Source organism: Hibiscus syriacus, unplaced genomic scaffold, assembly GCF_006381635.1.
Source record: "Hibiscus syriacus cultivar Baekdansim isolate YM2019G1 unplaced genomic scaffold, ASM638163v2 tig00110988_pilon, whole genome shotgun sequence".
Lineage (NCBI taxonomy): Eukaryota > Viridiplantae > Streptophyta > Magnoliopsida > Malvales > Malvaceae > Hibiscus > Hibiscus syriacus.
Window position 1 is genome coordinate 87,299 of NW_024062942.1, and position 72,089 is coordinate 159,387.

The 72,089-nt window shown below is 35.2% G+C and overlaps 3 protein-coding genes across 4 annotated transcripts; 1 reads left to right on the plus strand and 2 right to left on the minus strand.

The window, feature by feature from the left end:
- Nucleotides 1–3,031: 3,031 nt before the first annotated feature.
- On the minus strand, nucleotides 3,032–8,107 carry LOC120148948 (protein RAE1-like). The gene is made up of 12 exons (XM_039161908.1): nucleotides 8,069–8,107; nucleotides 7,887–7,947; nucleotides 6,721–6,807; nucleotides 6,471–6,548; nucleotides 6,183–6,376; nucleotides 5,137–5,278; nucleotides 4,635–4,715; nucleotides 4,286–4,414; nucleotides 3,923–4,000; nucleotides 3,393–3,464; nucleotides 3,214–3,294; nucleotides 3,032–3,082 (listed from the first exon to the last, which is right to left on the minus strand). The coding sequence occupies exons 2-12, from the start codon at nucleotides 7,938–7,940 to the stop codon at nucleotides 3,032–3,034; spliced, it is 1,047 nt and encodes a 348-aa protein (XP_039017839.1). The 5' UTR covers nucleotides 7,941–7,947; nucleotides 8,069–8,107.
- Nucleotides 8,108–18,468: 10,361 nt separating this feature from the next.
- Nucleotides 18,469–28,128, plus strand: LOC120148925 (DCN1-like protein 4). Of its 2 annotated transcripts, none has more exons than XR_005518411.1 (10): nucleotides 18,469–18,626; nucleotides 20,098–20,182; nucleotides 25,228–25,302; nucleotides 25,383–25,419; nucleotides 25,954–26,037; nucleotides 26,147–26,207; nucleotides 26,301–26,407; nucleotides 26,770–26,835; nucleotides 27,578–27,733; nucleotides 27,895–28,128. XR_005518411.1 is itself a non-coding variant. In XM_039161881.1 (10 exons), the coding sequence occupies exons 1-9, from the start codon at nucleotides 18,533–18,535 to the stop codon at nucleotides 27,671–27,673; spliced, it is 705 nt and encodes a 234-aa protein (XP_039017812.1). In that variant the 5' UTR covers nucleotides 18,469–18,532; the 3' UTR covers nucleotides 27,674–27,721; nucleotides 27,895–28,128. The 2 variants fall into 2 exon arrangements, 1 of the variants encoding a protein (XP_039017812.1); XM_039161881.1 differs by having other exon boundaries at nucleotides 27,578–27,721.
- Nucleotides 28,129–29,313: 1,185 nt separating this feature from the next.
- Nucleotides 29,314–59,989, minus strand: LOC120149038 (deSI-like protein At4g17486). Its single transcript, XM_039161964.1, has 3 exons — nucleotides 59,801–59,989; nucleotides 59,233–59,520; nucleotides 29,314–29,651 (listed from the first exon to the last, which is right to left on the minus strand). The coding sequence occupies exons 1-3, from the start codon at nucleotides 59,931–59,933 to the stop codon at nucleotides 29,314–29,316; spliced, it is 759 nt and encodes a 252-aa protein (XP_039017895.1). The 5' UTR covers nucleotides 59,934–59,989.
- Nucleotides 59,990–72,089: the final 12,100 nt, after the last annotated feature.

Genomic DNA, 72,089 nt, shown 5'->3' on the forward strand with positions numbered 1-72,089 from the left:
TGTGATAATGGATGTCTTTGTCGACGCCGATAAATGCTCTCACCTAGTGATTTCTTAGAAAGTAGGAACAATTTCTCGTTCGTGTTGAACCACTCATAATAATCATTCGCAACCGAGTAATGATCCACATAAATGGGTTCCGTACGGGGAATACACCCATGTCGATCCTCCCATATCATCACCCACTCGATGTACTTTAGTAGCCAGTCGACTTCTTTTTTTACCCATCTATTGATGATATGCATATCACCGAGATTCTTACGTGCTTCTGGAATAGATTGTACAAAACCAAATTGGCGGAGCACACGATCAGTAGGATGTCACTCGACAATATCATAACATATCAATGGAATTACCGCCATCCAAACATCCAATGGGTCTCTCAAGTGATGTGGGATGCAAATCCTCATTTCTTCAGTAAAATAATGAGCCCATTGAAACTAAAACAAATATATATAATTTTTATTAAAATAATATTCTAATTATATAGCGATAATTAAAAGTAGATAATAATATTTAAATACATGCCTCTGTACCAACCTTCTGATCAATGAGTAGCCTAATTTATTCTAATTCATCGAGTAAATCTCGATGATCTTTTCTTGCACTTGACCACATATTCAATGAAATAATTTTCATTATATACTCAATAAAATTATTTATATACCAAATCAATATTGAAATTACCTCAATAATAGCGAGAAGACCAACGAGATTTTCACCACCGGACATAAAAAGGGCATGCAACACCACGTTCAAGATTGGAGAAGAATGAGATATCCGCCGATAGCATTTTTTCGATAGTAAGTAGCTCGACACATTTCCCTATACAGAAATGTCAAAATTGCAGAGCCCCAACTAAGTGTACCAACATGATGAAAATCTGCGAGGTGACGCAATCACATACAATGAACTTGGTTACGTGATTTGTCAGGCATCATGATCCCTTCTATGAGCTGTAATATGCAAGTCTGTGCATACATTTTAATATGCTCCTTGGAGGCGTCGCGACTCAAATGTTTAAAAGTTGTATACAACCAATTTAACGGTATTCGACCACCGTTGAAATTAGGCGGGACACCTCCAAGATACTCCTCGCACAAGGAATGTCAGTCATCATCCGTCATCCCAGAAATCACATCCCCATCTACTGGAAGCCCCAAATATATAAAAACACCCTCCAGCTTAATTGTGCACTTTCCACACAGAAGATGAAATGTGTATGTCTCTGGTCTTCACCTCTCAACCAATGCAGAAATAAGGTTTGATTCAAGGTTACAGTACCCTTCATATTTCGCTATGTAACCAAATCTAGCCTCGACTAAATATGGCAATACACGAGTAGGTATCTCTAACTTAAGGTTACAAATGAATTAATCTAATATACAAATTTTCTCCTAATTTAATAAATATTATACAAATTAAAATATAAACTAATACTAAAAAATCAAATAAATAAAACATTCATAATAATTAAAATTACAACAGAATTTAAAATTGTTATTGTATCAGCAAAATGCCTCGAGATATGATTCTCATTTAAACGTAACAAACCGCTTTCCATTTTATAACTGCAAAAAGTAATAAAAAAAATAGTATAATAAAATTTAATAAAATAAAAAATTATTGATTAATTATAATACAATAAAAATAATTTACCTTCTTAATAGAAAGATTGATACTCTGAAAAATGAGATAATTTGATATTTGAGTGTGGTTTGGAGGTTGTGTTTGGGTGTGGTATTTATAGAAAGAGTGGAGAGGAGACAGACTCCCATAAATGTGGGAGGTGGATGGTTGAGGTATTGATCCACGCCTTCTATACGTGTCAGAAACCCCGCGAAGGCGCGGATTTCCATCCGTGTCTTTCCTTACGTAACGCCAGCTCGGACAGAACCCCACGAAGGCTTTATTACCACCATATCATAAATTGTGCTAAATCGGTAATATTAGGGGTGAGAGTGCCTAACATGTAATTATTGGTGGTGCAGTGATATTTTAGTAAAAACACCTAATTTTCAAGCACCATTCTTCAATAATATAATATATTTTTGTCTTTTGTTTATGGCCATGGAGTAACAGATAGATGAAATCTTTGACCACGTCTATTACTTAGGTGTGGAAGAGGCAATCCATGAACCAAAAGATTTACAAGTCGACTCCAATGGCCACCCTTTCGTTCATTTTCATTCAAAAATATAGCTCGATAGCTAGGTCATTATGGATCGCCACAGGCACTGCTTTTTATGTTTTGGATGCTCATTGTATCATCGTCGAAAACCCACCAATTGTCATCAGGCTCTGAGCTGAGGTCGCCGTTCCTTATTTCTCACATCTTGGGTCTTTGGAGCTACTAAAACATGGGTAAATTTTGCCCAACAAAGAGATGTCCTCTAAACAAAAGTCTTAATAATTGATTTAGGCATCTCATACTAGTTATCATGGGTCAGGTCGGCCTGTGATTCAATTTTCTTTCTTGTACTTGATTCACATCTGGACTGATCTAATGACCTAATTCGACTATTTTCACATTTTATAATTTTTGGTGCATTTACAATATGGGAAGGGGATGACAATATAATGGTTTACCTAAACCTCGATCTCTAGGATCCCAACAGTTAACCTCGAAGATAACCCAAAATAACCAACAAATCGCATAGAGCGACAACTTTTCCTAGGATCCGAAAAGGTAACCTCAAAGATAACCCAAAATAACCAACAAGTGACAACTTTCCTAATGATTACACAGAATTCGTTTCCTAGTTGCAGAAATGGGAGAAATAATAGTCGGATTAAAGGCCGTTTGCAACTTCACAACAAAATTATGGCTCTAAACTAAAAAGAAAGAGAAAATATTCGCGAGTGGGGGGGGGGGGGATTCCTGACGTACATACAGCACACATTCCTATCCTAATTGTTCCACTTGATAGGGGAAGAAGAACCAAAGGCCTGTCTAGAAAACCAAACAATACAGAGCCAAAACCTTTTCCCTCTAGGGTTCAGCCATTTTCTAAACAATACTTGACCCCTTTCACTTTCTACTACTTGTTCCAACTCTTGGCTTGCCTTTAACTTCAGATTCCTGTATTCCAAGACAAATTACCGGTTAGATTCATATGTAAAAGAAGTTCCTTATTAAAAATGCCATTTTGAATAAAAAGCTTAATGAATACAATAAATGATCAAGTACGTGAATCATTTGTGTTGATGTACCTGTGGCAAGTGCAGGAAAATGTAGGTTTTTGCTGTTGACGGGTTGTGATTTTCAGCACCCTTACTCCAGTCATAACAAACCTATAGCAAATACAGGGTAAGAAGCACTGCACGATATATGTATTATATACATATATTCAGTTCAAAGAGAAAATCAAGCATTCTTCCAGAGTGAATACCGAATACGCGAATATTGATCCATCATTGTTGAAAGTACTGCATGGTATAGGTTGGCTGCATCTTGACATTGCCTGAAAATCAGCAAAAGACGGGATTAATAACCAAATCAGAATACATCAAAGGTGGTCTTGCTGCCAGAGCTAGATTTATCAAGTTCAGACCACCATCAATTTAATTAAAAAAATGGCAAACAATTCCTTGTTTCATTTCGCAAAATTGATCTCTGTAATAATAAAAGCATTAAAAGGTTTCTTGAACTTTATAAATGCCAAAAGCAGATCATTGTCGGTGGCATGCTGGCAGTGGCTGCCACTGCCAGCCATATCGAGCTACAGGCTTCAACAACCAGTGACACTTTCCAATAGAATCCAATAAGACTGTTGAGACACTCCGGTTCACTGTTTTCTTTGTTATTAGTTCTTGAAAAATAGCAAATTTAAGTAATCCTTATTTGCACAAGTAGTCAAGAAGTCTAATGGCCAAAAAAACAGCAAAAGAAATTGGTTTAGCCAAACGATTCTAAGAATACCTTTAGTCTCTGTTTACTATCCTTGTCCCAGAAATTGAAAGCACCATCCGAACCTGCAGTGGCAAAAGTGTGATGTGCCTGAAACAACAGCAACATCAGACCATGACCCAAAGAAGTTACCTCCCTAAAATGGTTAAGAACAGAGGCTCTATTTGGTATGAAGGATGAATAGAGCAAGGATGGAAACTTTTTAATCTAATTATAAGCTACAAGTGACTATGAATCTTAACCATTTGATTAACAAATTTTCATCCTTATGCCTTTTCATCCTCCATACCAAGAAAAGCTTAATATCTACCCAAAATAGATTCCATGAAACAAATAATGAACAACATGAAGATAAAAAGGTGACCCAAAACTTACAGGATGGAAGCTTAACGAGTTAACAGAATATATCTCACTGCCATCCCTGTGGCATTTGAATGTAAAGTTCTTACTCTGTTGTCCATCATCAAGGTGGTGTACTCCAACCCTTCCCTCAATTGAACCAACCTGTAAAGAAAAACGATAAAGTTAATGCTTCCAATGAAATTATTCCATTACTTCTTTTTGTTAGAGAATATATTCCGTTACTGTTGCACAAAAGGAAGGGGGCAAGATTATAAATGATGTCTTCCAAAGTTGTTTCTCCATTTAGCCAAAATGACGGGACAAATGAATATAAGTGTCACGTTGTTGGGAACTGAAAGATGGAAGGAAGAAATAAGCATACCAAAAAACCTTGCTGGTCAGGGAAGGCAGCAACACATCTTGTCTGATACTTAAGGGGTGATGTGATTCTCTTGTATTCATTCTGCTAGCATTTCAGTAAATGTTATTCGACATGAAGATGTAATGGGAAAGCAAACAAGAAACGTTACTAATTTCTCAACTTGTCAATCAGAAATTCTATTAGCGCCATTTATGTCCAACAATCATATGCATTAGTATGGACCACTTACACTAAGACTTTATAGATTATAAATAGAAAGGAAGATGTTGAGTGCACCTTTAATTCAATTATTCCTAATTCCTATAGTGCTTCCACCACTTTATAAATAATTTTCCATACCAACAAATGTAATACTAGTTATGCAAAACATAACATTTAAACTACAATGACACAAAAAATGACAAATCAATCACATGAGAGGGGGTGAAGGAGCAATAATTCTATGAAAATTGAACACACAATTTGAAATAGAGAAGACCCTTGAGTTATAAGAAAACACTACCTGAGGATTCTGCAAGTTAAAGACAATTAGATTTCTATCTGCAGTGCCAACAACCATCAATGGATATTTCACTGTGAGTGCATAGCATCGATCAGGAAGTTGTTGAGTATGTACTGGGTTAGGCTGCCTTGTATCCCAATATCTAAATATAAAGGTAAAAACCTCCAAGTTGATTAAAAGCCAAAGTAATATAAAAGAATCAAATTGCCAGAAATTGATGAATGAAGTAAAAGCAATACAGAAAACTCATTAGTTAATTACCAAATGATAACACAAGAAACATGTGGCTGTGAATCTAAAAAATAGACCAAAAATATGCTCTCCATAAAAAACCAGCTTTAACATAAAAAACGATGCTTCAGAATGTACAAGTTTGGAAGCGGATAGATCCCTTCCTAAAGTTATAGATTATTTCCATAGTCCCCAAAATCTCCTACATGTGGCCAAAAGTCAAAGCTAAATTTATCATGTCATAATTATACCTCTAGCACACAAGGAACAGTCTCCTACACAGCTAGACCTAGTGAACAATTAGTGTTGGTAAATGAGGTATCTTGTGACTACAACATGAAATGACCATCCAGCTCAGTTGGTAGAGCACAAGGTTCTTAACCTTGAGGTCGTGGGATCGAGTCTCACGAAGGGCATTTCATAATTCGGAGGTCTCTTACGAAAGCTGCTCTCAACCTGGTGTTGGGGGTAACCTACTATCTTACCTCCCCCTTACCCCATACATATGGAAAAAAGGGACAACCATTTTTTTTGTGACTACAACATGATCTAGTGTTAGTCAACGACATATCTTGTGACTACAACATGATCTAGTGTTGGTCAACAAGGTATCTTTTGACTACAACATGATCATACTTCCTGTGAATTGAGCAAGGAATTTACAAATATGCAGGTACTACCACTTAGCACGATGGCAAGCGCACCCTTGCATGAAATGCATTACTCAACATGAACTTAATCACTAGGAACCAATATCTAAAAACATGACTTCAATTTTCCAATGGCACAAAAATGAGGAAAGGTGGGAGTATTACTTTAATGTCTTGTCCCAGCTTCCGGTGGCCAAGAGGTTCATTTCTGGAATCCAAGCAACCTCTTTAATAGGGGCATCATGCATGGCAACTGTCATTGGTTGACCACCAGATAATAAAGGCCACATCTTGACCTGCTTGTCACAGCCTCCAGAAAAGACTGTCGTCCCATCATCCTTCCAAGCTGAGCACAACACCTTTTAGAAGAGCAAAGAGAAAACAGAATCAGATGAGTACAACTTGAAGAGTCGAATAATACATCTCTAAATGGAATGTATGCCGACTCATTACCGGTTGATCATGAGTAATTGATGCCTTCGGTGTACTAGCAACAGCTGTACCACTCCGGGATATTTCCCAACATCTCACCTGAAAAATTGTTCAAAAGGGAGGGGAAGTGGGTCATGTTTCAGCTAACTGAACCAACTGGAAGGGAAGCAACAGGAAAGAAATTTCAATAAACCAACTTCATACAAGAACTTAAAGAACGAGATTGAGATGACATGAATAAATAAAAAGAAACAAAGCAAAGTGAACATACCTGATTATCCCATGAAGTAGCAATCAAGAAATTGGCCTTGGGACTGAAACTAAGGCTTGAAACAGAATCACTGGGCGGTTGCGCAACCTAAAAATTGCATGTAAAAACCCTTGGTATCAAAAGCTCAAATTTCAAATTCTTTTATTCATTACAGCATCTTTTTAATCACTGATATTGACCATTTCCCATATTTATCTCGAAAACATCCAAAAATAGAGTGAATCATCAGTCTATCGCATTATCACTAGGCCTGTAAACGAACCGTTCGTGAACCGTTCGGCGAGAAGTTCGTTTATATTCATTTATTTATTAAACAAACGAACATGAACAATATTTTTTGTTCGTTTAATTAAATGAACGAAAACAAACAGAGGGCTCATTCGTTCATTTACGTTCGTGAAGGTTCGGTAATATGTTCGTTTATGTGTGTTCATTTATGTTTAGCCCAATCTCTCTAGACCCATTTAAAATATTAAAGCTCAATAAATTTTAATCTGATACCCATAAATATTTTAAATTTCAATTAATTTTAAATACAAATAAAAAAGCCCAAAACAATTAAATAAAATATAATCCTAAAATTGTTAGGAAAGAAAGAAAATCTATTTTCATTTATGTTTGTTTACGTTCGTTTATGTTCATTTATTGTGTTAGTTTACGGTTGTTTGTGTTCGTTTACGTTCGTTTATTGTGTTTGTTTATGTTCATTTACATCCGTTCGTTTATGTTCGTTAATTTGTGTTCGTTTATCATTTAAATGAACGAACATGAACGAACACGAACAAGTTACATTCCTTAACGAACGAACACAAACAAGAAAAAAAAATTGTTTATGTTCGTGTTCGTTCATTTGTTCGGTTAAAGTTAGGAACGAACACGAACATACCTGTATGTTCGTTCAGTTAGTCTAATTATCACTACTTCAAGTATTACTTAACCAAAAGCTAAGAATATAATTTTTATAGTTTCTCCTCCTTAACCTCGAAAAGTACAGTATGAAACAGAATTTATTCAACTCGCAAGGTTAAAAACAGAAACTAAAATAAAGCTCACTAGTAAAAGCAACAGTAAAATTGAAGTAAATGATAATAGTAATTAGCAAATTGAAGTTAAAACTAAACATGTGAATCATATAAAACATCATATACAAATTAAATAACGAATACCTCTAATGATTTGTTAGGGTTATGATTGGCGGAAACGGCGCCAAATGTAGACATTACGAAACTGCAAAATTAATCGATCAGATACTAAAAATTTGCGATCATAATAAACTTTCAAATATTCGCAATGCAAAATAAAACAAAACAGATAAGATACGAGCAGTAAGAAAAAAAATGGAAATTACCTTGCAGAAAAAGAAACTTCGACTTTGGTGTTGAAAGGAGGGGAAAATGTAGAGAAAGGGTAGAAGGAACAAATATATGTGAGAAAAACTGAGGGTTGCTGGTTATTGTGCGATGCGATGTGGGTTAACAGGGAGGACGCGTTGCGTTAGTTAAACGCCACGCTAGATCACCGTACATTAAGACGAACAAACGGCCTGTTAGGCCCATCAGGCTTTGTCTGAGTTGGACGGTATCTTAATACAGTTTTTTTTTCCCAATATGACGGTTTGAAAATAAAATTTGTAAAACAAGAGTGTTAGACTTTCAATTTGAGATCTACCATATTTTTATAATGTATAGAACTTATCATTTGATGAGTTTTAATAAAAAGTAATTTTTTAATTTTTTTTTCAAATGTATTAAAAATTAATAAAAAAATCATAAGAGGATGAATTTAAATAAAAATATATTATTTAAGTAAATTTATCACATTGACATGACATATTTTTTAAACAATATAACAACTAGCGTACATCCCAAATTAAAAGTCTAATAATATTATATTATAAATTTTATTTTTGGACTGCCGTACAGGGAAAAAACCATCTTGATACCATGTTTCAAGCTCAAACTCGTATGAGCAATTAAAATTTTATTTCAATAGAAATCTTTTAAATTACATGTGGCAATATAATTAATTTTCTTTTAAGTCGTATGTGCAATTAAAAATTTATTTAAATAGAAATATTTTTTCATTATACTATGGACATATGTTAAGAATTGATGAATGCTTTATTTCATTATTTTTTAAAATAATAGAAAGACACCTATTAGTTTTTTTAATTCTTCTTATATAACATAATAATTCATATAATTAAGATAATTTTTATTAAAATTATTTAGTTTATCATTATGTTTTATTCAACAATTTTCAATTAAATCAAAATAATTATTAAAAATTTATTATTAAAATTAGATAATTTATCAATGAAATTTTGACTTAAGGTTAGAGGAATGTCTAATAAACTTTGAGAGTGATCCTAAATCTATAATATATATATATATATATATATATATATATATATATATATATATATATATTTGGTTTTGAATATATTTAGATCATTAATGTAATCATACTTATAACTACTAACATATCTGTCGGAATCGTCTTTCGGTTGGGCCCCGAAATTGGGCTTTGACTTGAAATGAGTGGGTTAGAGTCACTACCGATCATTTTAAAAAATATTTAGGCTGGTCAGACACCATCTTACTTGATCTGCGTTTTACCAGAAATGTGTCGGGTTCGGGAGTCGGTTACAGTCAATGAAGGATTAGCACTCTTGTACTGCCCTTACGGTACCAATTAATTTGTCAGTTGTCTTAGTCGCGAAAATTAAAATTTAAATACTTGATTCAAATCATTTAACTTTAATTAGTTAAAATTATCCCTAAAAAAGAAAGTAAAAATATTAGATTAAAAAAAATACTAAGTAAATTAAAGAGAACAAATAATTAATTAATTAATTAAGAGAAAAAAATGTTAGAATAATATGTAAAATACTTGAAACGCGGGCTCCAAGAAAATCTTAACAAGCCCACTTTCAATGACCTTCAAATACTCTGTATATGAGTGAACGACTCCTTTTCCATATACCCAACAATTATATGTGCTAATTTGGCAGAAAGCAAATAAAGAACAAAGAATGCATTGATGAATACTCCTTGCACAGTAAGAACGATGAGCCTTTTCGTACCATTTGGGTTGCACAAGCTCTATCATCGTCATTAAATGCATCATCTCATTCTCGGCTTCTTCGAGCAAGGCTTTGAATAGCCGACAGTCTGGTTTCATTTTCGTCATGGTTGTTGTGGCTCCAACAGGACCAGGAGCGAGAATGACAGATCCGCCGCCGTAAGAAGACGACGATGGGTTCCATCTTTACCTCTTTCTCTCTTCAATTCCCTTTTTTTTTCTTTGTTATTGTCGATCTTCGAATGGGCTTTGAAAAATCCAAAGCATCATAATATAATTGAGTAACAATGTTAATTGCATCCTCTCAAAAATTGCAGAATCACACTCCATCTCTAAAGCCAAAAGGATGCCATTCGTTATTGTTGTAACTTCAACCATAGTTGGGTTGTTGTGTTGTGAAACTGGAACAGTAGGCAGAGAGGACTGTCCCAAAGTGATCACGAGCAATAACACCCACAACAGACTCTCTAGAAGCTAAAGGGGGGAGTATCCACAATACTTTCCGGTGTTGTTGATTCCATGCTCGTCGCATATGACTTCCCGGTACTTGGCACCGATTTGGTTCCCGCATTGATCACCTTGGATCTGCCAGATTTCTCCCCCCCCTCTTTTTCCTCTTGATGCTTGAGTCTATTTATAGTATAAAGAAACCTATTTTTAGCTCAGATTTAGAGTCCCACTTGGACTCAAATTACTTCAATTTTAGTGTTTTAATAGGACTCAAATACGTTGGGTTGAATCTCACTAGATCAGGGTTGTTGAGTGTGGGGCCTGAAAAAATAATAAAAAGAATATATGTTAATAAAAATAATAATATTACATATATAATATATATAATATGTTTTATATTAAATATTATAATGGGACGAAATTTGGTGTCTACAGCTGCCCCTCTTTGCTCATTATCGTGTAACAAAAATAGAGCAAAGATTAAAAGACACAAATTTCGGTCATATCGAATATCCTCTGTCGTAGAGTTGAAATCCGATATGGAAACTGGTTTGTCAATACGAAATGACCCCCTCGTCGTGAGGTTGAGTCAAAACTAGAAAATTCTGAGCCTGAATCCTTTGTCGTGAAGTTGAAACTGAACTCAGAGTACTGGAAGTAGCTCATGGATTGTCTTCTAGCCAAAGATACTTCGTTGTGAAGTTGAAACTCGACTTGAAGACTTTGGTTTTGTGGTGTTACAGATGACTCCTTCGTCGTGAAGTTGGGTCCATCTTTTAGGGTATGATACCCTTCGTTGTGAAGTTGTGTATGGCCCCTTCGTCGTGAAGTTGAGCATGGGAACTGGATATCCTTCGTTGTGAAGTTGAAATCCAATATAGGTTGCTTTGTTTCGAGGCCAATATCCTTCGACGTGAAGTTGAAATTGACTCTGAAACTGGAAAGTTTGTTGATAGTCACCCATAGTCACCCCTTCTTTGAGTTGAATATCCTTCGCCGTGAAGTTGAAATCCACTATATAAAGATGGGTGTTGCTTGTATGCTCGATTCCCTTCGTCGTGAAGTTGAAACCGCGGGTGACCCCTTCGTCGTGAAGTTGAGTCTGGAATTGGATATCCTTCGTCGTGAAGTTGAAATCCAAGTAAGTTGTATTGTTCCGAGTCCAATATCCTCCGCCGTGAAGTTGAAATTGGTTCTGGAACCGGGAAATTGTTTGTTGACAACCAGTCGTCCCTTCGTTGTGAAGTTGAACTTGTGTTGTCTCGAGTCCAATATCCTTCGCTGTGAAGTTGAGATTGGCTCTGAAATTGGGAAATGGTTTGTTGACAACCAGCCGTCCCTTCGTTGTGAAGTTGAACTTGTGTTGTCTTGAGTGGCACGATATCCTCCGTTGTGGAGTTGAAATCGCGGATGGCCCCTTCGTTGTGAAGTTGAGCCTTGACTTGAATATCCTTCGTCGTGAAGTTAAAGTCCAAGTATTGTATGTTGCGGGTGGACACGATTCCCTTCGCCGTGAAGTTGAAACCGTGGAGACCATTTATTATGAAGTTTAGCTTCGAGTTAGATATCCTCTGTCATGAAGTTGAAATCTACTCTCAAGCAAATTGTGTTGTTTCGAGAGAAACTTTCAATATATCGAGTTGGTCGAAGTGTAGCTTCCTGCTGTTGAGTTAAGCAACCAACATGAATCTTTAAAAGTGCTTTTGAATCGAGTATCCTTCGTCTTGAAGTCAAAACTTGACTCTAAAAGCTGCAAAAATTATGTATGTGGAATATGATGCTCTAAAATGTATGCATAAGATGCATGTAACATGAATTGGTTATATTTCATCTCCTGAAAAAGGTCTGATAATTTGCATTAGGATGTTGAATCCCCAAAGATGCCCCAATATCCAAAAATGCCCCAATATCCAAAAATACCCCAATATTTGATGTTGAATCTTCAAAGATGCCCCAAATGTTCCTCATTTCTTGCTTCAGCATTGATTCTGAGCATGAGTTTTGTATCTAAGAGTCACATGTCATTTACAAAGATCTACTCTAGAGAGACTGTCTTGTTTGAAAAAAAATGTTTTTCTTTCTCTTTTATTTTCAAAGTTATGAAAATATCAATTAAAAGAGTTTTGAAAAATGTTTTATCCAAAGTTTTGAAAATATTGTCACTTTCACGGTTTTACAATTGAGACGAATCATAAAACTAGAGTTCATCGGATATCAAAGAATTAATTACAATGTTAATCCTTCAATAAATTATAGCTATTTGACAAGTGCCAAGATCAAAGCTATCTTTGGGAAATGGTTAAGTAAGGATAGGATAAAAAAGTCTCAGGTTATTGTGTTTGGTTAAAGGTTTGACATTTGATGCTCAAAGGTTTGGCATTTGATGCTTGAAGGTTTGATGGGGTAGCCTGCATACTCCTCTACTGGAAGTGTTCTCTGACTCCCAACCCTCGTGTTCACACTCGGATTGTGCGATGCCTTATCAAGGAATTTGTGTGAATGCCTCAGTTGCACAATTTTTATATTTGAGCCGCCTTTTCAGGTTTTCAACTCAAACCCTCCTTTGGTTTCAAAACGTTATTCAGGATTTACGTCTTGAACCCCCATTTGTTATTTTTCTCTACCATGCATTAATTACATTGTTTTTTGCAAACAAAGATTAATCCTGATGGGCGGGATGAAATCTGAAGATAGTCTCTTCTGTTTAGAAATCTATGTATGATTAGAAGGGACTTTTAAGGCACGTAATGTAGGTCAGGGTTCATGGTTATGAAAGAAAAGGATAAATAGGCTCAAACAAGTGTTTCAGGGTGTTGAACCAAAGATCAATTCATTCTGATGCCTTCAATCTTGTCTTGCTCAACTTGGATCTGCTCATATTTGTTTCTCTGGATTTTCTCTGGATGTTTCAAGATCTTCAAGTAAAGTGATTCAGTGATTCGGGAATGATTGTGCTTGATCAATCTCATAGTTTGAAGCTTGATGTGCCATTTGTCTTTAGGGAATCTTTGCATGTGCTTTTTGTCCCTTGTCCTTTTGATTTTTGCTTCTTTTCTTCTTTGTTCTTGTTTTTTTTTCCTTTTTTGCTTCTTTTCTTTTTTTCTTTTTGCCCTTTTTATTCTGATTGAATCTTCGCACTTGGCATTTGGTTCACCTTTCGGTATCTCATCTGAATCAATGTCTTCACTCATGCGAGCAGATTTTCTCCACCTTGCCCCCCAGTGTGGAGGGTGATACTTGGTTAGGGTTGAATCAGAAGAAAAATACTATAAGCTCAAAAGGGGATACAAGGGATATATATTTTCTCCTGTTGTGAAAGGATAAAGAAAGAAAGCCGTTCATCATCTCATACATATAAGTCTTCACAGAAAAGGTATCCCTAGGGGGATAGATTTTCAGGATTAATTCTATTCACATGAAAACAATGTAATTAATGCATGATAGAATTATTTCGAATGAATTGTTTTTTCTGCTTCTTGCTCCCAACATGTCTTAATGTTCAGGCTCCCGGCTAGATGCCCCAAATTGTGTCTTAGAAGTGTGCTCATGTTCAAATGAACAACTCAATACCTTGGGTTTTAATGGTAAAAAAGGCTATTTTTGAGTCTAAAAAAAAGACGGTGGTGTGATCTTATTGACTCAAAGAAAGGTATGGGTGTGTTTAAAAGATAAAGGCAATGTTCAAGAATTTCAAAAGGAGGTAATGTCAAAATTTTGTCTTTTGGTAATGACCACGAGTTATTTTGGGCAAAGAATCAAGGTATTTTATTCTGGGGTTTGAGACAGGGTAAGAAAGGTCTAATCTTGCCATATGTCAAAAATCTATAATTCTTGAAGAATTAAAAGAATCTTTAATTCATTTAATATTCAGAGAACTAAAGATTAAAATTTGTTCAATTGCTCCACCTTAAAAGGTAGCATAAATTCAGTCAAAAGATTAAACAAACACGAAAGATCAAAGCCGTGTTCAAACAAAACAATGCTCTAAGTGCAAATGGTATATGCCATTCCCCCTTCTTCGGCTGTCCATGCCCCTGAATCCATCAAAGTTTGGATCTTGCGCTTCAGTGCCTTACAGTTTTTAGAGGAATGTTTGGGGATCCTTATGTGGTAATAGCTTCAACATTGTAGCCCTTAGGAGATGGGTACTCTTTTCTCATATTATCTTGGTAGGCTTAGTCCTACAATCAGCTGATCCAGCTCCCCCTGTACTGATTTCAGTTTTTCTTTAATTGTTAAAATCTTGTTTCCATGTGGTGTAATGTGGTTAAGACCACTTCATCGAATCCTCTGTGACTTAATTTTATGTTTATGAAAATGCTAAAAAATGTAGATAAAGATGCAAAAATGCAAGAATGCATGAAATGTTCGAGGCATTGACCCAAGAAATGTGCCTGTTATTATGAATAATCCTTATTGGGGACAAAAATGTTTTATCTTTTAAGAGACAAAAATATCCTGACAGCTTCTGACATGTTGACTAGTCTTCTGCTTTCGTCTTTCACCGGTTGAATAACCTGTCGAATAGCTCCGGCCTATCTGGATGAACCGTGAAAATGTTGAGTTATTTTTTGTACTGGTCCAAGAAGCTCGAATGACCGCATCTCGCGCATTTACTTTTGTTGAGCCTGTTTCCAACGAATTCGTCATTTGAGCCCTTAATTGATAGGAACTATGTGAAGTTCATTAGTCTGTTTCTTGAATTCGCCAACAATGGTCTCCAATTTCAGCTATCATTTTGCCATTGTCGTGTTTAAAGGGACTTCTAAGATACATAACCTTCATCTTGTCCCTGCAACCTCTGCCAGTCAGTTCTTCAAAGATAAGCTTTCATTGTGCTTGATGTAGACCCGGTTCATCAAGTCCTTTATAATGCAATATAGTGATATACTCTTCAATTGTGGGCAACACGTCCTCTGGATTGAATGTGACACATAGTCTCCTTGTAGACTGTCATCTGTATTTTTATCTCTTGTATTACAACCCCTTTGTCCATTAATGCAGATTATTCATGTTTAACAAACACGTTTTTGGTAGATCAACACCTCTTTTAAATGATGTAAGTGATGAAAATAAAATGAAAGAGAAAAAAAAAGAGGTAGTGAGGTAAAAATAATAAAAAATAATCATGAAAAATAAAAGTCCTACCCCACATGATATCTACCCGAACATGCTTAATATTCTTACCGGACATGATATCTATCCCGCATGTTAATTTCAAACAAATCCTAACCGCATATTTGTCTAGTTCGCATGCTTTGAACAGAAAATAAAGCATGAAACAAAATAGCCTAGGGTTTGGAATGAGGTTTTGGGGTGGCCCTTAATTCCATGTACTCTCCCGATTAAGGTTCTAAAAAGGTACTCAAGTTCTCCTTGCTGGTTCCCCCTTGGGCTTGCCAGACCCTTAGTCCTAAGCCCATTACAAGCTTGTATGGACTAAGTTAAACTCGAGAGGACACATTCCCTTATGCCCGCACGGTGAATAAATTCACACGAAGACATAAGGTATATGAATCCCGAAGGCTACTTGCTAGGCATATGCGGTGAATAAATTCACACGAATGCGTCGCTTTCACCCCTACTTAAAACGGGTTCAGAACTCGGGTTTAGAGCTTAGAGATGACAATTTTGAAAAAATCTGAAATCATTAAAAAACGTCAATACAACTATTTATCTAAAAAAATAATCAAAGATAAATAATTGGAATCGAATAAATAAATTAAAATTAAAATTTACCATTTTCACATAAAAAGACAACCAAAAATTAATTTCGGCCTGACTCACTTACCTGTCCCCAGCAGAGTCGCCAAGCTGTCGGAACCGTCTTTCGGTTGGGCCCCAAAATTGGGCTTTGACTTGAAATGAGTGGGTTAGAGTCACCACCGATCATTTTAAAAAATATTTAGGCTGATCGGACACCATCTTACCTGATCTACGTTTTACCAGAAATGTGTCGGGTTCGGGAGTCGGTTACAGTCAAGGAAGGATTAACACCCTTGTACTGCCATTTCGGTACCAATTAATTTTCCGGTTGTCTTAGTCGCGAAAATTAAAATTTAAATACTCGATTCAAATCATTTACCTTTAATTAGTTAAAATTATCCCTAAAAAAGAAAGTAAAAATGTTAGATTAAAAAAATACTAAGTAAATTAAAGAGAACAAATAAATAAATAAATTAATTAATTAAGAGAAAAAAATGTTAAAATAATATGTAAAATACTTGAAACCGCGGGCTCCAAGAAAATCTTAACAAGCCCACTTTCAACGACATTCAAATACTCTGTATATGAGTGAACGGCTCCTTTTCCATATACCCAACAATTTTATGTGCTAATTTGGCAGAAAGTAAATAAAGAACAAAGAATGCATTGATGAACACTCATTGCACAGTAAGAACGATGAGCCTTTCGTACCATTTGGGTTGCACAAGCTCTATCATCGTCATTAAATGCATCATCTCGTTCTCGGCTTCTTCGAGCAAGGCTTTGAATGGCCGACAGTCTGGTTTCGTTTTCGTCATGGTTGTTGTGGCTCCAACAGGACCAGGAAGAGCGAGAATGGCAGATCCGCCGCCGTAAGAAGGCGACAATGGGTTCCATCTTTCCCTCTTTCTCTCTTCAATTCCTTTTTTTTTGCTTTGTTATTACCGAACTTCGAATGGGCTTTGAAAAATCCAAAGCATCATAATATAATTGAGTAACAATGTTAATTGCATCCTCTCAAAAATTGCAGAATCACACTCCATCTGCAAAGCCAAAAGGATGCCACGCGTTATTGTTGTAACTTCAACCATAGATGGGTTGTTGTGTTGTGAAACCGGAACAGTAGGCAGAGAGGACTGTCCCAAAGTGATCACGAGCAATAATACCCACAACAGACTCTCTAGAAGCTGAAGAGGGGAGTATCCGTAATACTTTTCGGTGTTGTCGATTCCATGCTCGTTGCATATGACTTCCCGGTACTTGGCACCGATCTGGTTCCCGTATTGATCACCTTGGATCTGCCAGATTTCTCCCCCTTTTTTCCTCTTGATGCTTGAGTCTATTTATAGTCTAAAGAAACTTATTTTTAGCTTAGATTTAGAGTCCCACTTGGACTCAAATTACTTCGGTTTTAGTGTTTCAATAAGACTCAAATACGTTGGGTTGAATCTCACTAGATCAAAGTTGTTGAGTGTGGGCCTGAAAAAATAATAAAAATAATAATATTACATATATAATATATATAAATATATTTTATATTAAATATTATAATGGGACGAAATTTGGTGTCTACAATATCATATAATTTCCTTTTACCCAGGGTTGTGGCTAGGTTGTTGGAGGTCCTGTGCAAATTATTATAAAGAGCCCCTATTTTCTAGACATATTCGATTTTGGGGCCCTATTTTTATGTTTATTAATGACAACAATTGATAGATATACTCGATTTCGAGACCCCTATTTTTATGTTTCTTAATGGCAACAACTGATAGATATACTCAATTTTGGGCCCCTATTTTTATGCTTATTAATGACAACAACTGATAGATATACTCGATTTCAGTGCCCCTATTTTTTGGGGTCCTGTGCAGTCGCCCACCTTGCACACCCTCAGCCACGCCCCTGTTTTTACCACTAAAATCACTTGATAAGTTCATTTATTAAGTTACAAATATACATATAATTTTTTTATTTATAAGTACTAATTGTAGTTAGTTCAAGTGGCATAATTAGTTGACTATAAAAGTGATTTAGTTTAATGAAATTACAAATGTATGTATTTTGAGTAAGTAAATTTCACCGATTGATCAAGTTGTTTATTTTTGTTTTCACTCATTTTTTTAGTTCATAGTTTCTGCACTCATTAGAAAAATTATCATTCATTCTTTTAGAGTTATCCCTATAAAATTAAATTTAGAATTTGTTAAAAAATATGTTTTATGAAAAATAATGTTTTTGATAGTATATAAAACAATGTTAAATTAAATGTTTTATAATGTAATTCATCACATAAAATGTAATTAAAAGTATTTAGTGTTAAAATACTTTTTTTACATTTAAATAAATTATATTATAATTATTTAAATAAATAATTTGAATGTAGCAAAAAAAGCACAAGCATTTTAAAAATTAGGTGACCATTGGTTAGTTCATATAGAAGACAAGAAAGGAAAGTCAATTTAACATCTCGTTTCGTTGAACAGAGGACCTTGGAATCCTTAAAATGAAATGAAAAGCTTTGATTTATTGCTGGGAGACGAAGCTTTGGTTTACTCTGGACTCGTTTGCGTTTATGATGCGTCGCTTTGCATGTGCATCCAAAGAAACGGGTCAAACCAATTCAACCAACCCGATTTATTGTTCTCCATCCGATCTCTTTCGATCCGGTACTTCCCTTTTTCTTCTTTCTTTAATTCCAATTTTTGATGGTGCTGGATTTGTCTTTTGATTTTTTTCTCTTTCTTTTTCCTTCGTTGTTTCAAAATTTGATTGTGAGATTGTTAAATTTGTTTACCTTTTTCATTTTTCTGGTTGATTTATACAAATCAATTCAATTTTTGCATCATTTAAGATCGTGTATTTGTAGAAGAAAGAAACAAAGTAACTTACTGCATTTGTGGGTGTAATTCTAGTAGATTTTGTGGATAATAATGAGCTATCTAGCAAAGTTAAGCTTAGCAAATGGATTGGGGTTTAATTTTGAAATTAGTTCCCCTAAGGAATGATTTAAAAGTAGGAAAATAGGAAGAAAAAGAAGAATAAGTCTTTAGAATTTAGATCCAATAGGGAAGACAAACACAATTGAATCTCAGGAGAATACATGTGAATCTTAAGGGTAAATTATGCTTAATGCAGTCTTCTTGAGGTAGTTAAATCTTAAATATATGTTCGAAAATCTGGTTTGTTTTAAAATTTGAAAATTGAAGCAAAATCCTCAAGGGTAGATCATAGCTTGATTCGGTCTTCTTAGGATAGTTAAATCTTAATAGCGTGAAAAAAAATTCTAATTAAGAAAAGTTGAAACTTAAAGCAAAATCCTTGAGGCCTGAGGGTAGATTATAACTTGAATGCAATCTTCTTAAGGCATTTAAATCTTGAAATCATGTTTGGGTTCAGTAAGAGAAGTTGAAAATTGAAGCAAAATCCTTGGCCATAACTGAGAAGAAATTATATCTTGTTATCAATATATGTTGCATGTATGGTACACCAATTAGCAAGACAGGGCTTCTCACCAAGGTTAAAGCAATTAAAAGATTGAGTATATTTGATTGTTGAAAATGGAAACCTGAGCAAGTGAGAATAATGATAAATATGCTTGGAGAAACACAAGAAATAATAATTTGTTGAAAAGCAATCAAATAAGTTAAGAAGATTATTCTATCAAGATTTTATGTATGTCTAGCAGATTTCTTTTTTAAGGACCTGGGGATAGTAATAGTAGTCCATTGTAGGATAGGAAAGAATCAGTTACCAATTTTGCTTTCTACTCTGATTAGGATTAAAGGCATACTGATATGAAATCTGAACTTGTCCTGAAACACGTGGAAGTTGTAATTCAAATGGGATTATAAAAAAAATGGAAGTGTATTCATTTGGGTTAATGTGTGCTTCATTGTTTAAAAAATATATGAACTTTTAAGTTCCGAATCTAATATGCTAGACCATGCATTCCAATCCAGTACGCCAATCATGACAATACTATGGTTCAATTTGGCCTCTATTAACATGTTATTTACCAAAACTTGAGACTTCACTGTAGACCATGTGTTTAGAATGCTTTAAAGTTATTTGTTTTTCAAATTTATTGATTAAGCTGTCTAAGGTTTCGTACTTGACACTTCGTTTTATATTTCTCAGCTTCAAGTAAGGCATCTTCAAAAGAGATGGAACGGATTGACAACCTATTTTATTTTTATGCCAGTAGGTCTTCTGGTATGATTGAGTAAGTGCTTAGTGGAATATGCAATTCAGTAAGTGAATTTGTAAGTTTGGTATTTACATTTCTTGTTGAATTCTGTATATTAAGGAATAAAGTTATTCCTTAAATCTAGGAGTTAACTTAGACTATTAAGGAATAAAATTATTCCTTAAATCTAGGAGTTAACTTAGACTTGATATTCTCTAAATCTTAGTTCCAAAATTTTAGGAATTATTTCATATTCTTTGCTGTCTACTTTCCTATAAATTATACACTATTGATTCTTGGAAGATAGAACAATAAGAATAATTCTCTTCTCTTAGTTTTGTTCATCACATCATAGCTTTAGGTCTTACTTGATTCTGCTCATCTTTTTTTTTTTAAATCCATCTTGTCTTGTCTTTCTCTCATGGAAGACAATACAAAAACCTCTTTTGAATATGAGACTTCGCGTGTGTCTCATAATATCACTCAAGTAACCGCACATGGATCATTGGCCGTTCAAGGTACTGCTCTTAATACTACCTTTGAATCCTGTATCAGTCCTACTGGATTTTAGATTCGGGTGCCTCCGATCATATGACGGGTAATTTGTCCCTGTTTCACACATATGCCCTCTGTCACAACCAATCACATATCCGAATAGCAGATGGCTCTTACTCTCCAATTGCTGGAATTGGGACTGTAATCCCACTGAGAATTTTTCGCATAAAGTTCTACATGTCCCTAATTTATCCTGTAACTTACTTTCAATTAGTAAACTCACGGAGGATAAGAATGTCCTTGTTGAATTGCTCTTGGTTGTGTTCTACAGAAACAGAAATCGGGGAGGATGATTGGCATTGCCAAGGTAGACAATGGACTCTACATATGGGATAATCACAATGAAGTGGATAAACAAGGAGACTTGCAAGTAGGAACAACACTTTCTGCTTCGAATAAGGATATCATAATGTTATGGCACTGTAGGTTGGGGCACCCAAACTTCCCGTATTTGAAACAATTGTTTCCTCAATTATTTCGGAATAAAAATGTCAATTCCTTCAAATGTGAAACTTGTCAAACATCTAAACATACACGTGTGCCATACCCCTTAAAATCATATATCCAATCCCAACCTTTCTCTTTAATTCACAGTGACCTTTGTGGGGGATAGTCGAGTTTAAAATGTTACGGGAGCTAGATGGTTCATTACCTTCATTGATGACCATACTAGATTAAAAAATTCGAAACACCAAAAATATTTCAGAGTTTCCATTCCATGATTCGTACCCAATTTAACTCAACTATACACACGCTCCACACCAATAATGAAAGAGAATACTTCAACTTTGTCTTAAGCCCATACCTTTCCGATCAAGGAATTATACATCAAAGCTCTTGCCCTTTGTATACACCACAACAAAATGGAATTTCCAAAAGGAAAAATCGACACCTACTAGCCATTTCTCGAGCCCTAATGTTCACAATGAATGTCCTAAAATATTTTTGGGGTGAGGTGGTACTCACTGCTTGCTACCTAATAAACTGAATGTCTTCCAAGGTCCTCAACTTCCAAGCCCCTCTCAATACCCTACAAAAAGCCTTTCCACTATTTTGTGTTCCCATATTGCCAGCAAAAATCTTTGGGTGCAAGGCCTTTGTTCATTGTCACCAACCCAACCAATCTAAATTAGATCCTCGGGCTCACATATGTGTTTTCATAGGATATTCATCTACACAAAAATGGTACAAGTGCTATTCTCCTTCCTTGCATCGCATGTTTGTCTCTCGCAATGTCACATTTTTTTGAATCTGGACCTTATTGTTCAACAACTCATCTTCAGGGGAGACTCTCAATGAAGATGAGAATCTCAATACTCTGCTCATCATACCTCCTGATCCTATTCCAACTATCCCGATCACACCAAATCCTAATAACCATGATATTATTATGATCCCTGATACAGTGATATTGCTTCCCTTCCCACAAAAATACAACAGCCTCAAAACACTGTACTGACTACCGAACAACAGCAACAACAAGCTCCTGAACTCCTTGTTTATTCTCGGCGCAAACATTCTTCTGAAGTTGACACAGCAACAATGCCAATCTCATCCAAACCCGATGATTGTTCCATGCCCGAAGCATCTCTCGATCTCTCTATTGCAGTTCGTAAGGGCACAAGGACATATACCCAACACCCTATTTCTCGGTTTGTATCTTATGAGAATTTATCTAAGGCGTATAAGACTTTTGTGACTAATATTGATCATGTAGACACCCCAAGAAGTGTGGAAGAAGCTCTTGAATCAGCCGAATGGAGACAAGCTGTCTTAGAAGAAATGAAGGCTCTCAAAAGCAAGGAACATGGGAAATTTCAGATCTGCCTGAAGGAAGAAAAAAACAGTAGGCTACAAATGGATTTTTACTACAAAATTCAAATTTGATGGCAACATAGATCGGCACAAGGCTAGGCTTGTTGCCAAGGGCATCACCCAAACATATGGTCTTGATTATGACGAGACATTCGCACAAGTTGCAAAACTTAATACGGTATTAATACTTCTTTCCCTTGCTGTCAATCGAGATTGGCCATTGGTTCAACTAGATGTAAGAATGCCTCTCTCAATGGCGAATTGAACGAGGAAGTATATATGGATTTTCCTCTGGGGTTTGAAGAAGAGAAGGGTCGAGTGTGCAAATTAAGGAAGTCTTTATAAGGGTTGAAACAGTCCCCAAGGACATGGTTCAGTCGATTTGCTAAAGTCAGGGCCAACAGAAAATACATTCAAGGACAAGCTGATCATACTTTGTTTCACAATCACTTGGGAACTGGTAAATGTGCAATTTTTATCGTTTATGTTGACGATATCATACTTACGGGGAATGATCCTAGTGAAATTAGTGAACTGAAGAAATTCCTTAGCACATAATTTGAGCTTAAGGACTTGGGAAACCTCAAATACTTTCTTGGAATGGAAGTAATGTGGACACAAACAAATATTTCAATTTTTCAACGAAAATATGTCCTTGATTTACTAACTGAAACTGTCATGTTGGGCTGCAAACCTGTCGAGACCACAATGGAGTTCAATTTGAAGTTAGGCATTAATGAGGATGGAGATGAAGTAAACCGAGGGAGATATCAACAACTTGTGGGAAAACTCATATATCTATCTCACACATGACCCGATATCGCTTTCGTGGTAAGTGTCATCCGAGTGCTAAGGTACTTGAAGGGAACACCGGGGAAAGGTCTACACTTTAAGAAAACAGAAAGTAGATATGTGGAGGTTTATATTGATGCAGATTGGGCTGGTTCAGTGAGAGGCAGACACTCTATGAGTGGTTACTGTAGCTATGTATGGGGTGACATGGAGAAGTAAAAAGCATTCTGTCGTTGCTCGTAGTAGTGCTGAGGCTGAGTATCGAGCTTCGTCGCATGGTATATGCGAGGGAATTTAGATACAAAGATTAATGAGGGAACTCCTTCAAGTACCATATGACAGGCCCATGAAGATGTACTGTGACAACTAGGCAACGACCAGTATAGCACATAATCCAGTCCATCACGATCGTACCAAACACGTGGAGATAGATCGACATTTTATCAAAGAAAAAGTCGACTCGGGAGAGGTGTGCATAACCTACTTACCCACGAAACAACAAGTTGTAGACTTGTTAAGTCTCAATAAAATCCAGTTTGAAGAACTTAGTGGCAAGCTGGGTTTGATTAACATCGACACGTCAGCTTGAGGGGGAGTGTTGGAATTATATATGTTAAGGAATAAAATTATTCCTTAATTCTAGGAGTTAACTTAGACTATATATTCTCTAAATCTTAGTTCCAGATTCTTAGGAATTATTTCATATTCTTTGTTGTCTACTTTCCTATAAATTGTACACTATTGATTCTTGGAAGATAGAACAATAAGAATAATTCTCTTCTCCTAGTTTTGTTCAGGTCTTCTGGCACCTTTGTTATTTTGGAGAATTATATTGTTATATGGATTTTCGATAACTACTAATATGTTACACCCAACCCTTTTTAAATAATTTTTAAGTTTAAAATTGTGTACTTTTCAGGCGGTGTCATCCAACCTACATATCCTGTCTTGCTCCCTTCTCTTTCGTATAGATGTTAGGGATTCTAGTCACAATCTGATATGTGAGCTCATTATGACAAAATGCCAATGTGCTATGAAGTTCAAATCTTTTAGATCGGATGACTGATATGCTGGTTGACTGCTTGAATGGAGTTTATGTGTATACAAGCAACAGTATATATGTTTGTTAGATTTCTTCTTTGATTTTCAATATATATGATAGTAAGTTCAAATTTCAAAATTATTTTTCTGAAAGGTTTAAATTCTTGGCATTTTCAATAGTGACAATTGAAAAAAGATAGTTTCACAATAACCAAGTAAGCTTTGGAGCATAACAGATTTTCTTTCATTTGAGCTGTGATTATAGGATTTATTTTCGAACTGGGAAGCTGTAATGAAGTTGAGATTAAATTTTTCTATGTGGTACACAGCCCAAGTTTTCTGCTTAGAGAATTTTAAAGGGTAATCTGCTTATATCTACCTATGGAATGATTTGATGATGGATTAAATCCAATAGCTAACAAGTCAAGCTAACTGGTCTTTTGCACTAGTTAACTCCCCATGTTGCTTGGACTCAGTAGTAAGTGCCGGATATATGTTTATTTTCGACAAGATTTGGGTTCATTTTTTCTAAGTTTTCTCTTAGAAGGCTGGAACGTACTTGAGTATGTCAGATATGTTGGATGTGGGTACTCTAGGAATTGAAGAGGCATGACTGCATAGAATAGAAGTGTCCAAATGACAATCGAATTAGTTCAGGGGTCATGCACAAAATTATATTTAACTTTGTTCTAGAAATACTTAATACTGTGAATTCTCGATGCAAAGCTGAAATAAGGATGCTGATAGCTGCATGTTCAATTACAGTTTTTATAATTTGTTAGTGTTGTGCATTAAAAATTAGTATCATCATCATGGAAATGAGTGCTGCTTGACTATTTTGAACTGCATTCTAATGTTATGATAAACTATTTGAACAGCCCAGAAGGAATCGAAACTCTATGTTCCAACATGGAAGTTGATCACACAGATGTTAGGATCTTGATGCTTGCTTGGTAACTGTCATATAAACACGTCCAATAACTCATTTATAGCTTTTATCCTAAGCTTTTCTGTTGAATTGTGCATGTGTCAGGAAAATGAAAGCTGAAAAACAAGGATACTTTACCCTGGTAAGAATTTTTGTTTACCTTCTCCATTTACTTTTATAATTTAACTGTTAATGTGATCTATTATAATTTGGTTGAATGAAATTGCTATATGTTTCTATGCCCTCTGATTATTTTTCTTCTTTAACATGGCATGGTCGTATAGAAAAATCAGTTTCCAGTCTCCTTTTTTAGGTTGACTATTCATGTAGGCTGTACATCGATGCCTGGATTTCTGTTGTCATCTATGGTTTTGTTAATTGCCATTTTTGGGTCTTGATTGTACTCATTTTGATCAATTTCCAATATCTGTGATTTGATCATGATTTCCACGAGCTGCGAAAATACTTTTTAGTTTTTATTGAAAAAATCTCTGTTGATAGGAGTTTCTTCTTCATATTGTTATGATCCTCATTAGGAGTGTCATAACAGCTTGGATATAGGTTGACTGATACATTGTACCTTATAACTAGCAATATAATGATTCCTTAAATCCCAAGTTCTCTCTATATTTTTTTATGTTATGATGAAAATGGCGTTTGAACCTTATATTTATAGGAGGAATGGAGAAGAGGACTAAAAGCACTGAGGGCTGATACTGTAAGTAAGTTAAGGAAGGCCCTACCAGAGCTAGAAAAAGAGGTAGAAAATTCTGAACTGCCTGATACCTGCGGTTGATTTACTTGTGTAAGATAATTATGGTGGAAATGTCTGCAAAAGTGACGATGTTCTCTTTTTATATTATAAATAGGTCAGGAGACCATCAAACTTTGAGGATTTCTATTCCTATTCATTCTGCTATTGCCTGACAGGTATTATGATAATATTGTGGCATGTATCTTGGATGTCTTTACACTGTCCCATTTTCCTGATTGATCTCCTCCTTCTCGAATTCACGGTTGCAGAGGAGAAACAAAAGAGTATTGATATAGAAAGCATATGTCAATTGCTGGATCTTGTTTTAGGATCCCAATTCCGTGCACAGGTTGACTATTTTATTGAGTATTTGAAGGTGGGTTATGACAATTATTGCATTTGACCTCATAGATTGGAGTTGTTTATACTTCATCCCTTTTATGTTTCTGTTTATACAGACACAACTTCATAAGTTATTGTGGGGACGAGTTCATTTCAGTTTTATCTTTTAGGATTGTGTATGTGTGTGTGTCTGCACGTGTTAAAATGTCTGTTAAATTGATGGACTCTACAAAAGTTTGTTTATAAAATAGGATTAATCTGATTTAAATGTTTAATTTATTAGCTCTAAAGTTGCAGAAATGAATCTAATGACTTTATAGACTAGTTTACAGAACAAAGTTGCCCTTCTGTCCAAAAAATAAATGAGGCTCATACCATGATTGTGTTTTAATGTAGATTCAGAGCGATTATAAGGTCATAAACTTGGATCAATGGATGGGCTTTTTTCGATTCTGCAATGAGGTACATCAAACTTAATGCTTGTCATGGAATTTTCTAATGTGTTCCCTAAGTTTAGATGTTCCACGATATAAAATAGGGTCAGCAAATATTTCTGTTAATTTCATATGTCATGCTCACGCAGAAATCACTTTAATTAAAAAGGGATTTTGGGATAACTTGTACAATTATACTAGTGTCTTGGATGACGTTCTTACTAGTTATACAAAGACAATAGTGATTGGTAGTGTGTAGCAGGATCACCCTAGCATATTTGTAAAATAATAGAGAAGACGGAAGGGATGCCATCACTTCCTGCAGATTGTGGTTATAATTGAATCCTTTCTCATGAGATTTTATTGGTCTCTTTTATCTTTTTGTTTTCTTTCATCTTCTTTTTCTCGCAAATATGGATCAACAATACAGATATTAACTCTCTTTAGCATAAGAATTGGGATTATTTTGAACAAAAAGAAAAACGGGACAGTACAAATAGTTGGAAATCATTGATCTTCGCAGTTCAATGTATGGACACATTTACTTCCCCCCCCCCCCCCCCTATTATTTATCATCAGATAGGATAGAGAACTAGAAATAAATGTTGTAGCTTTAATATAATCTTCAACTGCTACTTGCATGATTGCATCCTTGCACCGTTATTTGTCTTAGTAACCCTGTTATCAGAGCCATATGTCTTGTCTGAGATCCTCCTCATGTTAATAATTGAGCAAGTGCTTGCATTTTCCCTTCTCTGATATATTAGCAGATAACTTTCCCGAACCTTGGTAATTATAATCCGGACCTCGCTTGGCCGTTGATCCTGGACAACTTCGTAGAATGGATGCAGGTGAAGCAGAGCTAAAATCTATTAGCTTTGGTCCACTTGATTCTCAGCTATAAACTTCATTCGGTATAAATACAGGTTCTTTTTAAAGTTTAAGCCTCCTCTCTTTGATCTGTTTTTCTAGAGCCTTTCGTGAATTTTTTCTTCTTCTTTGTTTCTGGGAGAAGACAAATCGACTTGAAAGTTTGCCTAGGCTTGCATTATGTAATAACAATGTATTGTGAATAATCTGTTGTCAGGAATGTTCAAGTTGTAGCACAATGTTTATCCAGCTTATCTTCAAAACGTGAAGGTCTTCCTCAAAACATACCTTCCAAAGTTAGTTTCTCGGTGTTACATATATGCAGAGGATAATCTCAATGTATCGAATTGTATTTGTCTTGATATTTAAAAATATTGTATTATGATGTTATATTATGAACAAAATTGATTCATCAGATACAGCATAAATGAAATTGGTAATATTTCTTTCATACTTCCCTGTGAAGATCAACCTCATCGTCTATGTACCTACATCGGACTGTCATCAGCAACCAGCATTTTAAGTTTCCTAAGGGCACTGGCGAACAATCTGTTGGACATCAATTTCGGTAAGCATAGTGTGAATTTCATAAAATTTACCTTTCTAGTGTCAATCCGCTCTGCTATTCTTTTTTTTTTTTTTTTTTTTGCATGAAACATGTCTGATAGAAACAGCTCCGCCTTGCATGGTTATGCCTTGATAAGCTTTATGCTTGATGGTTGTATATCATGCAGTGAAAAGGACTTGAAAGTTGTCTTGGACAATCAAACTTTAGGTAACCCTTTTGGGAGCATATGATTTGGAGTTAACCGGGTGCATACATAATGGCATAAGTTGGATGTTTTTCCTTGTGTTGTGCCCATGTCTGCTTATATCCCATTCACGTTAAGAGTTAATTTGATGGTATCATTGTGCTGGAATGTCCGCCATTCATTTGCTTCTGATGACTGCTTGATGTTCAATTGAAAAGACAGGGGACGTTTCTTCTGGAGGATTTGAGTGGTCTTGTAAAGATGTTTTTTCTTTCAGGACAAACTACGACAAAAGTAGGTCCTAACCCAGGTCTAATCAAGTTAGTTCCCATAGTTACTCTTTAAACGATGAACGTCCAGAAAAACTATAATTTTAACATCTGTAATTCTTTCTTGTAATTCCTAGCGATACTTTTGGTATCGGCTTTTCGTGGAAGGTGGTGTTGAAGTAAAATAGTTGATAACAATGTTGTATAAGCTGACGTAAAAGTATCACATTCATCAATTACTCGAGTGTGCAGTTGTTAAAAAAGTAAGTGGTAGTTTTTGGGTGTGTTGGGCGGTATTATTATTAATTATCTTAAAGAAACAACATAATAATTTGACATTTTAAATGTGGTCTTATACTGGAAATGGTTAAATGTGATCTGAACGCTAGAGGTTAAGACAAATATATATATGTGGGACCCTAAGTTCTAATTGTTATTTGGCAATTGCCATGCTTTCTAGGCTCTTTTTTAACCTTTCAGAATTTTGTAATAAATTGCATTAATAAAATCTCCTCCATCCGCAAAGATTAAAAACAAAGAATGTATGTTTAAAGAAATGAGCAAATAATGTACCCAAAAAAAAACATAAAGAAGCCATTAGAAAGAATTGATAACTTACAAATGTACAGATTTCAAGCCTCCAAATATTCCCAATGTTAGAATAATAACAAAAATATTGCAACCCAAAAAGAAAGAAAGCCTTGGCTTTGCTTTCAAAAGAAAATAAAAGTAATCAAGATGATGGAGCAAGAATGAATGGTGAAGTCTACCCCGAGTCTGAGATTCAGTGGTCGAAGGCGATGAGCTCGAAGATGAGGTTGAAGATAACGTGAATCTGTTGGAATCGTTCGTCAATTTCTTCTTTTCTCCTTCACAGGATTTGTCTTCGATTCTGTGATGCTTCACCTTGGTTGCACTTAAAGTCACTGGAAGAACGCAGTTGCAGAAGAACCCTACCAAATCAACAATACATTATCAACGATGATCGTCCTTCTAAAAGTTTTAAAATTCTCATTTTATATATTTTTCTATGCTCATTTAAAATTTTATAAATCAGACTCTTAAAATTTAATAAGATAGTATACTAACATCAAATTATGTGCATCTCAATTACAAAGTATTCATATCCGAAACATATTCCGATATAGGATAACGATCCCTCGAAGGTATATGTGTTTCAAAACTATTCCTACAGATGTCATCACTCTTAAATCCGAATCCGAATATCATAAGATTTTGACTCGTTGTTGACACTTTCAACCATTATCTTCCCTACGCAGAAGAGAAATCAGTTTCCATGGCAACTTAAAACGGCAAAAAATGGACCACGAATGAAATCAACAGATAAAAAAGGGATTATCTCAGGAAAGGCGGGTTAATATACGGCGTTACCGGATACATTAAAAGATATTTAATAAATTCGGTTTAGCGTTACCGGAAATGTTGACTAATAATAATGTAGTAGGTCTAAGTCATGAAGAAATATTAAAAAATTGTGCAACCGGCAAACTTAACTTGTCGGTTCGTGTCGATCCAAATTAAAAATGTGTCGATCCAAAACGATATAACAGGTAAAACTATGACAAAACCGGTATTGAAATGATAAAACCGGTAAAGCGCTACCGGATACATTTAAAGTGTCGTTAAAGTTTTAAATCCTATAAAGTGTCGATACTTTTAAAAAAATGTATCGGTCCAAAACGATATACCAGGTAAAAATATGATAAAACCGGTATCAAAATGATAAAACCCGTAAAACGTTACCGGATATATTGAAAGTGTCGATACTTTATATAAGGATCGACACTTTGTGAATTTAAAAGAGAAGCAGTTTTAGCGCCTATAATGTGTCGATACTTTAAAAAATATATCGATCCACAACGATATAACATGCAAAAATATGATAAAACTGGTATCAAAATGATAAAACCGGTAAAATGATACCGGATATATTGAAAGTGTTGATACTTTCGTAAGTACGTGTAATAAATTATCGACACTTTCAAAGAAATATGTAATTATCCTTTCGAAAGTATCGACACCTGACATAAAAGTATCGACACTTTTGTATTTGTATCGATTAAATATAAATAACATATTTGATGAAAATATAAAGGTCATAGCTAAATATCCTCTGAAAATAGATAGAACGGACGAGTTTTTGAAATCGAAGCGTAATTGTTGCTGCATTTCAGAAGGCGTTTCTAAAGCGAAGTTTGTTTGTTTGTTGCTACAGTCGAATCGAAAAGTATGTTGTCGAAACCCTAATTTTTTATTATTACAGTAATCGCGATAGGGTTTTTATGTGTTATTTGGGGTTTTGGAGTAAAGATGCATTTGGGACCGATTGCAGGTAGAAAGTGATATTCAAGGAAAAATATAAATGTCGATACTTTTATTAAATATTATAGGTAGAAAATGATATTATAGGTTGTATAAATGTGCCGACACATTTTGGTGTGGCCATTCAAATTCTTTTGAAGAAAACCGTTTTACCACAAGAGTAGTTATCTATATTTGTATAGTGAATAAAGTGTATGTAACAAAATAATTTGATTTGCGTAAACTGATATATGAATGAAAAATGGAGTTAATGGGTTGGAAAATTATTGGTGGAGCAGATGACTTTAAAATTGAGGCCGAGACTCGAAAGCAACCAAAGGGTGGATATATGTACTTCTAGTAAGTATCAATGTCTTTTTGTTATTATTGTTGAAATGGTAATTGGATTAAAGTATCGATAAACTTTAAATTGATTACAAATTTTAAATGTTGACAGTATGGTCGAATGCAAAAGGATGAAGGAAGATGGCACACAGAGCGGTTCAGTATGTAAAATGAAATTGACATTGAGTAGTATTTAGTGTTAATGTATTGATTAAGAAACGTTTATGTTTAATATTAGGTGACAAAAGATGTGAGGTCCAAATGGAATTCAATGAGTGATGCTGAAAAGGAACCTTACATCACACAGTCAAGGAATGATAGTAAAGAATACAAAGAACGGAGGAAAACACATGAAAATAAGGTATTCATTAAACTTGTAAATACGTTGATACAAAATATATAAGAACTATAACATTATATATTGTTAAAAAATGTAGGAAGTGTCGACAAGATGCAACATTAAAAGGGTGAATTCATTAATTAAACAACTTAAGGAGAAGGGTCAATTGAATGTGCTGGGAGAAATAGGTTTTGGATCGTTGGTAGGAGTAAGGGATCGACCTATTCGGAGGGAATTGTGTCGATCCTTGATGGCGCAATTTGATGTCAGACAATGTATTGCTAAGTATGGTGATTTTTCATTTCCTCTCGGGATCCCATGTGCTGCAGCCGTATTGGGGGTAGAAAATGAAGGCAAAAGTGTTGTAGAAGTCTGTAAGAGTAAGGACTGGAAAGCACTTGCCTCCAAATATGGTTTGAAGCAGAATGTGACATATGCTGAAATTGAAGAGGAAATAAAAAGTGGATCTTACGTTGGGGATGAGCTGAAGGCCAGAGTTCTATTATACCTTGTCGGTATCTTTCTTTGTCCAACGGGTAATACGTCAACGAACAAGGAACATATGAAGCTCATTTGCGATGAAGGCTTGAAGGGTGAATTCAATTGGGCTGAATATATACATTCGAGATTGATTGAATCAATAATCACCTTTAAAAAGGGTAGCCAGAGATACCTCAAAGGGTGCATAGCAATCTTAGAGGTAAATGAGTTGAAGAACTTTTTTGTGTTTTTATATAAAAATATAAATTTTATTATAAATGCAGGTTGCACTGTTCGATTTTTGGTTGGGCTGTGAGGCAGTGCCGGCTTATGAAAGAACCGGAGTGGCACGCATCCGTGCATGGGGGAAGGAAGAGGTGGTTAGAGTGATGGTGAAGTTGAAGTTGGATAGAGCGAAGAAGCAAGAAAGGGTAATAAATGTAATTAAATAATATTAAGAATATAATCAATGTCTTAATATTGTAATTTAATTTTGAAGGTTATTGGCAAGGATGTAGAGGAGGCAGAAGAGAAGAAAGGAGAGATGGTTGTATTGGGGGATGACGGTGAGTGGGACGACGGTGAGGGAAAACATAGTAACTTCGACATTTTGATGTCTGAATTGGCTGATATCAAAAAAATCCAATTTGATATCATGCAAAGATAATCAAGAGTCGAAGAGAAACTTGATAGAGTCGAAGAGAAATATGAGAGAGTCGAAGATACACTTGAGAGGCATAAGGGGGTAGTGGAAGGAAAAATAGATGGAGTGGTGAAAGAAGTAGAGGTGTTGAGGGGTGAAGTGGTGAAAGAAGTTGGGGTGTTAAGGGGTGATATTAAGATGGTGACGGGTGAAAAATTTGAGGGAGTGGTGAAGGAGGTTGTGGAATTGAGGAGTGAACTTACGGGGTGAAGGGGGTGGTTGATAAATACTTGAATGAAGGAGATCAATTGAAGGGTGAAATAAAAGAGATGAAGAGCTATGTAGAAAAAAAATACGATGAACTGAAAAAATATCAAGAAGAAAAGAGGGAGGAGGAAGAAGAAGAGATAGAAGAAATGAGGAGGAAGGAAGTCGATGTCATTTATACACCGGAGAGTGTTATAGCAGCAGATTTGGATTCGGAATGTCCTGCACCCCAGAAGAAGAAGCAGAAGGTAAGTTGAATAAAAGAAAACTTAATTTGATTTTTATTATGTTGTTGTGACAAAAATTTGTATGAAAAATTGTAGGTTGAAAAAGCAGATATTCCAAGCGGAATTGATGACATCGAAGCTGCAATTTGTGATTATTTATGGAATAGTGAGTTAGAATCGGAGTAAGTGAAATATATTGCTTTGTGAGTTATATTTAAATATTTCATGACAGCATATTAATCCTAATGATTCATACAGATATTCTGTAATCTCAATGGGAAATCAATTCGCTAGTGTATACGATGTTGCAACGTTGAAGCCTACGGAATGGGTTGGCGGTGTGGTAAGTAGAAAGTAGAAAATGTTAAAACTTATTGAATATGTTCTGATTGTGTAATTAATTTTGTTAGGTTATTGATTTGCTCGCCTGGACAGTATGCTACGATTCTCAGAAGTCACTCCGGAGGATTGGCTACCTTCCATACCACTTAGCGGTGAGTTAAATTAATAAATGGAGATAAGTAGTGTTATAGATGGTAAATTAATAATGTTTGTTGCGTAATTGCAGCCGCAGGAGTTGGATACCAACAACAAAGAAAGTGTTGAGAGTATTGCTACCTTCTGGGGTCCTATATTGAATAACTATATGAAATTCACCGACTGTGAGAAGGTAAGACACCATACCAATTACAAATGATGTTTTCGGATATAGAATGTTGAATTTTGTCAAATTGGGTGTGAAATTTGTTGCAGATCATGATCACAATAAACTACCATAATTCACATTGGTATCTGTTGGTGTTGGATATGGTAGATCGTGTTGCAACAATATATGATAGTATGTTTACAACTGAAGCAGCTAAACAGAGAGTGAAGGATGCTAAGAGATTGGTATGTATGTATATATGTATGAAAGGACATTATGTAAATTATAATGCATAATTGTTTTGGATCATAACTTCTTCTATTTTAATGCAGATTAAAATATTAGATTCTTATAATAAGAAACGCATTTGGGTTGAATCCTGTGGATCTCTAGGAAAGTATCCCTTGAAAAATTTCAAATTTGTGGAGCATAAGAAGAATAAGCAATTGAATGGGTATGAGATGTTATCACAAATAGAAAGCTTAATTTATGTAGTATTCATCATAATTGACATGTGTGGTTTTCAAATTTTGTAACAGACATGATTGCGACATGTATGTGATGATGTGGATGGAATCGATCGGTTCTACAGGGGCAACTGGTGATTTTGTAAGTGGAAAGAAAAATTCGTTTGTGGTAAAATTGTTAAAAGTCGTAGATTGAATGCTGTAGTTTACAATACTTAACGTTCTGACAATATGAATATAAGTTGTTGGAGAGTGGGATCGATCACGAATATTAAACGATCTCGTAAGCCACAATCAAAATGAACGAAGACAGGAGATAACAAAAGCTGCCATGATACATAAGAATAACAAAAGGATGCAATGATGTAAATGTAGGGTTAATTTTGTATAAGATTTATAATTTTGTATACGATTTATAATTTTGTATGTGAATATAATTATGAATGAGATGAGAAAAGTTAGCAGTATGTTGTTGTACATGTTTCTTATACACATTAAGGGTCATGTTGATACTTTAAAGTAAAAGGCAAATTTACAATATGGCAAACACGGTGCAACCATAAAGTGTCGATCCATATATAAAAAGTGTCGATCCCAAAAACATCGAAAACCAAAAGTATAATGTAATATGTAATTTTTCAATCTAACCGGTACAAGTATACCGCTTTTATGAGAGAATATGTCTAAATAATGTGTCGACACTTTTTTAGTTTGTGTCGATATTTTTGGTCCAGAATGAATGGCAAACAGGGTGCAACCATAAAGTGTCGATCCATATATAAAAAGTGTCGATCCCAAAAACATCGAAAACCAAAAGTATAATGTAATATGTAATTTTTCAATCTAACCGGTACAAGTATACCGGTTTTATGAGAGAATATGTCTAAATAATGTGTCGACACTTTTTTAGTTTGTGTCGATATTTTTGGTCCAGAATGAATGGAAAACAGGGTGCAACCATAAAATGTTGATCCATATATAAAAAGTGTCAATCCCAAAAACATCGAAAACCAAAAGTATAATGTAATATGTAATTTTTCAATCTAACCGGTACAAGTATACCTGTTTTATGAGAGAATATGTCTAAATAATGTATCGACACTTTTTTAGTTTGTGTCGATATTTTTGGTCCAGAATTAATGGCAAACAGGGTGCAACCGTAAAGTGTCGATCCATATATAAAAAGTGTCGATCCCGTAAACATCGAAACCCAAAAGTATAATGTAATATGTAATTTTTCAATCTAACCGGTACAAGTATACCGGTTTTATGAGAGAATATGTCTAAATAATGTGTCGACACTTTTTTAGTTTGTGTCGATAATTTTGGTCCAGAATGAATGGCAAACAGGGTGCAACCATAAAGTGTCGATCCATATATAAAAAGTGTCGATCCCAAAAACATCGAAAACTAAAAGTATAATGTAATATGTAATTTTTCAATCTAACCGATACAAGTATACCAGTTTTATGAGAGAATATGTCTAAATAATGTGTCGACACTTTTTTAGTTTGTGTCGATATTTTTGGTCCAGAATGAATGGCAAACAGGCTGCAACCATAAAGTGTCGATCCATATATAAAAAGTGTCGATCCCAAAAATATCGAAAACCAAAAGTATAATGTAATATGTAATTTTTCAATCTAGCTGGTACAAGTATACCGGTTTTATGAGAGAATATGTCTAAATAATGTGTCGACACTTTTTTAGTTTGTGTCGATATTTTTGGTCCAGAATGAATGGCAAACAGGGTGCAACCATAAAGTGTCGATCCCAAAAACATCGAAAACCAAAAGTATAATGTAATATGTAATTTTTCAATCTAACCGGTATAAGTATATCGGTTTTATGAGAGAATAGGTCTAAATAATGTGTTGACACTTTTTTAGTTTGTGTCGATACTAATTTAAATATCAAGTGTTTTTCCACCGTTCACTATATATAGTACTCTAAATCGAAAAACCCTAAATATGACATAAAGGCAAGCAGGCAGAAGATAACTCTTCCTCTTCGAAGAATACTAGCGTTATCATAACAGTGACGATCAGATATTCAGGTAAATTTATCGATATTTTATGGATTTGATTGATTTCTATATTGGAGTTTTTTTCCTGAATGTGTTTGTGTTCCATTGTAATAGCATCCAACCAAAATGGCTCCAAAACGTCAGCGTCAGAAGCGCGGTCTTTCTCAAAGCTCTTCTCAACCCAGTTCTTCTCAACCACAACCTCCTTCTGTAACAAACGATTCTTCTGAGGAAATCAGGTCCTTCGAAACTCTGAACTTTAGATCCGATATGGAGAAACAAAGATGGCAGTCGAGTTTTAAAGTAAGGAAGATTCGTCCCGAACGTGTCATTGACATGGGTTTCTTGTTTGATGATAAATATGTATTTAGTTTTGAATCCACATTTACATCTTGGGGTTGGCTTGAATTCCTTGGTGTATAACCAAGATATTATCCCAACCTAGTTAGAGTCTTCTACAACAATGTTTCCTTACAGCACGAGCCTAATAAGACTAATATAATAAGAATTAATACACATGTCATGGGGAAGGATATATATATATCTCCGAAAACTATTGCGGAGGGTTTAGGTGTAGCGAATAAAGGGGATTCAGATGAAAATGGTGTAGATTGGTCTACAATTAAACGGGTTGCTAGAAATAGCCCAATTCACCTCGATGTAGAGTCGAGAGTGTTTCACAAAATGCTCACATGGTATATCCGGCCTAGTGGGGGAAAACATTCAACGCTTCGAGACAGCGATTATTGGTGGGTAGCAAAGTATAAATCCAAATCCAAAACGGCTCTAAACATTGCAAAACTCATATTTAATACAATTGTATATATGGTCACAAAGGGAGCAACAATTTCAACTACACTACCATATGGATGTGTCATCACCCATCTGTTGAAGAAGAAGGAAGTTGATTTTTCGCATGACGCCCCTGTTCGATTCACCCGCAAGATTGACATGGTATTTATTAAAAAAGAGGGATATGATTTTGTTGAAAAACTCGGTTGGAAGCGTGTCAAGGAAGTCGGTTGGCCATGAAGAAGAGCAACCAAGTAGAGACGCAATGATGGAAGAAGCTCCAGTTGCAGAGGATGTCACAATTAAGACCGTGATGGAATACATGGTCAATTTTCGGGAGCATATTGATTCCCTTGTGAGTGGAATGCGATCCGATATTTCATCATTGCAACATGAAGTCTCCATGTTGCGTGACGAATTACGTCAACGACATCAAACGAGTTAGGTAATTCATTATTTATGTTTCTAAACATTTACACGTTCTGAACTGTATTTTATTTTCTTTTAACAGATGTGGACAACCAAGCGGTCAATGAAGATGAAGCTGACGATGAAGATGACGATGAAAATGACGATGAAGATGACGATGATGATGACGATGAAGCTGACGATGAAGATGATGACGACGACGACGACGATGATGATGATGATCCAAACAAGTATATCGTGTCTGCAACGCCGCCTTCAAGAAAACTTTTAATTTTTGATCTCAATGGTGTCCTTGCCTACATCCCAAGACTGCCTGCAGGTTTTAATTCTATTATTTTGTATCCATTATTTTAACATATAAGCGTAGAACTTTAATCTCATTTTCTTCATGTTGTAGATATTGTCCTGAGAAGAGGATTATTTGAATTTATGCAATTTTGTGTCGACAATTTTGTTGTTGCCCTTTGGTCTTCAAAGATAAGGTTAGAACATATTTGGAGCAATTGAATTACTGTAGTCAAAATCATTAATATACATTTGAATGTTAACATTCAAACTTGATTACAATCTCAGGCATAACGTCGACCATGTACTTGAGAAACTACCTTTATTTTCTGAGCATTTTCTATTCGTGTGGGTAAGATGAATGTCATTACAGTTTGCTGACTTTTCGTTGTCTATGATTCCTACATATTTATGTTCGACTGTTTGTGAACAGGATCAAGAAAAATGCAAAACATATGATTCTGTTACCTACTGTAAAGATCTCAATGATGTTTGGAACGCGTGTCCAGATTTTAACGAGCTAAATACACTTTTGGTCGATGATTCAGCGGAAAAAATGATTTATAATCCGGTAAGTTGCATTTATGCAATATGTTTTTCCAGTTGAACAGGTGTTCAGACATTTATTATTTTAACAACTTATGTGTTTATATAGAAATACAATTACATATGTCCACATACCTTTGACGCTGCTTCCCATTCGAACGACAATGCTCTAGGTATGACACAAATTTATTCATGCTTATGCGAATTTAGTTTATTGTTAGTAAAATTGCACCTCATTAGTTTGATAATTGAAATTATTTATGTATGTCCTCAGAAAAAGGCAGAAACATACGAGAGTATTTGGAAAATTTGTTGAAGGCCTCTAATGTTCCGGACTTCGTTAGAAATAACCCTTTTTCATCGGATTAATTTCGTTTGTCGGTACATTATTTGAATATTCTTGTATATTTATATTTTGGTGTGATTATATTATGTGTATATTTTCATTAATTATTCCATATTTGCTTCTGTGTATACATATACATTTGAGGATTGTTGAAATATCAATACTAGTTATTAATGTATTTTACATCTGCTTGCAAATGTATCGAAACACATTACTATATCATTGTTTTCCATGATATCCACAACAAAGTTTTGACACTTTTTGATATTGTGTCTGTACTTTATGTGAATGGAAGAAAAATGTGTCGATACCTTGTCAAAAAGTGTCGACATTTACTCATCGGAACCCAGAATTATAATGTAATAGATAATTTTGTAATATAACTGGTATAAATATACCAGTTTTATGAGCGAATAGGTCTACAACCTATATCGACACTTTTTAATATTGTGTCTGTACTTTATGTCCAGAATGGAAGAAAAATGTGTCGATACCTTGTCAAAAAGTGTCGACATTTACACATCGGAACCCAGAATTATAATGTAATAGATAATTTTGTAATATAACCGGTATAAATATACCGGTTTTATGAGCGAATAGGTCTACAACCTATATCGACACTTTTTAATATTGTGTCGGTACTTTATGTCCAGATTGGAAGAAAAATATGTCGATACCTTGTCAAAAAGTGTCGACATTTACACATCGGAACCCAGAATTATAATGTAATAGATAATTTTGTAATATAACCGGTATAAATATACCGATTTTATGAGCGAATAGGTCTACAACCTATATCGACACTTTTTAATATTGTGTCGGTACTTTACAATAGGAGTCATGTTGATACTTACGATATATGGAGATCGTTGTCATTCCATTCCGTCTTCGAAAAAATCAGTTGATGTAGGCTGTGTGCTTGTACTCAAACTGAGCTTGACTTGAGGACATGTTAGTTTGTTATGTCCCTCACCGTTGCACTACCCACATCGCCTAATTTTCTTCTCGACCTTGTTCTTCGGCACTTTTTTTCGCTTGCGTTGTTTTTGTTGAGGGTCACGAACATTGTTTACTACAATGCTCTGGTTGACTGAATCATTCAAACCAAACGAGTTTTCTAATTCTTCTATTAGTTTTTTCATCTTATCTCTTGCGGTTTTGAAAGACTCGTCTGTCTTTGATGTAATGTAGCATAACCTACTTGACGTTGAACGTAGAGCAGCGAACCTTGCCATTTGTATCACTTCTGGAGACACATTCAAATCAACATAGCGGGGTGCAGAAGCCTTCGCATCATTAGTCCACCTACTTTGAATCAAAGTCCCGGGCAAATATGTGTAGTCCAAGTGCTTCAAAATGTAAAGTTGATGGCGACACGGAAGTCCAACGGTCTCGAATTTTTTGCAGGAGCAAATTAGAGTTTTCGTACGAGAATCAAAACTAATTTCAAATTTCCTATTTTTTTCTGCGTACTTTGAAAAAATATAATGTTGACATTCATTTGATAAGGACTTAATCTCTGCCTCAATCTGGTACAATGTCTCCCGTATAAGTTCATCTTGGAACACACGAAAAGATTCGCGGGTAAAAATCGCAGCGGCATGGCTTTCAAGGTCGACTAGTTTTGTGATCTGGAAGGGCTTCGTATGGGAACTTAAGTAATCCGCTTTCAACTCGTTCATACGCATTCTACTAATTCCATCTTCAATTGCGCGAACAACATCTAAATATGTCTTCTTGTGTTTCAGTGTAATAGCTAGTGAAGCATTCATAGACTCGCACCTTTGTGTTGAGCGAATATTGGCAAAGAAATGACCAGTTAGATATGCTTGTGCCCATAAGTGTCGTGTATTTCCCTTCTCAATCACCCATGGATGCTTTTGGACGTTGAATTCTGAAACAACCGAACGCCATTGAATATCAAATTCCTTGGTTGTCCACCAGGGAGCCATGCATTTTGAGAATGCTGCTGTAAACTTTGGGTCACCAATGTTAGCTTGTGCATTGCGAGAAAGATGCCAAGAACATAATCTGTGCTTAGCATAAGAGATAACAGATTTGATAGCCCTCTGCATTGCCCTATCCCCATCGGTGACAACTGAAATAGGTGATTTTTTCATCATGGCTTCTAAAATATTCTGTAGCACCCACTCGAAAGATTGGGACGTCTCGTCAGCGATTATGGCAGTGGCAAACACAATTGTGTTATGGTGATTGTCGTAACCGATTTTCGTCCGGGCATGAATTTTTACTTGGCGGGAAAAGTGATGTGAATAAATTAATGATTTTGATTTTTTTTAAAAAAAAATATTTTGGGAGTCGCCATCGGCCTTTTGGGTTAGGTAGGTCGAATACCTAAAAAGTCATCTTTTAAAAGAGTTTTTAAGAAAACATCATTTAAAAGATAAACTAGTATGCGTTTTAACAAAAAATTTGTTCTTTTCAATAATAAAAAGGGATTCGTGGTCGATTACGTTTAGGGAAGGATTAGCACCCCTACAACGCCCAAAATTGGTACTTTTTAATTATAAATTGTCTCTATTATTAGAAATTTAAAAATTAAAAGATATATTTAATTATATTATTTTAAATTTTATTACTATAATTTTTAAGAATATATTAATTTAAATATATTTATAAAAAAATATTTATTTATTTAGAAATATCAGAAAATGACTTCTAGGTGCTTTAAGACAGCTCTTTTCTTCGATATTAAAAAATAAATAAATGACTAAAACATTTTCTTAAGATAATAAAAATTTATTTTAATATAGTAAGATATTTATTTATTCAAAAATATAAGAAAAGGGCTTCTAAGTACCTTAAGACAACTCTTTTCTTCAATATTAATAAATAAAAATAAATATTAAAATTTTAATAATTTAAATGAAACTAAATTATAATTTTTATAATGTTTAATTATTTAAAATACCAGAATATAACATCCAGTTATTTTAAGATTGCCATTTTCTTTGATATTGAAAATAAATAAACATTATTCTTTAAAAGAATATAGGTGTATATTTATATGAATAAGATAATAATAAAATAATTATGAAAATAATAATTTAAACATATAAAATTAAAATATAAATAATAAAATTAAATATAAAAAGTAATAAAACTTATAATTAAAATTTGTGACTAAATTATGACATATCAAGATTTAAAGCTCTAGTTTGAAATATTATAAAAACTAGGTGTTACTAATGTAATTTATCCTTAATTAATTAATTAGAAGTCAAAATAAAAATTATTAAAGTTATAAGGACTAAATACGGTATTTACCCTAAATATATATAAGTATACAGGCTAGGACTAAATTATAAACTAAATAAAATTGAAAGACCGAATTAAAAGGTTCAAGATTTGATTTCAGTGACCAAAATGAAAAGTTACAAAACTGTGGTGGCAGCGGGTATGGTTTACCCACGCGAGAAATTACAGATATACCCTCCCCAAAAACGGCGTCGTTTGGGGAAGGGCTTAAAAATCCCAAAAGGCGGGCCCTTAAGAGCCAGCTTCTCATTTTCATCTTTCCTCTTCTCTCTCTATCTGAGAGAGAATAGAAACTCTCTCGCCTCTCTCTTCAATCCTCCAAACGGAGGTTAGCCGACCATCGGCTGATAGCCATACTCCGGCACCGACACCACCGAGAATAGAAACTCATTTTCATCTACTTGCCACAAACCCGAATCTAACCTCATTTTATCCTAAAAACCCTTAGATTTTCTTAAATCTAAGAAAATACCTTCGGTATTTTCGATTCTCCGGCAAGATGAAAAGGCTCCGATGATCGCGTGTCTCTATTGGTAAGCTTCTCTCCTTTTTCTTTCCTTCTGTTTTATGGATTTTGATGGTTATTGTGTTATTTTCCTCTGACTTCTTGGTTGATGTTCGTCTCTCTCTCTTTTTTTCTTGCTCTCTGTGGCTGTGTGTGGTTACTGGTTTGCTTGCCCTCTCTTCGTTTCTGTCTCTCTTCTTTGTTTTGCAGGATCCGGTGGCTTTTATAGCCACCACCGAGCCATGCTCGGACCGGTCTAGAGGGGGAAGTTCGGTGAGTCACCGAGCTATGTGGTGACTCACCCCATAGCCGCGACATGTGGGGGACAGCTGGCCTTCTGGAAGCTTCTGGTGAGGCAGCGGCTTCGTGGCTGTAGCGGGGGCTGGGACGTGTCCCTAGGGTTATGATACCCTAGGGTTTCCTTGTTGGGACCATCTGGGCCGTTGGATCAAAACTAGATCCAACGGCTGTGATGCTGGCGGCTGGGGCAAGAGATGATATAAACCCTAAATTGGGTTTAAGGTTTCCTATGGGCTTGGGCCAATTGGGTCCTTTGTAACTGGGCCGGTCCAGTCTGATTTGGGCATGTATTTATTAATAATAAAATAATAATAATAATTATTATAATAATAATATAAATAATATTTAAATGAAAAAAATGAGTATCTTCAGCTGCCCCTCTTTGCTTATTCTTGTGTTAACAAGAATAGAGCAAAGATGAAAAGATAATAAGTTTTTTTCATTTGACTTCCCTTGATTATGATGGGAATGTTGAAATAATTCTTCTTTGGGATTAGCTCTTCTCATTATGAACTTTTCCACTGAGGATGACAACTCATCTCCTTCTGTGATATAATCATGTAAAGGTTGAATAAGTTCTGCTCCTTATTCTTCAGATGAGTTTTTCTTATTATGAACACTTCTGAAAATGTTGATGCTAGTCTATCTCTTTATGCAAAAGGTTGAACAAACTCTTCTCATTATGAACTTCTTCTTTCTCTTCAGATAAGTTCTTCTCATTATGAACTTCTCTGGAAAAGATGATCCATTGAATTATGAATTCAAACAAAAAGTTTGACCAAATTCTTCTCATTATGAATTTCTTCTTCCTTCTTCAGATGAGTTCTTCTCATTATGAACTTTTTCTGGAAAAGCTGATCCATCAAATGATGGATTTGAGCAAAAGGTTGAACAAATTCTTCTCATTATGAATTTCTTCTTCCTTCTTCAGATGAGTTCTTCTCATTATGAACTTTTTCTGGAAAAACTGATCCATCAAATGATGGATTTGAGCAAAAGGTTGAACAAATTCTTCTCATTATTAATTTCTTCTTCCTTCTTCAGATGAGTTCTTCTCATTATGAACTCGACCTGGCAATGTTGATCCATCGAATGATGAATTCAAGCAAAAAGTTGAACAAGTTCTTCTCATTATGAACTTCTTCTTCCTTCTTCAGATGAGTTCTTCTCATTATGAGCTCTCTCTGGAAATGTTGATCCATCGAATGATGAATTCAAGCGAAAAGTTGAACAAGTTCTTCTCATTATGAACTTCTTCTTCCTTCTTCAGATGAGTTCTTCTCATTATGAACTCTCTCTGGAAAAGTTGATCCATCGAGTGATGAATTCGAGCGAAAAGTTAAACAAGTTCTTCTCATTATGAACTTCTTCTTCTTTCTTCAGATGAGTTATTCTCATTATGAACTCGACCTGGCAATGTTGATCCATCGAATGATGAATTCAAGCGAAAAGTTGAACAAGTTCTTCTCATTATGAACTTCTTCTTCTTTCTTCAGATGAGTTCTTCTTATTATGAACTCGACCTGGCAATGTTGATCCATCGAATGATGGATTTGAATCCTTGCTAAAATCTTTGAATTTCCTGTCAAAATTCAACATGGATAAAATGAATGAAAATGCTCCTATTTTGCAAATGTCTAAATATGATGCATGAATATTGATGCAATCTTCATTTGACTTTAAAGTGATGAACTTGGTCTTCCTTCACTTCATTATTTATTGCCAGTGTTACCTTTGGATATCAGTGTAGAAACTTATGCTATCAAGCTTGCATTTCTACAGAATCATCTGATCAACTTGTATCTTTGCATCTTCTTTGCTTCATTTAAGTCTCAGAAGAAATGTTTTACTTGTGGAACTCTTGTCGTAGTCAAAATTATGACCCTGATGCCCCATTTTGTCTTGGATAAAATCAACTTCATTGCTTGGAGTTATGCATAAATCCGATAAAGCTTTCATCTTTGAAAAGAGCATCTGTCATCTTTAAAAAGGGAATCTATCATCTTTGAAGAAGTAGATGTAGATATGTCTGACTCAGTAAGGATTAATTAGGAGAGTAGAGTCTGTTCTAATTTGACTTTTGAAACATATCAAAAAGAGGATTTATCTTAATTCCTTTCATGTCTCCACATCTAATTCAATCTCGAATACGCCAACTTGGACCATATCATGTCGAAATGTTTAACAACAACCTGTCGTTCAACCTTAGTTGGTGACATTAGTTTCTTGTTGTTAAAATTTCAGCTCTCTTTCTGTGGAAAGAAATCTTCATCATATCTCACTTCTATCCTTGAGGTTGAAGAAGACAAACTTCATCTTGGATCAATAAATGGAAACCATATGATCGCAACATTGGTTCAACATCAGAATAGCTGGTTCATAAAACATTTGTCAATACATTCATCATCTCATGTGGCTTCTGCTCTTTGCATGGTGTTCAAAGTTTTTGTATGATGTCACAAGACCATTTGAGAATAAAACTCAATGGGAATACAAGTGAAATACTGGTATGACCAAAAAGTTGGTCAAATTCACAAAATGTGCTGGTGTCGAATTGAATAGGAGACACTAATTGATTTAGATATCATCTCGGGCAAGGGCAAGTGTAATACTGATGAGCGTTGTAGGAATTAGAAACACACCCACTATAAGAGCCATGTATGGAAAGATATCCGTAGAATTCTTGATGCTGGGGATGAAACGCACATGATAAACCAAATAGATGAAAACTCGGTGTAATCTAGCTGGCAATGATAACCCCAGTAACAATCGGGAAAGAGCAATATACATGAGCTTCTCTCTTCAATGTCATCAAGTAAACAAAACTGATGTGAAAAATAGCTTCGTAACCTCAACAGTATGGTTGAAACTAACTGACAGGAATCTCAAAGAAATGTTTTCAATTATCACTGACACACAAAAGGCCAAATTTAGATTTCGAGGTCTCGAGGAACTGATCCTTGGATCGAATGGTCTACAAAGGGACCATCTTTATTCATGCAACCATGATGTAGCTTAACAAAGAACACACTGTCATGTGACACATGGTTTAAGAAGATTGGGTATTTGAAACCATACTTGCTGAATAAATATTTTTTCAACAACAGGACCCTAATGCAACTACCTGATGAACGAAGCAATTATGTGTAGTCCAATCGACTATCACTGTTTCACTATTTTCATTCTTCACACCTTTCTGTCTTATTGGAAATATTTGTTCAAGTCAATGATCTTGACACAGGATGATATGGGCCTTTAGCATGCCCCAACAGTTACTGATACTAACGTTCAAAATATATCAACATTCTTGATTCTGATTGAAATAGGCTTTCAGCATGCCCCATCAATTGCTGATACGAACGTTCAAAATACATCAACATTCTTCATTATGATTAAAAGGGGCTTTCAGCATGCCCTATCATTTTGCTGATATAAACATTCAGGATACATCAACATTCCTCATTCTGATTGAAAGGGGTTTTCAGCATACCCCAACATTTTCTTCTTGTTAATCTGAGCCTTCAAAATGCCCCACATGTAACTGTCTGACGGAACCTTTAAAATGCCCCAACATTTGCTGATACAGATGTTAAAAGTGTGCTCAACATTACTTCTTGTTGAGATGAGCCTTCAAAAATGCCCAAATATTCATATTGTTGTGAGCCTTCAAAATGCCCCAATATTCTATTTCTGGTTGAAAATGGGCCCTCAAGATGTCCATCTAGATCTGTCTGATTCACTCTCAATGTCTATTTGACTGAAATGTCATGATCCCCACAAGGTCCAAATTTGACAATGAACTATTGTAGGTACTTGTGGCTTTATTCGTGCCCCAAATCTGTTTATCTTGAATACTCTCATTCTGGTGTCACTAAACAGTAATATTGTCAAGTAACTGGAGAAATTCTCTTCATGTTGTCACAAACTTAAGAAGTACTCAATCATTCTGACAAAAACGTCTGAGATATGTGTCTTCTGAATGAGGTGATCATTTTCTGTATCTGGAGGGATTTAGTCAGACAGAGCAATATAAATAGCTTGGTAATCCATTCCAGGCTGACACAGTGGCTTATCATCTTTCAATGAAAGCCATCTCTGAAATATACTTTTCTGTGGGAGAGAAACCAATTTATGTGAACAGTAATCTGGTGCAATAGCAATACTACATATACAGTGGTACATGCTCTTGAAAAATCTGCACCCATGCAACATGTTGATTCTGATAACAACTCATCTGATTATGAAGCGATCTTTCAGGATGATTTCACAGATATTAATAGTTCTTCTGATATCGAGGAAATCCTGAATTCTGATTCTGATGAAGAGAATAAACTGTTATACTTGACGAAAATGGGGTACTCAGTCAATAACCATGGAGAGATGTGGTTCAGATTCATCAATTGCAGAGTTGACAGATTTTATATGTGCTGCTCAAATGGCTAAGGCTGCTGACGCACTTCTTATGGTAGAAGATAGGAAGCCATTATGCAATGACCCTAATAACAAGCAAAGACGAAACTCTGGCTATGATTTTTGGGAAAGGAATAAGCAGAAGAAGCTTGAAAAGAAGCTTCTTAATGAAGACGATCATGCAGTTCATCTTTTAATTTCAATGATTGGTTCTGTGGTTCCTACCGAACCAGGTCAGATAACTCAAAGAACACTTCCAGAAGATGCTATTGGGCCTCCTTATTTCTACCATGAGAAAATTCATCTTTCAAATCTAATGATTGGTTTTTTGGGTTCATTCCAAACCAGATCAGATAACTCAAAAAACACTTCCAGAAGATGCTATTGGGTCTTCTTATTTCTACTATGAGCAAATCCATCTTTTAAATCCAATGATTAGTTTCTGGGGTTCATACCAAACCAGATCAGATAACTCAAAGAACACTTCCAGAAGATGCTATTGGGTCTTCTTATTTATACTATGAGCAAATGGCACTTGCTCCAGTTAATGTTTGGACTGGAATATCACAGTACTTATTCGATGTAGAGCTAGAATTTGTAGATTCGAAGCATTTTTATGCTGCTACACTGAAAAGGGGCTATATTCATAATCTGCCAATTGAGAACAGATTTCCTCTTATCTTGTTTTCTCCCCGCACTATACATGATGTTTTTCCATTGAAAACAAACTGGTGACCTTCCTGGGATCCAAGAACAAAGTTGAACTGTTTACAAACATGTACAGGAAGTGCCAAATTGACAGAAAGGATCTGTAAGGCTCTTGAAGCTTATGACGATGAGCCAGCTTCGAGTGTCCAGAAGTATGTTCTTGATGAGTGCTGAAAATGGAATCTGGTATGGGTTGGAAGGAATAAAATTGTTCCATTTGAACCTGATGAGGTGGAAATGCTTCTAGGTTTCCCTAAAAACCATACACGAGGATCTGTATAGAGACATGTTCCATGGTGGTATCAATGTCCTGTCTCTTTTCTCTGGGATCAATGATGCAGAAGTTGCCTTTTTACTGTCTTGGCATACTTTTGAAAACAGATGTGCAAGAACTGAATGATGATCGGTTGGAGCAATTGATGAGTAGATTTAACGGACTCGACCTTGTTGTCGGAGACATCTCGTGTAACAACCTTAATGGAAGCAATAAACACCATCAAGATGGACTCGAGGATTTTTATTGGTGCATTTTCTTGCAATGACTACTACAGTGAATGTCTCTTTTGCTGCTCCAAAATACACATTGCCATATCCCACTCTTCCTTAACCATGGAAAGGTTTAGTTGATGGTAAAACTGGTTATCTTCAACTTTTGGAATCCTGTAACCAATATTACCCTATATAAAAGGCCTATAAGGGTAGATTCTGTTCCAATGTCTTATTCTGTGCCATAAGTCCTCAAATTCAAATTCAGCAATCTTATGAAGGACATAATGGATATAATCTTGTCAAGGAAATTGATCAGCATGGAAAAGGCAACAATGTTGTATCAAGACTTGAGCCAGCATCACGGTATAACCAGAGTGCAGGTAGTGACTTGTTCATGGCTCTATGATGTAATCTTCTAGAGAACATGAATTGATGGTTGGGGAAAATAATCTGTCTGGTGATGCTTATCGCCCTCAGCATGAGATAAACGATAATCTTTCTTGATGAGCTACTAATAATGTCATATGAGAGTGTCACAAGTTCAATTCTCCAGACTTTCTGGCTTCTTGGACTACTTGCCTTCAAAAATGTGAAGTGCTTCATTATTCTGGCCTCGTTCATTCTTTTTCTACAACAGAGGTAGAATAAGCAACAGTTGCTTCAAGGACCTTCCTCATTTGAGACTGTCCTATTTAAAAATGTTTTTTCTCCTTTCTTTATTGAAGAATGAAAGAATTTTGAAAAGTAATGCCCTTCTCAGGTTCACAATAAAATCAAATCATAAGCATGAATTCAAAGAATATCAAAAGAATCAACAACTCTGTAATGTTTGAGAATTATAATTCTTTGATAAGTATCAAGATTTGGTTTGGTTTCAGGATGGCCTTCCTATTTTCTATGGTTACATCTATTTAAGATGTCATTCATCTCTCGCTCTTTGTGAACTTTGTCACATGTCTCACTTTGAGGACTTGGTATTTTAACCGGATGCATACAAAATGACGCAACTAGGATTGCCAATCACTAGACCTTCTAGAATCCTTCTATTTCAATTCTCTGGAATCTTTCATTTAGACTCATCTAATCAAAGTAGTACAAAAATATCGGTCTAAAAATGAAATTTCTGAGTGCTTGTGTGAAGTTGACTATAACAGGTGTTTCGTAACTCCCTTAGTCCATTTGTTAACACATTTGCCACTTTGGCTAGCTGAATTCAGCTTTATTGTATATAATAATATAATCACCTTTATCAGGTTAATTGAAACTTATCCATAAAGCCGGGGCTATTAACCAATTGCTCTAGAGGGACAGCTTTATTATATATAATAATATAATGGGTTGGCTGAATATTATCCATAAAGCCAGGGCGATTGACCAATTGCTCTAGAGGGACAACTCAAGCTTTATTGTATAATAATATAACATGGGTGTTCAAATCCAATTTCTTAAGCTTGTTAAGAAGAACCTGTTATAGTCTAGGTGTTTTGGTGGAATTCAGAAAATCTCTTTGTTAGAATTCAATTCTCAAGCAACTGACTTAAACTAGATTTACCTATTTGTACAGATTACGTTCATCATTGAACGTCATCAATAGAAAAATACTATAGTCGGTTTTGTAATGTAATACACCAATGATGCCCCATGTTGTACGCTCCTATATATAAATACCAAGCCTTTTTGTAATTCCTTTCAATAGGAGTAGGCTATCTCATATTTGTAATAGGATAGTGTTTGGGTGTATTTCTTCTGAGGTAAAGTCAATGGTCCTTGTTTTTCTGGTTTTCAATCCTGATATTCTGTCAAAGATTATAACTCTAATCATGAAGAATTTTTTAATCCAATTGATATTCAAAGAACTGCAAGATTGCAAAATTGACTCAATGCTCATAACCTTAATAAGCAACACAAATTTATTTATTGCACAAAAGACGGAAAAAGAAACAAAAAACAAGTTCAAACAAGATGCTGAAAATAGAAAAGTACTACAGTGGTAGGTAACACTTCCACTTATTTATCTATCATGCTTCATTATTTCTATAATGTTGGGTATGTAATAGGATCAGGATTCTCATCCTTATTTGCCCTCCATTTCTTGATCATTTCTTGTATCAAGACTCCCTTGTCGACGAGCGTCTCTATTTCCTTTAACAGTGACCAACAATTCCCTGTTGAATGTCCAGATACTCCCAAGTGAAACTTACAGAAGCTATTTTGATCATAGCAATGGGCATAAGGCTTTGGTGACACCTTCACCAATCTTGGTGTGATGTATTGACCTTTAACCAAATGAGGGTACAGGTCTGAGATAGATTCTTGAAACACCTTCAGAGTTTTTCTCGCTCGCGAGGCTATCACTTTCTTTGATCGTTCTGAACGAATGAATTCTCTCATGTTATCGAGGGGGTTCTGAATGCTCATTTCAGCTATAACTGGGGTAATATTAACCAGATTTCTTAAGTTGTCCTTTGCCTTACTGGTTTTCGTAAAATCTGATACATGTATCTGAGGTGTCTTCTGGGTTATATTTGCTTTATTCTTTCTTAGACCTATAGGCCAATCTCGAATTACATCCATGGGAGCCTTTTGATTTCTTTTCCCATTTTCTTGTGCCCGATATTCTTCGTAGGATTTGGTTACATTAGTTTCTGTTGCAACAACGGTTTCTGAACATTGAACCTTAACCCCTTCTTTTATCTTGCATTTTTGAATTGCTTGCTCTAAAGGGTCTTGGAAATTTCCCTTAAGGTTACCAGGAACCTTAGCTGAACAATTTGGAATTCCAGTATGATTTATCCAAGGAACTTCCTTATAGGTCCAATTCTCATTTGGAGGCCACTGTGATTGATCAAGTTGTGGAGTAATTGATCTGGCTGAGAGCATTTTTGGATGCAATTTTTCACTCGAACAGTGGAAGGGAGGAAATTGAAATCCCTGCACATTCTTTTTCTTCTTGATCACTCTATAAGGTTTGGCACCATGTTTAACTGAATAAGACCTCACTGTATTAACCCCAGCTTCTTTCTTGACTTTAGTATTGTCAGAGCCTCTTATCTTGCCATTCTTGATAGCCATTTCGATGATTTCTCCACTTATGATGATGTCAGAGAAATTATTAGGGACAACCCCTATCATGTGATTAACATAAGGAAATTTTAATGTGCTGATGAACAAAGTAGTGAACTCTTTTTCAGTCAATGGTGGATGTACTTGAGAAGCAACGTCTTTCCATCGTTGTGAATATTGTCGAAAGCTTTCATTGCACTTCATATTCATGCTTTGCAACATTGTTCGATCAGGGGCCATATCAGTCATGTGCTTGTATTGGCCCAAAAAAACTTGAGCTAAATCCCTCCAAGAACGTATTTGAGTACGTTTTAGTTGATTATACCATCTGAATGCAGACCCAGATAAACTGTCTTGGAAATAGTGGATCAACAACTTTTCATTCTCTACATAGTCAGTCATACGACGACAATACATAGTGATATGATATGAAGGGCATGTGGTCCCATTATACTTCTCAAAATCTGGAACCTTGAACTTTGGTGGAATAACCAGGCCAGGGACTAAACTTAGTTCTTTGGCATCAAACCCATAAAATGACTCAACTGTCTCTATAGATTTTATCACATCTTCTATATTTTCCAGTCGTTGAGTGAATTTTTCCTTCTCAACTGATTTGTTTAGGTCAAGGACCTCATTACTAATACAAAATTCATCAGGCTTCAACTCAGAAGTAGTAGGACAATCAGTGGGGAACGATGCTCCAGCTTGATATGGTGAGTTCTTAACAGCGAAGTAAATCGGTGATTGAATTTCCTGGGGTACAGAGGTGAACTCAGGAATATGAACAGGTGTAACACCCAAAGAATTTATGGGGTTTTCAACAAGACTCTTTCCAGCGGTCTGATGCTTCTCAATCATTTCTTTCATATTGTTCAGTAGATCGATATGAGAATTTGTGATATTAGCTTCAATTTGTGCCAACTTGCTCCTTAATTCCTATTGTATTTCTTTCTGCTCTATCTCAAATTTGGCTAGCCTATCCTCATTTTCTTTAGACATTTTTCTTGTGTCGTGCTGAGCGTTCTTGCTTCAAGGAAAAACCAAGATCACTTTGTTTGAAATCCTTATTTTAATGAATGAATGTTTTAATATATTATGACATAAAAAATGCAAAGATGCCAAATGTAAATATGCAAATGTAAAAATGTAAATGTAAATACTAACGTAAAAATGTACAAATGCAAAATACAAATGCATGTATGAAAAGGTGTTACTCAAGAGTGATCATCTTAGAACAGATTTCATTGAACGCAAAAGTTTCGGTACATCAAACAAAACTTTTCATATAGGGATATATTTTATTCCTAACTTCTCCAAAGCCAAATTAGTCTATCAGCTTAAGGGATATATTGCTTGTCTGGACTGCAACTTCTTCCATGACATTCTCTTTCATCTTCTGTGTCACTTCTCGGAGTTGCTCATTTTCCCTTGTAAGAGAACCTTTCTGTCCAAGAAGTTCTTGAACAAGATCTTCATATAAGTTGCAGTTCTTTTTCAACTTGGTGACCCCTGTTATCCACTCTTCTGGGGTACTTCCTAGGCCAGCATTTTGAAAGGTTTGACTGATCTTCTGAAAATCTTCATGCATGGTTTTCATTTCTGTGCTCAATTTCTTGTTTTGGTCATTAAAGTCCTTCAAATAACATGCTTGAGCTTCATAAAAACCTCCTCTACTCTGAATGCCCTGACTGATACTCTTACCATAGACTGCTTTTGGTATCAATCTGGTAGGATCTTTGTGGAGTACTTTTGGTATTAATATAACAGGATCTTTGTGTGCTTTACTTGCTTCTATCCTCGGAGTTTCCTCAGGATGTATTTCTTTGGCCGCATCATATTTTGTTTGATCATAAAACTTTTTGTCCATTTATGATTTCTTTCCAATTTGATGAACAGTCTTTCAAGTCAACACCTTTTGATTATGTCATGATCATGCAATGCAAACAAAAGAAGTTCATGCAAACAAGTTAGAGCAAAATAAAATGAGAAAGGAAAATAAATTGGTTAGTACCAATTAATAGAAATAAAAATTCTATCTATCAATGTATAAATCTTAACCTCATGCTTTCTAGTTCCATGCTTTGTTTGGAAAAATTAACCTAACTGCATGATTTATAGTTCGCATGCATTTATTTAGGAAAAAGAAAATAAAATAAATCAAAAGACGAAAAGTTAGAACTTATTTCTCCTTTGTGTATACAGAGGTTCAGTACTGTCTTAGATCAGGTGAATTTCTAGGGTTTATTATATGCATAGTTTCAGTTCTAGGAGTAAAGGTACTCGAACTGTCCTTGTTGATACCCCCTTTGGCTATCAAACCCTCAATCCTAGTACATTACAGACTTAAGCGGATTGAGTTCAATTCGAGGGGACACATTTATCTATGCCTGACACGGAGAATAAATTCTCACGAAGACATAGAGCATATGAACCCCGAAAGCTACTTGCTAGGTCTGACATGGAGAATAAATTCTCACGAAGACATCGCTTTCACTCCCACATAAAAATGGACAAGCTTGATTAGAAAGCTTATGTTATGCAATGCAAGTGTTGTGTGTGAGGAGAAATGTTCAAACCTCTGACAAACAAATAAATAATGAAATTTAATATTTGAAAATAAAATAATAAATAATAAATATATAATAAATATTATGAAAATAATAAGTAATAAAAATTTTGAAATAAAAGAATTAAAAATTAAATAAATATGAATTTTTAATTTCTAATTGATAGAGACAATTTATAATTAATTTTAAAGTTTGACAAGTCGCCAAGCTGTCGTAACCGGTTTTCGTCCGGGCACGAATTTTTACTTGGCGGGAAAAGTGATGTGAATAAATTAATGATTTTGATTTTTTTTTAAAAAAAATATTTTGGGAGTCACCATCGGCCTTTTGGGTTAGGTAGGTCGAATACCTAAAAAGTCATCTTTTAAAAGAGTTTTTAAGAAAACATCATTTAAAAGATAAACTAGTCTGCGTTTTAACCAAAAATTTGTTTTTTTCAATAATAAAAAGGGATTCGTGGTCGATTACGTTTAGGGAATGATTAGCACCCCTACAACGCCCAAAATTGGTACTTTTTAATTATAAATTGTCTCTATTATTGGAAATTTAAAAATTCAAAGATATATTTAATTATATTATTTCAAATTTTATTACTATAATTTTTAAGAATATATTAATTTAAATATATTTATAAAAAATATTTATTTATTTAGAAATATCAGAAAAAGATTTTTAGGTGCTTTAAGACAGCTCTTTTCTTCGATATTAAAAAATAAATAAATGACTAAAACATTTTCTTAAGATAATAAAAATTTATTTTAATATAGTAAGATATTTATTTATTCAAAAATATAAGAAAAGGGCTTCTACGTACCTTAAGACAGCTCTTTTCTTCAATATTAATAAATAAAAATAAATATTAAAATTTAAATAATTTAAATGAAACTAAATTATAATTTTTATAATGTTTAATTATTTAAAATACCAGAATAGAACATCCAGTTATTTTAAGACTGCCATTTTCTTTGATATTGAAAATAAATAAACATTATTCTTTAAAAGAATATAGGTATATATTTATATGAATAAGATAATAATAAAATAATTATGAAAATAATAATTTAAACATATAAAATTAAAATATAAATAATAAAATTAAATATAAAAAGTAATAAAACTTATAATTAAAATTGGTGACTAAATTATGACATATCAAGATTAAAAGCTCTAGTTTGAAATATTATAAAAACTAGGTGTTACTAATGTAATTAATCCTTAATTAATTAATTAGAAGTCAAAATAAAAATTATTAAAGTTATAAGGACTAAATATGGTATTTACCCTAAATATATATAAGTATACAGGCTAGGACTAATTATAAACTAAATAAAATTGAAAGACCGAATTAAAAGGTTCAAGATTTGATTTCAGTGACCAAAATGAAAAGTTACAAAACTGTGGTGGCAGCTGGTATGGTTTACCCACGCGAGAAATTACAGATATACCCCTCCCCCAAAACGGCGTCGTTTGGGGAAGGGCTTAAAAATCCCAAAAGGCGGGCCCTTAAGAGCCAGCTTCTCATTTTCATCTTTCATCTTCTCTCTCTATCTGAGAGAGAAGAGAAACTCTCTCGCATCTCTCTTCAATCCTCCAAACGGAGGTTAGCCGACCATCGGCTGATAGCCATACTCCGGCACCGACACCACCGCCGACCACCACTCACGGTGGTCGAAATATGCAAAAAATACCCTAATCTCAAAGATCTACTTGCCACGAACCCGAATCTAACCTCATTTTTTTCCTAAAAACCCTTAGATTTTCTTAAATCTAAGAAAATACCTTCGGTATTTTCGGTTCTCCGACAAGATGAAAAGGCTCCGATGATCGCGTGTCTCTATTGGTAAGCTTATCTCCTTTTTCTTTCCTTCTGTGTTTATGGATTTTGATGGTTATTGTGTTATTTTCCTCTGACTTCTTGGTTGATGTTCGTATCTCTCTCTTTTTTTCTTGCTCTCTGTGGCTGTGTGTGGTTACTGGTTTGCTTGCCCTCTCTTCGTTTATGTCTCTCTTCTTTGTTTTGTAGGATCCGGTGGCTTTTATAGCCACCACCGAGCCATGCTCGGACCGGTCTAGAGGGGGAAGTTCGGCGAGTCATCGAGCTATGTGGTGACTCACCCCATAGCCGCGACATGTGGGGGGCAGCTGGCCTTCTGGAAGCTTCTGGTGAGGCGGCGTCTTCGTGGCTGTAGCGGGGGTTGGGACGTGTCCCTAGGGTTATGATACCCTAGGGTTTCCTTGTTGGGACTATCTGGGCCATTGGATCAAAACTAGATCCAACGGCTGTGATGCTGGCGGCTGGGGTAAGAGATGATACAAACCCTAAATTGGGTTTAGGGTTTCCTATACGCTTGGGCCAGTTGCGTCCTTTGTAACTGGGCCGGTCCAGTCTGATTTGGGCCTGTATTTATTAATAATAAAATAATAATAATAATTATAATAATAATATAAATAATATTTAAATGAAAAAATGAGTATCTTCAGTGATGATTGACACCAACAATAGGCATAATTGGTCGACCATACAAATTAGCTTTGTACGTTGTTTCGAACGCAATTACATCACCGAAGCATGTGTAATCCGATCTCGATGTAGAATCCGACCATATAAGATTATACAATGCCCCTGATTCGTCTACCGAGTATGTCATAAAAAACCCGGGATCATCATGTTTCTTATAATCAAAGTAGGCAATAAGCGCATTCATATCCCCATCGACGATTTCCTTTGCTTTACCTCTTTGAAGTGCATTGTAGAGGTCTTTATGTGTAAATCCAACATTATGATAGCCCCCTGCCTGCTGCGTTAAATAGTTCATTACTTGTGACGTGCCAACACCGACCTCTTTCAATGTTGTTGCCTCATCGATATCAGCCTTACTTACAGCTCTATTAGAACGCATAAATGGTGTCATAGCAGGTGTGCTCAATGCATGATTATGTTTCTGATCAGACTTACTTATAACCCACTGATCGTTTGTATTTGTTGCTGTAACTACGACTCTAACCTTACATCATGTTCTTGTGACTGGCGTATGAGCATGTTGACGATCAACAGTATTGACTTTTGATACTCGAAACCCTTCTTTGGAACAACAAAATTCTTGTGTCTTCACATTCCCTTCCACGTCAAGCCGTGTTGTTCCCTTACGTGCACTAAACCCATGTTCCCGTGCGAATCCCTTGTAAAAGTACCAAGCTTGATCACGTGAACAGAAGAGCTGACCAACCAATCTGTCAGATTCATCAACATTATGTACTTCATGGCATTCCTCGGTTGGCTTAACATTGTCTACATCAGTATTATCCATGGCAAAAATTTTGTTGTGCAAGTTCAGTGGTCCAGGAGTTGATGGAGATGTAAGCAAAGGTTCATTTTGAACATGTTTCAGTCGTGCTGCTTTCAATAGGATGTGGTATTGGTAGTGGTAGTTAAAGGGTGGGTACAACATTAAATTCGCAGTACATATTAGGTATGTACAATAACTACAAGTATATTTCATTAAATTTAGGTATGTACAATAACTACATATTTAGGTATGTACATCTTTTGAGTGAGTTTTAAGATATTAATTTAGTAATTATAACGTCTAATGATTTATTTTTTACGTTATGATATATATTATTATTAAATTAAAAACAATAAACATATATATTGCATATTTATTATTATCTTTGGTTAATATTGTTAAATTTAAATTCTAAATATTATTTTATAAAATATCAAAACAATCAAATAATTTTTTGTGCAAATAAAATTATTAAATTAATATTGTAGGTGGAAAACATGAAACACTATTAAAAAATTGAAACATAAATTACATAACTTTAAAAAAAATATCGATCATTTTTATAAAAAGTATGGACACTTTCAATATAATAGGTAAAAATATGATGTAATAGGTAACGCTTATATAATGTAATAGGTAGTGCTTATATTGTAAAGTATCTATCTTTTTTATAAAAGTGTCCATACTTTTTTCACTGTGGAAAACATTAATTTAAGGTTATATTTTGAGTGAGTTTTAAAATATTAATTTAGTAAATTAAAAACAATAAACATATATATTACATATTTATTATTATCTTTGGTTAATATTGTTAAATTTAAATTCTAAATATTATTTTATAAAATATCAAAACAATCAAATAATTTTTTGTGCAAATGAAATTATTAAATTAATATTGTAGGTGGAAAACATGAAACACTTTTAAAAAAATTGAAACATAAATTACATAACTTTAAAAAAAGTATCGATCATTTTTATAAAAAGTATGGACACTTTCAATATAATAGGTAAAAATATGATGCAATAGATAACACTTATATAATGTAATAGGTAGCGTTTATATAATGTAATAGGTAGTGCTTATATTGTAAAGTATCTATCATTTTTATAAAAGTGTCCATACTTATTTCACTATGGAAAACATTAATTTAAGGTTATCTTTTGAGTGAGTTTTAAGATATCAATTTAGTAATTATATGTATCTAATGATTTATTTTTTATGTTACGGTATATATTATCATTAAATTAAAAACAATAAACATATATATTACATATTTATTATTATCTTTGGTTAATATTGTTAAATTTAAATTCTAAATATTATTTTATAAAATATTAAAACAATCAAATAATATTTTATGCAAATGAAATTATTAAATTAATATTATAGGTGGAAAACATAAAACACTATTAAAAAATTGAAACATAAATTACATAACTTTAAAAAAAGTATCGATCTTTTTTATAAAAAAGTATAGACACTTTCAACATATTATAATGTAATAGGTAAATTTACAATGCTATCGGTATAAATATACCGGTTTATTTATAAAATAGGTCAATATAAGCGCTACCTATTATATTATATAAGCGCTACCTAGTATGTTATTGTACTTTATAATATTTCAGGTTAAATAATATAACATAACCGGTCTAAATTTTAACCGATCACTTATTTAACCGGTCACGCCGTATATTAACCGTTTTTTAGACGTCGCACCGCAGAACTACCCCATAAAAAAGCAGTGTTTAAGAGTGTTACCAATTCTAGCAAGGCGATTAACCCAGCTGGGGATTGGATTCCCAGTCAACCTGATGCAAACATCGTTGCAGAAATGGTTACAGTTTTTGGTGATTAAATTGTAAGCATTTCCTTTGAATTCATCGGCCAAATCCTCCATAACTCCCCTCACATCCGCAGGACCCAACTCCGTTTTCCCGATCAAAATTGATTTCCTAAAGGTGAACCCATCGCACTGTTTGGGTTCTGCCTCAAATATCCCAGTTGTTGGATATTCGTGAGCCCCAAACGCATATTCAACCCCATGAACTGCCACCCCAAAAAAGAAAAACTTTCTTAAAGACATATAGCAGAAAAAGGAAAGCAAGTAAAAAGTATAATTTTCTTCAAACTCACTTCAGCTAAGGTTTTCAACTTTCTTTTCTTGGATCTAAGAATGAAGGAAACAGAATCTGAGAAAGGAATCATTTCCAAAGATTTAGTAAAAAGGAAGAAAAGAAAACCCAAAACCATTTTTAGATCCCAAAAAACACAAGAGGGAAAGTTGATTGTAGAATGTCGACAGTAGCAAGGGTGTAGGAAAACTAACCCTGAACACCAGAATGATAAACCCCAAGTCCGAACCAGTAAGCATAGCCATTAATTGGCGTTAGATCATACACGTTCAGATACACTGGTTCAGATCCTGTTTCCACACAACTCCAATTCTTACGACACAACATTTTCTTTTTTTCAGGGAGTACCCAGTTTTTTTCTTCTTCTATGAAAGTGATCGTCGTTGGTCACTGAAGAAGAAGATTGCTAACATAATAATATAAAGAAAATGTTTTTTTTTTTCTAAAGGGTTTCGCTTTTCAAATTCTTTAAATAGGGTTTGGGGGAAAAATTGAGGATTGCCTTTGTGAGCTTTATCTAAGAATTCCAAAACTCCTTTTTTTAATTTTTTAATTTTTTTGATAGACTTTAAAAAAACCATAGGATTATACATATCAATAACAAATTAGTATTTATCAAATAATAATATATAAATAAACTTTAATGAATTTGTGCTGCGTTATATTGTTAAAAGGACAGTATGAGATTTGATGATCTTTCATTTTAGGTGCAGCTATGGAAGATGGGAGCAGCCAGGTATGATGATATTAATTTAATTTAAGCGTTAATTAATAAACGAAGTTTATAAATACCCTTTAATTGTTATTTTTAATTAGTTATGGCTCTAATGGGATTAGTTATTCAAAAGTTTCGTTAAATCATTATCATAAAAGTGTTAACACACTAATACATACTCTGAAACACTTTCTAAAACGTGATAATACTCAAAAAATTGATATAAAGTATTCTTTATTCTAATTATTTAGGGATAAATATATTGTTTTAATTTTGATTGATATTATTCAGTTTTATCTTTGAAGAATGTCTCTGATATATTGTGGACAAAAAGAAGGTGCAGCCGACACAGATTAGTGAAAGAGGTTAATGGGAGTGAAAGATTAAGTGGGTAACCTAACTTAGACCCAAATGATGAAGGCATCAACATCAGATTTAAATGGGTCCATTAAAGCTTTTATCTTTTCTTTTTTTTTTGGTTTTAGCTTTGCATTATTTGTCTAATGGATAAAATTAAGGGTAAATTATGTATTTAATATCTAAATTATCAGTTTTGATCTGTTTTAGTACTTAAACTTTTATTTTTTTAAAATCACACATAATGTGTTTTTTGTTTCATTTTAGTACCATGATGCTAAAAACTTGGCAGAATTGTTACAACTTGATACTTTTTTATGGGTAAATTACATCATTCATCACTTATCTATCTTCTCACTCCTATTTTAGTCATTGGTTTTTTTTTTAAAAAATTTAATTACTTAACTTTCACATTACTCCTAATTTAGTCACTCTAACTTTCAAAATAAATATTAATGAAATAATAATAAATCCATCATGTCATAAAATATTATTAATAAAATTAATCAGACTGATTAAAACATGAGTAATTTAAAGTTGAGTAGTTAAATTAAAAAAATTTAAACTTTAATGACCAAATTAGTTGGTCAAACCGTTGCTCGTTAAGCTTGTTACCTATTAAGCTCACCAAATTTTTGTTTTTTAAGTGTAAGTAAAATATACTAATACTTTATAAAACTTATTATAAATATAAATTAATAAATTTAACAAAAAATTATCAAAAGAGTGTATGAAACAAATTTAAAGTATAAACATTAAAATAACAATCCATATATACATTAAAATAATAATTAGGGTTTAATTTTTTGGTGTAGTAAAATAATAATGATTAATTAGTAATTTAATATATTAATTATCTATTAGAAAATTAATAGATTAGTAATTTATCATTTTCAATTATCTATTAACAAATTAGTAATTTTTTTGAATGAAATAATTTTTAAAGATAACTACTAAAAATTAATAAAAAAAATTAACGAGTTGCTCGCTAACTTATCGAGTCAAGTTAGACTTTGTTCGACTCAGCTCGTTAAGATTTTGAGTCAAGCTCGAGTTCGAGTCAAGTCTACCCGAGTCAAGTTTTGACCGAATCGAGTTTGAACAACTCAACTTATTAAGCACCCCTAGTGTTATACAATATCAATATGAAATAAAGGAAAATCATGGATCTAAACTATACGAATTTTATTTTTAAAATATAACCCATACAATGTGTATTTAGGACACATAATTACATAAGTACGAGTTGAATAAAGACAACAACGACAACACTCATGTTTAGATTTTATCTTTAATCACTCGACAATTGTTAATTTTGAGTTGTCAAAGATATTTTTCAAAATTGATCAAACCTATATCAGTATAATAGTTAAAGACAATTGTTTCTTTATGAAATACTCGAGATCTCAGTATCCAAAATTCTCTTTGACACTCATATTACTATGAGTTTGATCAAATTTAATAATTATATTTGACAACTTAAAATCAACAATTTTTTGTCATTATATTCTCAAATCTCACGTTATAGACATATCTGATATTTTTAAAGTGTTTAAAAATAATATTCTGAATTTGTAGTCTTTAATTTATTGAAGATAGCAAGTCGGATTGAAAGATTCTTGATATCGCTCGAAATTCTTGCAATGTGGTCATCGTTATCGCAATCCTGCCTTCTGAAGAGCTTATCGGATCATTGTCCCATCACCCTGGAACAACGTCTATTATCTCCCGGCCCAGACCCTTCAAATAGTTCTCTTAGTCTGACGAACTGAGTTACTCTGAACTGATAAAAGAGATCTGTGCCAAAGGACGTGACAGTGGAATAAAAAACATCTATTTGCATGCAAGGCAGCTTCCAAGGAGTGGTTGAAGGCAAATAAACCAATCGATCCAGATTCTATTGATCAAATGGAGAGGTGCATCTAATCTCTAGACATGGACATATGCTCAGGAACTGCCAACTCATATGTTGTTTGTGAAGTAAACGCATTGAGAAATTGATTGTGGAATGCTTACAAAAGCGAAGAAAGAGACTTGATTCAAAAATCAAGGCCTAAATGGTTCAATGAGGGAGATCGCAACACATAATTCTTCCACCTTTCCACGTCGATCAGACAAAGGAGGAACCATATAGACTCAATAACAAGTGGTAACTACATCTACGTCGACTTTATTGAGATTTCAAAAACTTTCTCTAAATACTTCAAGCAAGCCTTCAGCGAAAGAAACACAATCAATTTGGTTAGATGATACATTTGTTTCAGACAACTTAAATATGAGGTTGCTGCCACTTTGGAAAGACCGTTACTTTGGAAGAAGTGTGGTCTGTCATCTCTTCCGCAGATGGTTGCGCACTTCTGATCCGAATGGTTTCGACATTCACTTCTATAAAAAATACTGGGGTGAAATTCAAGTAGGTGTGATGGATTTCTTTAGCAAGTTCTACGAAGGAAACTGTTTTGATATGGCACTGATTTATTCATTCATAACATTAATTCCCAAAGTGAAATTCTCGTGGAAGACTATTGACCTATAAGCCTTATTGGAAGCATGTATAAAATTCTCGCGAGAGTGCTTGCAAGAAGATTGGTGTTCTGCATTGGAGAAATCATTGATGAAGACTAATTGTTTGCTCTCTCGGTAAGCAAATTCTTGACTATGCGTTACTAGCTAATGAATTAGTTGATTTGGATCGAAAATGGAGGGACAAGGTTACAATTCTTAAAGCCGACTTCAAGAAAGCCTACAATTCAGTTGATTGGTCTTTTCTGGTCATCATGTTGAGGATTTTGGGTTTTGGAACCAAATGGATCAAATGGATGAAGTGTTGTTTCTCAACTGCGTCAATTTTGGTGTTGGTAAATGGGGTCCCTCCGACTCATTTTGCCCAAAACAGAGATTGAGACAAGGATGCCCATTATCGCCTCTCCTATTTAATATAATTGTCGAAGGTCTCAGCATAGCCTTGAAGAAGATGGTCGATATAGGTATTTTTGGTATGATTGTAGATGAAGATCTTTCAACATGCCATCTCCAATTTATTGACGACCTGATTATCTCTGCCTTGACTATTGATGGTTAATTAAAAAATATCAAAATGATTATCAGATTATTTGAACTGGTTTCGGGGTTGAGTTAATTCTAAAGAAGCCAAACCTCTTTGAGGTTAACATAGCATACGAGCCTTTGAATCATATATCTGAATCTATAGGATGTTACAAGGGGTCCTTTCCATCGAGCTACTTGGGTCTGCCCCTTGGCGCTCCAGCAAACAACAATCCTTATGATAACTAGTAGTGGACAAGTTCTCTAATAAGCTGACTAGTTGGAGGAGCAGCTCTCTGTCGCATGGCGGTAGGTTGACTTTGGTAAAATTAGTCCTAAATAACTTGCATGTTTACTTTCTGCCAATGTTTCAAATACCTATTTCAATAAGCTTCACACTGAACAAAATGATAGCTAAATTCATCTAGGGCGAGGTAAATGAAAGAACTCTTAATTGGATTAAGTGGGACTGTGGGATGTGATCTGTAACCCGATTTCAAGGTACGGCCTTGGCGTCGCTGATTTGAAAACAAAAAATTGTGCTCTCCTCAACAAGTGGATCTGGCATTTCGAATGTGAATCAGACTGTCTCTAGAATAAGGTGATCTACGCCAAAAGCAATCAAGCCCCTTCATCTTTGCTGCCGAAAGCTGGTGTGGTAAGACACACAGCCTGTGTGTGGAGATCAATTTTGAAACCTTTCCGTTTGGAGGATAATGCTTTTGTCATCAACCTTCGTCCTGTTTGGGCAACAGTACCCTTATTGATCTAATTGTGATCTAATTGTTGTTTCTGGTTCAGAGTTTGACAAAATTTGAAAGACTGTATAGATCAAGTTCACTCTCCTAAAAGTACAGTTCTTCATGTGGATATTGATACACGAAATACTACCCTTTAAGTCTAAACTTTTTACAAGAGAAACCATCCCTCTGATCAACTTCCCTGCCCCTTTTGTACCGAAAGCTGAATCAACCGCCCATCTCTTTTATCATTATCCGGTATCTTGGTGGTGTTGGCTCTGTTGGTGTAAATTATGGCACGTTCACTTAGTAATGTCTGGGGATTCTAAATCTTTTCTAATCCTATGGGTGAACTGCCCATCAAAGTTGCATCTCGGCCAATATGGTTGGTGGCTTTCCATGGCCTAGCTTAGACCATTTGGTTATTCTGGAATGAGATGCTTTTCAATGGTAAGATTGTTGATGAGAATTAAATGGTCAGCATGTTTATTACTAGGCTAGCATGGTGGTGCAAGAGCAACTGGCCCGACAAATTTTGCTCTATCGATAACTTAATCGTGAATCATTCCTTGTTTTTAGTTGTCTACTTCATGAATTAGTGTCACTGGTTGCATTAGTATTCTCGATTTGTTTGCAGTTAATGGGTTGTTTATATGGATTATATTATGTTTTTTATCCGCTTATAGTATTTCTGGTGTGGCTGTGTAGAAGGCTGGAATATCGCCATCTGCTTCTGTCATGCTCCTGGTAATCTCGTAGTGACTCATGACTATGTGGAAGTCTAGAATATCGCCACCAGTTTTTTGATATACCCACTCATATGTGTTGGTAATGCTCAATCCCACATAGTGTTGGAAACACTATTGGGAATGGTATTTAAGGCTTGACATTCCACTTCCTTGTTGAGTGATAGAGAACAAGGGGGGCTCTCGCGCACCGCCGCCGCCGTCCGTCCGTCTCGTCTCGTCTCGTCTCGGCTCGGCTCGGCTCGGCTCGGCTCGTGGTCGTGGTCGTGGTCGTGGTAATACGTGTTACAGGAGTTATTTGATTTAATTCCAGGGGTTACATGATATAATTTCGGGAGTTATAACAGCTGAATAATGATACAATTAACCTGGACTATTTCTGAGTCAGGTTCATCTAGACGTTTCAGCTGTTACAAATAAGAGGTTTAATCCTGAAATTTTATGGACGATTTTAACCCTATTTCTAGCCTATAAATAGAGAGCTATATTCAGCTTCTCAACTCACTCCAAAACATTTTACAATTCACTTACAAAGTGTTTTCTAAAGTTCTCTCCGTGAGTTCTCTCTGAGTGCTTTCCGATCAGAAGTACAATACCACCAGCAGTCCACTCCGGTTTCGGGTGTACGGAATTTGGAGCGACCGTGTTAACCTCGGGGGACGGTCCGCCTACTGCAGCGATTACACACATCGAGGCGAATTCGTTTCTAAGGCAGTGGTTCTTACCACGACACGGTTTACGAATCTGTTCTTCTTAATTACTGTTTATATTTTCAGTCAGTGCTAACGGTGTAGTTTTGCAGTTCATATATCCAACAATTTAGAAACGAATTTCCATAAACTGCAATCATGTCGACACCTTTGAGCAAACTCATTCCCGATCTTTCCAAGCTCGATGCACTTGATGGAAAGAACTATAGAAGGTGGTCCCAAAGAATTCTGATATTCTTCGAGCAACTTGATCTTGATTACGTGTTGCTCAAGCCACCACCTACCATGCCACCAACCCCAGCTGTCGGTAATGATGCGGATACGATCCTCAATGATGATGCCTTAGCAACTGCCGCCGCCGTTCTCGCTACCTACGAGAAATACGAGAAGGATAACAAGACGGTACGAGGACATTTGCTCAGCCACATGTCAAATAAACTATTTGATATGTTCCTTAGAGAAAGGAGTGCCAAGACAATATGGGACACTCTCGACAAGAAGTATGGTGCGGATGATGCGGGGATAAAGAAGTACGTTGTCGGTGAATGGCTCAAATTCCAGATGACAGACGACAAACCAATAATGGATCAAGTCCATGACTATGAGAACTTAGTCGCTGACATCATCGCTGAAGGGATGCAAATGTGTGAGGTGCTGCAAGCCAATGTACTCATTGAGAAGCTGCCCAAGTCCTGGTCCGATTACCGCAACTCTCTTAAGCATAAGAAGAGAGACATTTCGCTTGAAGAACTTGTGGGCCATATGAAGATTGAAGAAGCCAACCGTTTAAAAGATAAGCTTACTAATTCTATGAGTAATTTATCTTTTAGAGCTAACTTGGTTGAGTCTAAATTTAAGAAGATCATGAAACGTGGGAATCAAGACAAAAAGACGAAACCACAGAAGGCTACCAACTTCAAGAAGTCAGGAAAGGCCAAACCGGAAGGAAAGACGTTCAAGTGTTATGTCTGCGGTTTACCTGGCCACAAAGCTTACCAATGCCAACACCGCTCAGACCGCCAAAATGACAACAAGCCACAGATGCACGTTGTAGAAGAAGATGATGATATCATTGCTGCGGTGGTCTCAGAAGTTAATCTGGTGGAGAACAGTTCAGAATGGGTAGTTGACACTGGCGCTTCGAAGCATTTCTGCGCAAGGAAGGAGTTTTTCACCGAGTTCGAGGATGGAAACACTGGTGAACGTGTGTACATGGGGAACTCTAGCAGCTCTGAAGTGCTAGGCAAAGGCAAGGTTTTACTCAAGCTGACTTCTGGTAAAACTCTGGCTTTAAATAATGTTCTGTATGTACCTGCCTTGCGTAGAAATTGATAAGTGGTGGGCTTCTGAATAAGGCAGGCATTAAGTTAGTTTTTGAGGCAGATAAACTTGTACTTTCCCGAAATGGTGATTATGTGGGGAAAGGGTTTTTAAGCAATGGTTTATTTGTCATAGAAACTCAATTTAATGAAAATAAAGCTACCACTTCTGCTTATATTGTTGAATCCATTGATATGTGGCATGCTAGATTAGGACACGTGAATATTCATGCTTTAAAGAAATTAATGAATATGAATGTTCTGCCTAAACTAGACACAACTAGCTTTAACAAATGTGAGATTTGTGTAGAAGCTAAACATACTAGACCTCACTTTAAGACTGTTTCTAATAGAAAGACTGAACTGTTAGAACTTATTCATACTGATCTAGCAGATTTTAGAAACACTGAAAGTAAAGGAGGAAAACACTACTACATAACTTTTGTAGATGATTATTCAAGATATACAAAAGTTTATCTCCTAAGAACTAAAGATGAAGCTGAAAACTTCTTTCTTATTTATAAGGCAGAAGTTGAAAATCAGTTAGAAAGGAGAATCAAACGGGTTAGATCTGATAGAGGTGGTGAATATGGATCTAATTTCTTAAAAGATATTTGTGAAAAGAATGGCATAATTCATGAAACATCAGCCCCCTATTTTCCTCAACAGAATGGTATAGCCGAAAGGAAAAATAGAACTTTAAAAGAGATGATGAATTCTTTACTAATAAGTTCCGGGTTATCTGATAACATATGGGGGGAGGCCATTCTATCAGCAACTCATATCTTGAACCGAGTTCCTCATAAGAAATTAGATTCTACCCCATATGAATTGTGGAAAGGATACGCTCCTAATTTACAATACCTGAAAGTGTGGGGGTGTCTGGCTAAAGTGGGCTTGCCAGATTTTAAGAAGTCCACCATCGGACCTAAAACCGTTGATGCAGTGTTTATAGGGTATGCTACGAATAGTGCTGCATACAGATTCATGCTTTTACAAGATTATTCTATTTGTGAATCAAGAGATGCTGTTTTCTTTGAAAATACTTTTCCTTTAAAGGAACCGAGAATAAATATTGAAACACAAATAGAATATATTCCATCAACTTCTTCTAGTAATCCTGCTAGGTCTTTTGAACAAATTGATTTGAGCCTAGAAGAAGTAAAAGGCAAAGAGTTGAAACCTCTTTTGGACCAGACTTTATTACTTCCTTTATTTCTGAGATAAATGATTTAGACTTCATTTCAGATCCTATAGCTCAAATTTTTCTATTAGATGAGGATCCTAAAACTTTTGAAGAAGCTATAAGATCTATCGATGCTAGTTTTTGGAAAGCGCTGTTAATGATGAACTAGAATCGATAATGTCTAATCATACTTGGGAATTAGTTGACTTGCCTAAGGGATTCAAACCAATCTCCAACAAATGGGTCTTCCGGAAGAAACTAAGGCCAGATGGTTCGATTCAGCGGTACAAGGCAAGGTTAGTCGTCAAAGGGTTCACTCAAAGGTTTGGTTTAGACTACTTTGATACATACTCTCCCGTTACAAAAATCTCAACGATTCGTGCATTATTTGCACTAGCCTCTATTCATAAGTTGCAGGTACATCAAATGGATGTTAAGACTGCTTTCTTGAATGGGGATCTAGATGAGGAGATTTACATGGAGCAACCACTAGGTTTTGAGGCACCTGGTATGGAAGGCAAAGTTTGTAGACTCAAAAAGTCACTCTATGGACTTAAGCAGGCTCCTAAACAGTGGTATGAGAAATTTCATAAAACTATTCTTAGTTTTGGTTTTGTTGTGAATGGTTCGGATGCTTGTGTGTATTCGAAGATGTTTGAAACTGAATGTGTTATCATAAGTCTTTATGTTGATGACATGTTGATTTTCAGTTCTAACATTGAGTCCATTAACAAGTTAAAAATTTCTTGTCCACTAAGTTTGAGATGACAAATTTGGGAGAAGTAGATGTAATCTTAGGAGTCAAAGTTACCAAAACTGAGAAGGGATTTTCTTTATGTCAAGCACATTATATAGAGAAAGTGCTAAAGAAATTTGACAGTTTTGATGTCGTCCCTGTTCGAACTCCTTATGACCCTAGCATACATCTAGTTAAGAATAAAGGAAGTAGTGTTTCCCAAACTGAATATGCTAAATTAATCGGAAGTTTAATGTTCTTAATGAACTATACTCGGCCTGATATTGCTTATGCCGTGAGTAGACTAAGTAGATATACTCATAATCCGAGTGGTGAGCACTGGATTGCGCTTAAACGCTTACTAAAGTATCTTAAGGGTACTGTGAATTGGAAACTTGAGTTTGTTGGCTTTCCTGCGGTATTGGAAGGATATTGTGATGCCAACTGGGTTTCTGATAATGATGAGGTAAGCTCTACAAGCGGGTATGTTTTTACTTTGGGTGGAGCAGCGATCTCGTGGAAATCATCAAAGCAGACTTGTATTGCTCGTTCTACCATGGAGTCAGAGTTTATAGCTCTTGACCTAGCTGGGCAAGAAGCCGAGTGGCTCAGAAGCTTGTTAGCAGATATTCCGTTGTGGGGAAGACCGACTCCTCCAGTTTCATTGTTGTGTGATTCACAAGCTGCAATATGTGTGGCTAAGAACCAAGCTTACAATGGTAAGAAAAGACACATTCGCATAAGACATGAATCAGTTAGACACTTGATAAAGAATGGAGTGCTCTCTTTAGAGTATGTGAAGTCGGAAAGGAACCTAGCAGATCCACTTACCAAAGGGTTAAGTCGGAAGCTGGTCCTAGATTCATCGAGGGGGATGGGTCTAAAGCCCATTGGTTGAGGAATTCATGGTGGATACCCAACTTAGTTATCTAAGTTCCATGTGGTCAAACGAAACCATGGAAAGACTCATAGTGCACATTCCTACTGCCTATCCCTATGATGAATAATGTGCATGCCCAGGATGAGCTTAATTGCTCTTAATAAATTCATAGCCCAGGCTTTGGGTGGTCTTAGTGAGAAAGACTTGATGAATTTACCGATTTTGGCTGAATATCTATTCTTAATAAGTTCATAACCCAGACCGAGTGGGTAGGAAATGATGAACTTACCGACAGAAAGGTTGAGTTTGTTAAACTCTTAATAAATTCAAATCCAAGTATTTGGATGGTTCTAGTGAGAAGGACTTATTGAATTTACCGATAAATGAGGTTGAATATTTATTCTTAATGACTTCTTAGCCCAGAGTTTGGGTGGTTCATTTATAATGAACTTGAAAAAAGTCACCAAACCCTTTGTGAGGTTGAGCTATTATAAAAGCTCTTAATTATTTCATATTCCTTTTTAAAGGGTGGTTTATGTTGAGATAAACTTGATGAAATAACCTATGTAAGTGAGAAGGGTTAGCCGCCTTCTATGAAAAATGTTGGACTGTTTTTCTAGCACACTTACTAGAATCCTGAGGTAAGATGGCCAAATATATACGTTTGTATATATATCTTACACATCGAGGACTCAGGTGGATGAAGGGGTTAGTTGTGTGTTATGAGTTTACCCTGATCTTAGAAAGTTCCAGACTAGTTTCACTTATCTAAGAGAAGGATTGCTCATCATCACTATGTACTAGTTCCAGATATGTTCACTAGTGCTTAAGCAACTAATCTCGCTATTACTCTTCTGGAAAGCTTGTTTTCGAGTTTCAGAAGATTTCTTTCGCATTAGTGGGGGAATGTTGGTAATGCTCAATCCCACATAGTGTTGGAAACACTATTGGGAATGGTATTTAAGGCTTGACATTCCACTTCCTTGTTGAGTGATAGAGAACAAGGGGGGCTCTCGCGCACCGCCGCCGCCGTCCGTCCGTCTCGTCTCGTCTCGGCTCGGCACGGCTCGGCTCGGCTCGTGGTCGTGGTCGTGGTCGTGGTCGTGGTCGAGGTCGAGGTCGTGGTCGTGGTCGTGGTCGTGGTCGTGGTCGTGGTAATACGTGTCTTCGACACGTCCGCGCGGATACTATCTTTTTAGAGAAAATTCTTGAGGAATTTCTCTTGAAAGAAACAATGGAAAATGTGAAAGATATCAACTGATATTTATAGGCTGCTGAGGACTGTTTGAATTTCAAATAATAACAGCTGAATTATTATTTTTATCAGAAATTAAACAGTTTATTCCTAAATTAAATCAGAAACGTTAAGATGTACCTGGACTGATTTACAGCTTTGTACAGAGGAGACAAGCTGTTAATATCAGGAGTTACAGGAGTTATTTGATTTAATTCCAGGGGTTACATGATATAATTTCGGGAGTTATAACAGCTGAATAATGATACAATGAACCTGGACTATTTCTGAGTCAGGTTCATCTAGACGTTTCAGCTGTTACAAATAAGAGGTTTAATCCTGAAATTTTATGGACGATTTTAACCCTATTTCTAGCCTATAAATAGAGAGCTATATTCAGCTTCTCAACTCACTCCAAAACATTTTACAATTCACTTACAAAGTGTTTTCTAAAGTTCTCTCCGTGAGTTCTCTCTGAGTGCTTTCCGATCAGAAGTACAATACCACCAGCAGTCCACTCCGGTTTCGGGTGTACGGAATTTGGAGCGACCGTGTTAACCTCGGGGGACGGTCCGCCTACTGCAGCGATTACACACATCGAGGCGAATTCGTTTCTAAGGCAGTGGTTCTTACCACGACACGGTTTACGAATCTGTTCTTCTTAATTACTGTTTATATTTTCAGTCAGTGCTAACGGTGTAGTTTTGCAGTTCATATATCCAACAATATGGATGTAGTAGTCTGTTTTTTCCGACTACTCTTGTTAATGTTTCTAATGCAGTATTTTAAAGAATGTCTTGCTGGCTTAGGTCACT

Excerpts from the sequence above, each read along its gene's own strand:
- LOC120148948 (XM_039161908.1), bottom strand. The coding sequence starts at position 7,940 with ATGTCTACATTTGGCGCCGTTTCCGCCAATCATAACCCTAACAAATCA. Across the intron at positions 6,549-6,720 it reads CTACTTCATGGGATAATCAG|GTGAGATGTTGGGAAATATC; the intron begins GTATGTTCACTT and ends ACAATTTTTCAG. Across the intron at positions 4,716-5,136 it reads TTAACTTGCAGAATCCTCAG|AATGAATACAAGAGAATCAC; the intron begins GTAGTGTTTTCT and ends AAATGCTAGCAG.
- LOC120148925 (XM_039161881.1), top strand. The coding sequence starts at position 18,533 with ATGATGCGTCGCTTTGCATGTGCATCCAAAGAAACGGGTCAAACCAAT. Across the intron at positions 20,183-25,227 it reads AGGTCTTCTGGTATGATTGA|CCCAGAAGGAATCGAAACTC; the intron begins GTAAGTGCTTAG and ends CTATTTGAACAG. Across the intron at positions 25,420-25,953 it reads AACAAGGATACTTTACCCTG|GAGGAATGGAGAAGAGGACT; the intron begins GTAAGAATTTTT and ends TTATATTTATAG.
- LOC120149038 (XM_039161964.1), bottom strand. The coding sequence starts at position 59,933 with ATGTTGTGTCGTAAGAATTGGAGTTGTGTGGAAACAGGATCTGAACCA. Across the intron at positions 59,521-59,800 it reads TTATCATTCTGGTGTTCAGG|TTCATGGGGTTGAATATGCG; the intron begins GTTAGTTTTCCT and ends TTGGGGTGGCAG. Across the intron at positions 29,652-59,232 it reads TAATCGCCTTGCTAGAATTG|GGTTCTTCTGCAACTGCGTT; the intron begins GTAACACTCTTA and ends TTGATTTGGTAG.